Below are 72089 nucleotides of genomic sequence, written 5' to 3' on the forward strand. Positions count from 1 at the left end.
GAAGAAGTGATCTCCCTCAAGGAGGTCCTCGAAGCTTCGAAGATTCGTGCCGCTGCTGCCGAGCGCGAGGCCGGGAAGCAAAAGCAGCTGCCACGTTGTTTGGTGACAGGCTTGAATTCAAAAGTAGGGAGCTCGAAGAACATCCGGAGTTGGCGATCCCTAGCAAGCCCGAGCATATAAAGCCGAGCTTCGGAAGGAGTGTGTTCGGAAATACCCGAACAGCGTACCTTTCTCCGAGCTGCTAGGTATCTACAACATTCAAGCTTATCGCTTGGGGCAGAACGACGTTTGGGAGCAAATTCTCGCATCAATCCTTGCCTTCGATACTGCTCCTTTTCGTGAGGTGTGCCACAAAGAGGTCTTCAGGAAAGTTGGTATGGATCTCCCGACCGGGCTCAGGAAGAAGATGATCCTTTTCCATCTGACCCTCAATATGAGGCATACCTGGCTGACGAGCCGGCACTTCCAGAGGAGAAATCACAAGCCGAGTCTCAAGTTGCTGTTGTAGAGGACTCAGCCGATGCCATTCTTGAGGAAGGCTCTTCTCAAGATCCTGAGAAAAGTCCTCCCGACCAGGGTCCCTCGGGCAACAATGAAGAAAAGGCTTAGGGAGTTATCTTTTATTGTAAAGATTTACCCTCTATTTAATGAATAGACATTTCTGTTTCATGTTGGCCTTTATATTTCCCCATCTCCTGCCGAAATCTTGCCTTGAATATCAAAGTATAAATGATAAAACTTATCACTTAACTTTACATTCCCCGCCGAATAATAATCTTGTAGAAATATCATGAAGATGTGTTTCGGGAAGATGCATTAATCTTCCCCACCACTTCATTTATTGCAAAGTCCGCCCGTTTCCCTTCTGCGAAGTTCAAACGTTTTCCTGCTTTTGTATACCATTCACTATTTTCAATGAATCGGAAATACATCCATTATTTTAATGGCGGTGCGACGATTGGAGGTATCTCTACGTCAGGTGCTCGTTTCCACATGTTTCCATGTGGCATCCCTCCGACCGTTGATCTTGCTTTTCTGCAGGATTTCAAGCGTCATTTTGATCTAGGTCATCGGTTATCCTTAGCCTTCAACCGTCGTTTTAGTACCTGAGGCTATTTAAAGCCTTCGTGGGTACTCTCCATCTATCGTGTTATCTGCAAGTTAGATTTGCTAAAGTGCTAAAGCGACCTTTCGTCCTTTGGCCTGCTTCCGTATTCCTCGTACTCCAACAATAGCTCTATCAACTTCTGAACAAGTGAGTTTCTTATTACTCATCTCTTTCCCCACTCCCCCCCTGAGTAAACTGCATAGTAGTTATACTTGGGGTTTAGTTATTTGGTTTTGTCGGAAGTGATAAAAAACTAGGGTTTTCCCTCTTTTTGTCGTCGTTTGATTTCTGTACTGATACGGCTTGTTTGTTTGCATAGTGGCTCCCAAGATCAACCCGAACTTTATCAGAGCAAAATCTTGCAAGAAAATCGTTCCGCCGGTGGTGGTTGGGGCCAGTGAGGTGGTTTCAGCTAGTGAATCCTCCAAGCTTAAGGTGACTACTGCCGGTGAATCTTCAAGTCAGATTCCCACAGTTTCTATTGATGCCGTCCCTGCGCCTCTTTTGCCCGAAGTGATCGCTCGTCTTTCCCAAGAAGATCTTGATCACTCCGTTGCCGATGGTGCTGCCGACGCCCGCGCTGGTGAGATCGTTGGTGCACCCCCGAAGGAGACTCTTCGGGCATCTGAGGCAACTATGTTGGCGTCTGATGAAGGTGTGGTCCCAGCAGGTGCTGCTCCTATTTCCCATTCTAATGCTTGTTTGGCATCCTCCTCCTCTCCTTCCGAGTCGGAGGATTTTGCCACCAGGAAGCGCCGTCGGTTGACAAGTGATGCAGCTCATCATTCTCTTGGTGTAGCTCATCCTTCTCATCCTTCGCCTGAATTAGTGTCAAACGAGTTTGACAGAGCGTTGGAATGATGTACTGCTGCTCGAATGACTTCCGAGAGCGCAGCTCTTTCCAAACTTCCGATGAAGTCTTTACGAAGTCACCGGTGATGTAAGTCTTTCTTCATTATCTTCCGATTCTGAAAATTACTCTTCTGCTCCTTCTTAACTCGGAAGTTGTTTGCAGGAGTCTTGTTGGTAACTTCCACAACCAAGTGGAAGCAGTTTCTAGGCTCAGTAGGTTGAGCAATGAAGTTTCCAGGCTTCGGGAAATCTCTGAAGCTAAAGATGTTGAGATTGGTCGCCTTCGGAATCTAGCTTGGGAGGTGGCAGGAGAAAAAAATTCGATGATTGGTAGTCTTCAGTCGGACTTGGATGATGCCGGGGAGAAGATCCGGCGATCGGAGCGAACAGTTGGAAAGTCAGGAGCCAAAGGATCCGAAACGTTACCTCAAAGGCAAGCTGTCGTTCCTTTGCCCGAATCCCTTCCAACTGATGTTCGCAGAGCCTGCGTCTTCAAGTATTTACACAGTAAGCCCTTTGTTGATATGCTGAATGCTTATAACTTGCAGGCGTACCGGGATGGTGAGAACGAGTATGGGAATCAATATTAAGGAAGGATCCTCATTTTGATACGACTCCCTACAGTCTTGTTTGCCATCCCGAAGTATTTACCGACCGGGTATTCCTCCTCCCGACTGGACCAAGGATAAGATTGATCCTCCACCTTCCGATCCGGGATATTATGCATTATCCGGAAGATTCTCTTGTTTATTCTCCCCCCGGAAGAAGTCAACTATGACGAGCTTGTCCTGAATGCGAGTTTGGTCGAGGACCATACTTCTCCTGGACAAACTGGACAAAGAGTATGAAATTGCGGAGGATTTTATGCATACCGAAATATTTTTTGTAATCCTCATTTCTGCTCTTCTTTACCTTGAATCCACTCCAATGGTTGACTCATATGTTTGTTCTAGCAAAGTCGTGTCGATCTTGTATAACTTCTGACAGTCACTGGTGATGACTTTCTTTTTTGACCGAAGATTGTATCCAGCTCTTGTAATTGTTTTGATACTGGCCTCTTTCGATCTTTTGAAGAAATAATAACTTAACTTCATCTTGAACTTTGCTAGCCACTTGAATCGCTGTTGCATTAGGTCTTAGTTGTTTGAAACAATGCCTTTACTTAAAGATTTCCGGAGAAATACAATAAGTCTTGAAGGAACTCACTCGGGTTTTAAACCGATGCCTTTACTTAAGGATTTCCGGAGAAATACAATAAGTCTTGAAGGAACTCACTCGGGTTTTAAACCGATGCCTTAACTTAAGGATTTCCGGAGAAATACAATAAGTCTTGAAGGAACTCACTCGGGTTTTAAACCAATGCCTCGGGTTTTAAACCAATGCCTTTACTTAAGGATTTCCGGAGAAATACAATAAGTCTTGAAGGAACTCACTCGGGTTTTAAACCGATGCCTTTACTTAAGGATAATTCAAAAATTCAATAAGTCTTGAAGGAACTTACTCGGGTTTCAAACCGACGCCTTGCAAAAGGAACTCACTCAGATTTTCATCCGATGCCTCGACTTAAGAAAGTCCAAAAAAATTCCATAAGTGTTGAAGGACCCACACGAATTTTCATCCGATGCCTTATAGTCGGATCTTGTTCTTGAATGTAGTGTATGATCCCCCCCAATCAAAAGATAGTTTGTTGAAAACCAAAAATTGCATTGATTGAGTTGAAAATGATTACATCGCGAACAAAATTGAAATCATCATCAAGGATAAAACTTTTTGAGATGCCTGGCATTCCACGAACGATCCAACTCTTTCTGGGTGTTGATGTTCTTCAGCTTGTAAGCTCCTGAACCAACTGGTTTTACAACCATATAAGGTCCTTCCCAGGAAGGGTCCAATTTTCTTTGGTGACGCGGGTCGGAAGCTAGGGTGTTTCTCAACACCAAATCTCCGGCTAAGTACCGACGATTCTTCACTCGAGTATTATAATGAGACGCTATCCTTCTTTGTTAATGTTGAGTTCATGCTATTGCCTTTGCCCGAACTTCGTCCAACAGATCAAGACTATCAAGCAGTCCTTGTTCATTTGCTTTTTCCTCAAACTCACGATCTCGTAATGTCGCTGCCATTATCTCCACTGGTGCCAATGCTTCGGATCCATATGCCAACCTGAATGGAGTTTCTCCCGTGGGTGTTCAAACCGTAGTTCTATAAGCCCACAAGACATTATGAAGTTCTTCGACCCAAGAAGCTTTGTCAGCTTCGAGTCTTCTCTTTATTCCTTCCAAAGAGCGTTCGGTTAGTAACCTCTACTTGTCCATTGCTTTGGGGGTATGCCACCGAGGACATACGATGCTCGATCATATATGTTCCACAGAATTGCTCAAATTGTGGACAATCGAACCGAGTACCATGGTCAGTGATGTATAATCTTTGGAATCCCAAAGCGATATATGATTGATTCAAGCACGAATTTCTCCACTTTTTCTCAGTAATTGCCGCCAGTGCACTGGCTTCAACCCATTTTGTGAAGTAATCAATTGCTACTATCAGATATTCCCGTCCGCCTAGTGCCTTGGTGAATTTGCCGATGATATCAATTCCCCACATCGCAAAGGGAATGAGATTTAGAATTGAAGTCATAGTTTCCGCCGGGCGCTTGGATACTGTAGAATGAATTTGACAGCTTACCACATCGACGAACATATTCCATAGCAGCCTCTTGGACCTTAGGCCAATATAACCCAAGTCTCAGAGTTTTGTGAGCCAGGGCCCATCCACCCATGTGAGCTCCACAAATTCCTTCATGAACCTCAGCCAAAACTGATTTTGCTCCTTCGGGGCCTATACATCTCATAAGGGGTCCAAAATAAGATCTTTTGTATAGTCTCCCATTCCGAATGACAAATCTAGCTGATCGAATCTTGATCAACCTTGCTCTATTGGATCCTCGGTGAATTTGTCATCCCTTAGATACTCGATTATCGGATCCATCCAAAGAACGTTCGCTTCAATATAAGAAATTTCTTTCTCATGATAACTTGGAAAAGTTATCTCTTCAATATAGACCGAAGGGTCTAGATTCTTTTCTTTGGCATTGGCTAGTCGGGATAGCTCATCCGCCACCGAATTTTCATTCCTCGAAATCCGAGATATCTTCAAATTCCGAAATTGGTTTTGAAATGCCCGCACTATCTCTTGATATTTCTACAAGCGTGGTTCTTTAATACCATACTCCCCCCGGACTTGGTTGACTATAAGTTGAGAGTCACTATAAATAGTAACATCTGCAATAGATAATGCTTTTGACAACCGAAGTCCCGCTATCGAGCCTCATATTCTCGCTTCGTTATTACTTGCTTCAAATGCAAATCTCAAAGCATATCGAATAATAAATCCCGCTGGACTTTTTAATAGAATTCCAGCTCCCCGCTCCATCTTTATTACTCGAACCATCCACATATACCTCCCAAGTGGTTGGTATAATGGGATCCTCAATGGTGGGTTCCACCGGTGCAAGAGTTTCTACTACAAAGTCGGCTAATGCCCGAGCCTTGATTGCGCTTCCGGGCTTAAAGCTCACTTGGAACTCGCCGAGTTCAACCGACCAGACACCATCCTTCCGCACAAATCAGGTTTATTAAGAACTTTACTAAGAGGAAAAGTTGTAAATACCTCAATTGGATGAGCCCGAAAATATGGCCTTAGCTTCCCGGCGGCCATCATGAGAGCCGAGCCTCGCTTCTCAATCTGTGAATATCTTGTCTCCGCATCTAGCAACACGTGGCTTACATAGTAAATCGGCCACCGTTTTTTATCTTTTTCACGAACAAGTACCGCACCGACCGCTGAAAGGGACGTCGCTAGATATAGCTGTAATATTTCCCCTTTCTCTCGTCCGGACAGGATCGGTGGTTGTCCAAGTGCTTCTTTTAACTCCTCGAAAGCTTTCTCGGCACTCTTCACCCATTTTGCTTCCTTACCGCCCCTTCAGGTCTTTAAGTGCCTTAAAGAAAGGCAAACATTTTTCTCCGCACTTGGAGATGAATCGATTTAAAGCAAAGAACTCTCCCCGTTAAACACCGCACATCACGAACAGTTTTGGGAGCCTCCATATCAATCGAGCTTGTATTTTGGCAGGATTAGCCTCAATTCCCTCTCGTGATACCATGAAGCCCAAAAATTTGCCCGAGGAGACTCCAAAGGCACACTTTTCCGGGTTTAGCTTCATTTGATATTTCCGCAAAGATCGAGAATACCTCACCAAATCTGCAATATGATTTGCTTTTGTAAAGCTTTTCACTAGCATGTCGTCAACATAAGCTTCAACATTCTTTCCTATCAGCTCTTTGAAAATCTTGTTGACGGCCCTCTGATATGTTGCTCCTGCATTCTTCAAGCCAAAAGGCATGACCTTGTAATAATAGCTTTCACGATCAATCATGAAAGCCGTATACTTCTCATCCTCCTTATTCATAAGGATCCGATTATACCCCGAGTAGGCATCCATGAAACTTAAAGTTTCATATCCTCGCAATCGCATCTATCAAGAGGTCAATCCGAGGCAACGGATAGCAATCTTTTGGGCAAGCCTTGTTAAGATCTCAGGTAGTCCGTACACATCCTCCACTTCCCATTCGCCTTTTTTTACCATTACCACGTTGGCCAACCAAGTTGGGCATTCAATTGGTTCTATGAAACCAGAATTCTTGAGTTTTTCAACTTCGCTTCGAACGGCTTCATATTTTTCAATGGAGAAATTTCTTCTTTTTCGTATCACCGGTTTCGCCTTAGGATCTATCCAGTAGTTTGTGCTCCGCAATGGCCCGATCGATTCCCGGCATGTCCTCAGCAGACCATGCAAATACATCTTTATTCCGTTGAAGAAATAACTTCAACTCATCTTTAAATTCTTCCACATTGCTCGCACCCGATATAAGTAATCTTTTTCTCATCCTCGGTACACACCTGGATTTGTTCCAGCTTCTCCACCGGTTCGGGTCTTTGCATCTCTCGTCTCTTCCCGATCATCTCGAACTTCTATAGGTAGGGTAGTTACCTTCCTTGGGCCCTCCTTGTCTTTTAAATAGGCAACGTAACACCGCCGAGAGATCTTCCGGGTCGTAGGAGACTTGACCAATTCCCATATCAGTCGGGAATTTTATCTTCAGGTGCTTTGTCGAAACAATAGCACCTATCTTGGATAAAGATGGTCGCCCGAGGATCATATTATAAGTGGCAGCTCCCGAACCACCAAAAAATTGATTCGGACGGTTGTTTCCTTAGGAAAACTTCCAATAGATAAATCCAACTGGACCGATCCTTCCGCCACCGCAGATGACCCCCGCAAAACCATATAGATGTGTGGATGAAGGTTTCATCAAGTCCCGATCCACCTTCAATTTTTGATACACTTCGTAAGAAATTAGGTCACCGTGCAGACTCCGTATCAATCAAAACTCTATGCACTTCCCCGACGTGCAATCTCTACCTTGATGACTATAGCATCATCATGAGGTAAACAAACATCTCTTTCGTCCTCCTCGCTAAAGGTGATAGAATCTTCACCATTCAGCTTCTTCCGCTTCGCGTCTCTCCGGCTCCAACAAATTTGGATTTTGTTTTCAGACTCCGGAGTGATTCGGGCTCTGGTCCCCCCGAAGATGGTAAGGATTGGTGACCGAGTAGCTTCAATCACCTCCTTGCCCTTCTTAGACTTCGGGGCCTCCCCCTTGATCGTTCCGAACTAACCGAACGATCCCTTTTAGGAGCAGCCGCACGTGGCTCACGTGGCTCCTCCCTTCTTCTCGCTAACAAAATCGGACAAATGTCCCCGAGATATTAATCTCTCAATATCTGCTTTCAGATGACGACAATCATTAGTATAATGACCATAGTCCTTGTGGAATCGGCAATACTTTTCTCGATCCCGCTGCTCTCCGAGGTTTCAAAAGAATTTTAGGCGGCCACTTTAAAATATTTTTTCTTTTGAGGATATTTAAAATATCAGCCCGAGGAACATTCAATGGAGTGTACTCACTTTTACCGGGGGACCTTTGGCGCCAAGCCCGAGATTTTCCAACCCGATCACGAACATTTTTCTTTGGCTTCGCGCTTCTCGCTCAGAGGCCTTCTGCTCCTTATTGGAGACTTTATTATCTCCTTGGCGCGCATCTAGAATCTCCATGACTTCAGCCCGCTTCCGGCATCTCTCGTACCAACTCAAAGATAAGTCGCAGGCATATCCCGTAGTAATAACTCCAGGAGTTTCCGATTAGTGAGTCCCGTAAATAGAGCAGTTTTGGCTACTTGCTCATCCAAATTTTCTATCTCCATCGTCACTTTGTTGAATCTTTTCAGAAACTCTCTGATTGATTCGTTCTTTCCTTGTTTGACAGTAAACAAGGTTTCTTCCGTTTTCTTGACCTCGTATTCCACTCGGAATCGCCCTATGAATTGGCGCGCCAATTCGTCAAAGTTTACGATCCTTCCGTAGGGGAGGTTCGAAACCACTTTTGTGTCGCTCCAAAGTGAGAGATGAACCAAAACCCCGCATAAAATTTCATCGAATTACCCGAAACCGCCATGGTCTCGTTGGTAATAGCCGATGTGAGCTGTTGGATCTCCTGGAGCCATCGAATGTTGAAAAGGTAGGCAAACGGAAGTTATGGGGAAACCGATATCCCGCAATTGGCTCGGCAAAGGGAGTCTTCCGAATGACCGAGTAAATATCCTCGCTATTCTTCCCTTAGCCAACTCGCCCTAATTTCTCATTGATGTTGGCCAATTCCTCGACCAACTGGGTCGGGTGATCTTCAGCAATATGATCACGACCTCGATTAACACGATCATCCCGTGCTACTCGATCATCACGAACAGCCCGTCCTTCCCGAGCATTCCGCTCGTCGCGAACTGCTCGATCATCACGAACGGTTCTTCTGACAGTGGGTGAGTGAGTTCTTACCCCTGTATCCAACCTTGTATTTGAATCAGTTGTACTCTCTTGCGGTCTGTCGAACCGATCGTCTCGCCTAGGTTGATCATCAATCCTCCTAAGTCCTCGGTCTCCTTCACGAAAATTCCGACCGATATTCCGGTCTTTAGCCAATCTCCGGTCACGTGGCAATGCACGTCTCCCCGAATCGCGCCGATCGTGTTCTTGTGGTAAAACCACTTGTCTGGTGAGCATGCGGAGTGCTTGGCTCACCTCCAAGAGTTGAATCTTTACCTGATCCAATTGATCTTGGAGTGTATCAGGAGGAGGATTACGTCCTCCCTGGCCACCATCTACCTCGATAGGATTTTGGCTTTCCTGGGGAATATCTGGATTATTCGCTCTAGGGATCTGAACACCGGAATTGCGTTGTGTAGCGGCTGCTGATCTAGTCACCATGGCTTTTCAAGTTGTTTCCCACGACGGCGCGCCAATTGATGCGTCCAAAATCTGCTCAGCCCTTAGATTTCCTCGTGATGACCCGCAAAAACGAAAGCGTCGGATGTGGCCCGACCACTGGGGTCGGGAGTCCACCTCCGAAGGCTAAGTCAGTTGATGAACTTAATCACAAACGGCTTTGCTAGAAGCACAGAGCTAAGGAATGAAGAACTGGGAAAGGTGATCTAGATAGCAGATCGCTGATAGTTTAGGTCTATCAGCATGTATCCGAACCTCGAGTCTCGTATAGTATTCTTTTTCGATCCCCTCACCTTGTATGGTAGTGAGGTTTATATAGAGTGTACCTTCGAATCTCCTTCGTTGGATGCACTTGAGCCTTCTTCGGGTAGTCGTTGGATCTTAACAGTTAGATCCGTTGAGCAATAGACTTCTACTAGTTTGGACTAGTAGAGGACTCCTGAGATAACCTTTAGGTTATGTGATGATTATCCCTTCGATAATGATTATCCGCAGCCGTCAATTCGAGTCTGCCATCATTAGGGTGATTACCCTAATCCATAAGTAGGATTAGGGCACGCTTGCAGCCGAATAAGCTTTCTTCTTTAGCAAGCCATTTTCTGGATCCGGTTCGCTCGGGAGCGAGTCGGTTCTCTCCGTCTCGACCGGGGTCGAGGGTCGGACCAGGTATGAACCCGGTCTGATCATAATCTCTCACCCCCACCCACCCCGTAAGCATTATTTTTATTAATTTTTCACCAATATTTTTTTTTTTTTTTAAAAAAAAAAAAAGCAAAAAAAATGTTTTATTAAAAAAAAAGTTTTAAAAATTGGTCAAATTTTGGGTGTCGATGTTTCGTGAAACAACCGAAACCCTAAAATGTCGGCAAAATATCGTCAACATTTAAAAGGGTTAAAATCATGTGGGTCCCATCATGGAGCGGCTCACTAAGTGATTTGTATTTTTGCAAAAGCACGCATCGGTTCCAGTTGTTTTCTACTTTTCTCTCCAAGAGCAAAAGGCTGAGACATGTCAAAAGTTTTACATCTACTTGAATACCTTCTCTCTCTCTCTCTCTCTCTCTCTCTCTCTCTCTCTCTCTCTCTCTCCCTTATTTACTTTCCAACCTTTGCAATCGTCATGAATGAACAAAGATAAAGCTTAGCTACCATCGAAGAAGAGAGAGTCGTCTTTCAGGTAGAGACTTAAAAGTAGACTTGTAAACGGATCGGATCCGGCCCGGATACACCAGTATCCGAATCCGAATCCGAATTCGGTAGAGTTTTAGAGAAGGCATCCAAATTCGAATCCGAAACTCTATCGGATATCCAATAAACTATCCGATTATTAGCCTATATTTTTTTTTTAAATAAATGTTTAATACTTTATTTTAATAGGATAATTTCCGATTTTCGATTATCTGATTACCGATTACTGGTATCCGAATCCGATTATCATCCATTTTCAGATAAAAAAATGTTAATACTTTGTTCTATCCGAATATTATCCGATCCGATAAGCAATTATCCAAATCCAAATCTGGTTACTTAGCGGACGGATACGGATATTTTCCGGTAAGAAAAATTTCGGATCCAGATACCCTTAAACGAATACGAATTCGAGGCGGATTTCGGCTATCCCTTTACAGGTTTACTTAAAAGGGCTTTGTTCTTGTTGATCGTTGGAGATTTTTGCAGAGAGAGAGGGTTCATTCTTCGTTGTTTGGTGGAGATTTTTCGTTGTTTGGTGGAGATTTTTCGTTGTTTGGTGGAGATTTTGCAGAGAGAGAGAGAGAGAGAGAGAGAGAGAGAGAGAGAGAGAGAGAGAGAGAGAGAGAGAGAGAGAGAGAGAGAGAGAGAGAGAGAGAGAGAGAGAGAGAGAGAGAGAGAGAGAGAGAGGAAGGTAATTTAAAATTCAAACTAAAAAATATTTTTAATTTAGGGTAATTTAGGATTAAAAAAAAAGCATTTAACTAAAGTTAGAACTTAACAGAAAAAACTAAGAAAATGGAGATATTTGATAACTTTGCTAGGTAAGAGGGTAGCTAAATGATATTATCCAACTAAGAGGGGTTCAAATGTCATTTGATCAACTAAGTGGAGAGGTAAGTGATATTTAAGATCTTGATGGGCTAAGAGACGAAGACAAATAAAATATAGAGTGGTTTAGTAATTTCAAAAGTATAGAAAATAAAATATTAATTAAATGGGATAATTATTGTTGCCCCATTGTACTTTGATTTTATTACTACTTTACACCTTGTACTTTTTATAATTGCTAATCCAACCTTTAACTTTGTTTACAATTACTAATGCCCCTAACCGTTAAGTTCCATTAGTTTATTGATGATGTGGCATCTATATATATATATATATTTAAATCCCATAAATAATCATGCAATTATCTTTTTACTTATTTACTCTTTTGTCAAGTTATAATACTACCCTTAATTAACTATGGGAACATTTTAACTTTAAATTCACTTTTTTTTTTAAAAAGAAACTATTAAATAAAGGAATGATGTGATTTTTCTTCTCTAAAAAGAAATCACAAAATAAAAGAAAAATGTAATTAAATAAAACTTAAAATAGAAACTTAAAATATCAAGAAATATCAAATTTAATTCAAAGTTGGAAATTGAAAATCACCTAATATATGTTGACCATTATGCATGTTACCAAATTTCCTATCAATTAGTATCTTATATGCTAAATTGTTTGTAAAACTTCCATCATTGTGATTATGAAAAATTTAAGTAGAATGTGAGAGTTTCAACAACTATAAGTATATGGTCCCACCAAATCCAAATTAGTTTTAAAATATAAGATTTTAAGGATATAATTGACATTCAACATAGTTTCTATAAACGAGGGTAATGCCATATTTTTGACTTTCTAATTTTAATGAAGGGCAAAATAGACATTTCATATTTGATGTTAATAGTCACTTAAGACCGTTAGAAGTGAGGGGGTCAATAGTAATTTCATAAAGAAAGAGGTTTGATTAGTAATTAAATTATAGAATGATGAGAAATAGTCACAATCCATTTTTTTTTCTTTTCTTTTTGGATCACACTATTTTTCTATTGACAAATGATATTCAACGGGCTTATCAAAACATTGGTTTTGGTCAGCAAGTACGCTACAAATATATATAACAAAATTTTGGTTCTTATTTCCTTGAACACAGTTTGACTAACAGCCCTATAACCCTAACACTTTCCTTGTCCCACCTTTGGCATTGCAATCAACAGAGAAAATAACATACAGCAACCCTAAACCTTCTTCTTTCTTGAATGTATCATTCTATTTTCAACTTAGGCCACCTTAATATGTAGGAGTGCAAGTTTGGCTTTAATGGCCCAAATCCACCTTGGCCTTACATGAATTAGGGATGGGTAGGATTTGGTAATTTAATTAGGATTGGTTCGGTCAAACTAGGCCCAACCCAACTAGCTTGAAAGATATTTTTGATGTAAGAAAATAATATGAAACTAGCCATTGTTTAGGTTTGTGTCAGTGTAAGGTGTCTAATTTAGTCCGGCCCCAATTTTGACCCTATGACATGAGATTTAAACCCCAAACAAATTTTCAATTGGAATAGCTTACTCAGCTCACATGTGTTGGGTGTGAATACTTAACATAAAAAATCACCATTTATTTTGCATGATACATGGCTACAACAACTTATTTCAAGTATTCATCCACCATTCGTAGGTTCTTGTCCTATTTTTAGTTAGTAGTATTTTTAGGAATATGAGAAAGGAATTGTAATGAACAAAGTTCAGCAAGACTAAGTCATTGGAAGAAACCAAATTGTTAACATTCCTTACCTTTCTCTCTAAAACACCTCTATGATAAATTTTCTTGATTTCCTCTTTGGAAGGTGGTTATTCTAATACGAATTGAATAGATGTTGAGATCCCTTTAGGCATAAAAGAAGGAACAGAAGGAGCAATTTTAAATAGACAAAGGAACCATTACATTAGAGTTTATGTATAGTTCTAGAGAATCGTGGGGTTGGAACTAGCTACCTTGTAACAATGAAATCAATAGTGGGTGGAGATGCTTGTTCGTGAAAAGTAGAGAAGTAGATAACGTCAGCTCTTCTATCATGACGACACCTTTTTAATCCAATCTTGCTGTGCAAGACTACAGATTTACACTACAACAAAAAGGCATATAACCGCGGAATTTTCTGCAGTAAAATGTACCAAAATCCGTAGTAATAGCCTATAGCTACAGATTACATGCGGTTTATTATCTGTCGCTACGTGCTGTCTCGCAAACGCAGTAGCTACATATAAAATACTGTATGTACAAGGTTGGACATAGCTATGGTTTTTTAGTTACATTGATTTCTGTAGCTATATCTATAGCTACGGATTGTTAGTTACAGATGTTTCCACATCCAACTTCTAGCTATATATATTGAAATGACGGATATTTTCATGGTTATATATCATCTAGCTACAGAAAAAATAACTGCGGATGTTTCCGCGGCTACCCTATAGCTACAAAAAAAATAATTGTGGATGTTTCCGCATCTAACTTTTACCTACACATATTGTAACGACAGATAATTCTATGGTTATATATCCTCTAGCCGCGGAAAATATAACTACATATGTTACCGTGGCAACCTATAGCTACGAAAACCATAATTGTGGATATTCTAACTACACATATTGTAGCACCAGATGTTTCCGTGGCTATATATCTTTTAGCTGCGGATGTTTTTGCATCTCACTTCTTGGTATACATATTGTAGCAACTGACATTTTTGTGGTTAATCTATAGCTACGGTATATTAACTACAAATGTTTCTGCTACAATGCTTTAGGTGTGAAAATTTATTTGTAGGTATTTCATCCACAATGAAGATTTTGCTACAGATTTTATTCTACAAATGTATTCACAGGTCATCCATTGGTACCAATATTAGTGTGAATTGTTTTATAAATTTATAACTACAAGCTCTTTATAGATGCTATAACATATATAGACACGAATTAGTAGATATACATTTATTCACAACAAATATATAGAAACAAAATATATATTTACTGAATTCATTATCATCTGAAATCCATACACATCAATTAAAAATAAAAAGAAAATTACTTGTCATCCAATTGACTCAAATTAGAATAACTGCAAATTAAAACTTAATTTTAGATAAAGGGTCTGTGCTAAAGTTCCAAGTGTACTTAAAAAAAAAATAATACTAGAATCAACTAGTCGATCCAAGCCTCTGTGCTTAATGTTATGTGGAACTCTGTAGTGGTTGAATCAACTTCTTAATAAATTATCCTGTAATCCATATAAAAATAAATAACAATTAATAATATTGTAACAAAAATTCATAAGAAGCCTATAGCTTAGAGTATCACATTACCTTCATGAGAACAAGATGCATCATTGCTCCTAGAAGAGTGATTTCCTTCATGACTATTAAATTGATTAAGCCTTTATCACAGGGATACAATATTTGCAAAATTAATAACAACAAGAATCATAAAATTTTAGGAATAAAATAAGCTTTAGAGATTGATAAAATTTTAGTAACATTACCTGTTCCTCAGTTGAAAAATCTTCCATCTGACAATCTGGATTTGATTACTTAACAATCTTGAAAATCTTGGTGACTTGAGCTTCTAACATATTAACTTTACTTTTCAAGAAAGCAACTTGTTCAGGATCATCTTCTCTTTTGTTTTCCTTAGAAGCAAGCTTAGCTCCCAATCGTAGCCCTTGAATGCGTCTACATTTATCTTTCTTTAACACCTGAGAAAAGATGTCGGTGTCCCAATGATTACTCTCGCCATTACCTTGAGATGCATCAATTTCTGCTTTCTTTTCCTTAATTTTTTCCTTGCAATTAACATATAAAATATACATATCATACATATTTATTATGCTTAATTTTATTTGAAAAAAAAATTAGCTAACTGGTATTTTGATTAAAAAATAAATAAAAAATGAAGGCAAACATACAATTGTTTTTTGTGCAATTTCATCAATTGGATGTCCATCTGCATGTTCATGAGTGATTATGTACAAACCAGCACGGTTTAGTTGTAGTCCAGTTTCTTTCAGTTGTTTTAACATTATAAATATCACAGTTAAATATTTGATACTATAACATTTATAAATATATAAAATGTAAGAGTTCTATAGTTAGCGTTTTCAAATATTACCATTTCATGGTGAATTCGTGCAAAACTCTTTTGACCTGCAGTATGCGGTGGACCTTGATTTTTGCGATTATTCTTGTTTCTTGTACTACGACTCTACAAGCAAAAATAATAAATAAGTAATCAATTATTATAAAAGAATCTTGAAACCTAATAAGCACCATTCCTATAGCACACTCCACACTTACTGCCTTGTTGTCCATTGCAATTATCTAATTAAGATTTAATGATTTGAAAGATAAAATTCATAAATATATTAAGGGCATTTTACATAAGTCCCCTTCCCTTAGGAAACAGGGCAAACCTCTTCCAAGAACATCTTCATTTATATAAGTTCATAACTTGAAAAACACAACCAAGAAAGCACAACAACATGGCATTTAGAAGAAGAGGTAATGTTTAAAGACGATTGGGACTAAACAACTACAACAATAATGATGTAGACCTTCAAAAATACATATTAAGATGATAAAATACAATAAATAATACCTTCCCTTCTTCTGAATACCAAAATTGAACTAGACTAGTCCATTGATCAGCATTCACAGCCTTTGGAACATTCCTCAAAATTTATTCTTGAGGCTTGTCATCATCAAAATAGCACGCCTTCAAGTCACTTTTCCAATTTCTCCATTTTGTATTGATGGAGTCCAAAATCCATCCTGAGTGATCTTCTTTTTCCAAATAAAACCAGTTTCTTTTACATTTTGTATTAATTTTGCTCGCAAAATTAATAAAACCAGGTTTCTTTTACATTTAATTAAAAAGTAAAAATTTCATTTACTTATAAAGATTTATTGTTTTATTACCTTCACAGACTCCAACATGTATTCTCTATATATTTTAGGCATTTTCCTCCAATCATTGAAATTTAGAGGGCACAAGGATCCCTTCCTAGCTACAGTGCCCAAGAATTGCTCTAGCAAATCTCCCTCAACATCAGTAGGTTGTCCTTTATCATTCCACTCTATCATAATTTTCTCGCCATCCAAGTTCCATACACTTGTTAACACTGTCTGTCCTCGATGATTATCCGTCTTAGATTGATCTAGTCAACACATGAATTAAAAGAGAAAAAAAAATAAAAATAAAAACACAAATATATCAAAAGATGTAATGTAACTCATTGTGTTATGAAATATATTAAAATGTTTCTTGATAAAGTATTATGAGACGTACCAATAGTATCAGCTTTGTGTTCATTTGTTGGAGAACCAGTTTGTGAGCCATCTGAACGTCGTTTTCTCAAACGTGAAAGATTAACCATCATTTATATACTATATGGAAAGACATGAACATCCATTTAATTACTCGTACAATAATTCATTAATATAAAAATTCAATATCTACAAAAAAACAAATAAAAACGATTGTACGATACCCCTATGAATAAAAAGTTCAAATAAGGAAGAACAAACTTAACCAAATGTTCTTCAAAAGGAATGGTGGTTTTTTATTGCAGCAACAAATCTCTTCAGAAAATGCTACTGTTGACAAAACAAGAATTTTCAGTGAAGAAGAATTACAAAAGGCTACTGATAACTATAATGAGAATCGAATTCTTGATCGTGGAGGAAAGGGTACTGTCTATAAAGGTATGTTATCAGATGGAAAAATTGTTGCAGTCAAGAAATCTGAAGGGGTTCAAGAAGGTGTGGTTTCTGAGTTCATTAATGAGCTCGTCCTTCATACACAAATTAACCACAGAAATGTGGTGAAATTATTTGGGTGTTGTTTGGAAACAGAAGTTCTTCTACTGGTTTATGACTTCATACCCAATGGAACTCTTTCTACTCTAATTCATGATAACAATGGTGAGTTCCCCTTTACATGGAATAGTCGCCTGAAAATTGCTACAGAAATTGCAGAAGCTCTAGCTTACTTGCACTCAGCAGCTTTTATACACATCTATCATAGAGACATCAAATCTACCAATATACTCTTGGATGATAGATTCAGAGCCAAAGTGTCAGATTATAGGATTTCAAGGTCCAACCCTAATGAAAATACTCACTTAACTACTTTAGTTCAGGGGACATTTGGATACCTAGATCCATAGTACTTCCGTTCAAGTCAATTCACAGATAAGAGTGATGTTTATGGCTTTGGAGTGATTCTTGCAGAGCTGTTAACAAGTAGACAGCCTATTTCTTCTACCAAGTCAGAAGAGGAGAAAAGCTTGGTTTATCATTTTATTTGTTCAATGGAGGAGAACAGGTTGTTTGAGATCCTTGATGCTCAGGTTGTAAAGGAAGGTATAAAAGAAGACCTTGAGGAAGTTGCTGTACTTGCATATAGATGCCTAAACATGAACTTCCGGGAAAGACCCACAATGAAAGAAGTTGCATCTAAGCTTGAAAGATTGAGAAATTCTCAATCAATAGATTTATTATTTGTCCATGAAGAACAAAAACAAGAACCAACTGAACAACGGCCAGACATCTTATGAGACAAAAAAATAATTGCTACTCAATAATCAGACAAAAAAATAATTTCATGGATATTCATATGTTTGATTGGTTCCATCCAAATGCTCTGAGCAGGGAACCCTGTTAATTTGTTTATTGGGCGACTTGAGAAAGAGTTCTCATTTCATCTTTTGAGTGTTGTACGTAGCATGTTAATGGTCAAATTTAAGATGGAAGAAGGAATTATAACTTACCTGGTTCCAATGACAATATAATGAACCACTAGCACTCCAAGAATAGATTGAGAACAGTCTTCAAGCCAGATATTGAGTTTTTCCAAAACAGCAAAGGATGAGCCAGATGTTGAGTTTTTCCTAATCAGCAAAGGACGATTTAGAGTTGGATTATGGTTTTCAGAAGGTTTGACATAAAATTTTCACACAAAGAAATGAAGAGAAGAGTGTGCGCGGGAATTGTGAAGAGAAGAGTGTGGGCGGGAATATTAGGAGGGAATGGGGACTTTCTGTTTCTAGGTGGGAAACGTGGGCTTCTTTTGTTTTTTTCTTGTTTTTTTAACAAGAAAAGCAGGCTGTTGCATTTTGATGTAATTGGTTTTTTGTATTCCAGGGGCTTTTCTTTAAATAAATTTAATTTCTTCACCAAAAAAAAAAAACAAGAAACGCGGGAAAAATAGCTGAGACACTAATCCAAATATAACTTCTTCTTCTTTTTTTCGGTAGAAGAATCCAATTATACTACTTTGTTAAAACCGTTCATAGATTACCTAAATCTCCCAAAAATTAAAGATTACATAAAATCCAAATTTATCTTCTTTCCTTAATGAGATTATTATACCTCTTTCATCCATTTTTTTTTTTTTTGGGTATTGGTGCTTTTTTAATACTAGAAATGTATTGTGGTTTCCTTCCCCGTATGCTAGAGGGAGGTGGACCCCCCTTGGGACCAATTTTTTAATTCAAAAGAAGGGTCTCTGGGGTACTATCGTATCTATCTTAAGAAGGACAAGTACATTACATATTCAAACTAAACGGGGGGCAACCCAAGCAGGGGGGGGTTTTTGGGGGGGTTTTTTGGAAAAAAAGGGGGGTTCCTTGATTCTTTCTTCCAATTTTGCGATAACTTAATAGTTATTTAATAATTGGGTTCTTTTTTTTACCCCAAATCCTCGTTACCCTTTTTCGGTGAATTTTCAAATCAACATTTTTATATATCGTTTTTGTCTACAAAACTTTTTATTTATCGTTTATTCTTCTTCTCTAAGTACCAAAAAAATAACATTTTACATAAATAAAATTCGTCAAGGTGGATTTCGTTGGTCAAATTAAGTAAAACTTCACCCCTAATTGTAGTGTTAAATAATTATGTATGTGAGCGTAACTAGACCTGTAAATGGAACGTATTCGGATTCAGATACTAGTCCGCAGGATAAACCAATATCTGAATCTGAATATGACTAGCAAAACCGTTACTCGAATCTGATGAAATTTAGAAAAGACATTTGAATTCGAATCTAGAACTTTATCTAATATTCGAAATAATCCAATCTGATAAACTATTTGATTATTGATTGGGCGATTGCCATTTTTTAAATTTTTTATGTCCAATTTTCGATTTTGATTATCCGGTTACCGATTACCGATTTTTGAATCTGATTATCATCCATTTTCAGAGAAAAAATGTATACTTTACTCTATCCAAGTATTATCCAATCCGATAAGCAATTATCCGAATCCGAATCCGGTTGCTTAGTAGACAAATACAGACCCTTAAACGAATACGAAAGCGAATTCGGAGGTAGATTTTGGTTATCCATTTACAGGTCTAAGTGTAACAAGGTCGTTTATGATTCAAATAGAAATAAGAAGGAGAAATTTCTATATCTTGATCCCATGGGTGAAGCTACATTGGGGCAAGGGGACCATTCCCCCCTCCCCCGCTTCCAAAAAAAAATTGAATATTCCCTCGTTCCCTTCTAAAATTAAAATCTTTTTCCCCCTTTGACCCTCTTTCCATGTATGAAATGTAGGGGTGTCAATAAAGCCTGCTTGACCCTGGCCCGACCCTAACCCCCGAGCCCTAGCAGATTCGACTCAAAGGGCAGGTTAGAGGTTACAAAATAGACCTGTAAATGGATCAGATTCGACTCAGATACACCAGTATCCAAATCCGAATCTGATTAGCAAAACCGCTATCCAAATTCGAATTTGGCATAAATTTAGAGAAGGCATTCGAATTCGGATCCGGAAATGTATCGGATATTCAATAATAATCCAATCCGATAAACTATCCGATTATTGATTGGTGATTGTCATTTTTTATTTACAATTTACAATTTTCCATTACGGATGACCAAGTTTTGAATCCGATTATCAACCCTTTTTTAAAGAAAAGTGTTTGTTACTTTACTCTAACCGGATAATTTTCGATTTCCGATTATCCGGATATTATCCAATCCGATAATCAATTATCCAAATCTGAATCCGGTTGCTTAGTGAACAGATATAGATATTTTTCGGTAAGAAAAATTCCTGATACGGACAACCTTAAACGAATATGAAAGCGAATTCAGAGGTGGATTTCGGCTATCCATTTATAGGTCTATACAAAATACTTGACAGGGTCAAGATCAGGCTTGGGTTCCCCCTCGAGCCTGCTGTTTTATTCTAGTCGTTAAAAAACTCGATGTCGCTACACTGTTAATTACCACAATAATAAGTTTCTCATATTACTACAATTCCTAAGTTTAGTGTTGTTTTTGTAGTTATAGCGTTTTTCTATTGTTGTGGTTTAAATAATATAATCTAATTACTACAACACATAACTGTAATTATATTTCTACAGTTAGAGGAAATATATTTATTACGATTTTTAACCGCAGTTCTATTTCCGCAGCTAAAAAGAAATTGTTACTACAATTTTAAATACTGCAACTATTATATAAACTATATTACTACAATTCCAAAATGTAGTTCTATTTTAGTAGCTAAAAAAGTTGATATTGTTACACTTTTAATTCCATAGTAATAAGTTCTATATATTACTACACTTTTTAGTTATAGTTTTTTTTGTAGTTACAATGTTTTATTTTTATTTTTTATTACTATGGTTTTTGAATACCGTAATTAAAAATATTTTAAATTACTAAAATACATAACTCAGTTTATATTTTAGCAACTAAAAAAGTTGATATTATTGCACTTTTAATTCCATAGTAATAAGTTTCATATATTACTACATTTTTTAGTTGTAGTTTTGTTTCCGTAGTTGCATTGTATTTTTATTACTATGATTTTGAATATCGTAGTTAAAAATATTTTAAATTACTACAATATATAACTGAGTTATATTTTAGTAGCTAAAAAAGTTGATATTGTTACACTTTTAATTCCATAGTGATAAGTTCCATATATTACTACAATTTTTTGTTGTAGTTTTGTTTCCGTAGTTACAATGTTTTTTTATTACTATGGTTTTTAATATCATAGTTAGAAATATTTTAAATTACTACTACATAACTGTATTTATATTTTTGAAATTAGAGGTAATAGATTAATGTGGTTTTGGATACTGTAGTAAAATATTACTACAATTTTTAGTTACACTTTTACAAGCATATTTATAAATATATTTGTTATTGCAAGTGCTACATGTTGCAGCAATAACTATTTTATATTACTACACATATAAAAACTATAGTTAGAAGAGACTAGTAGCTTCGGTTAAAAAAACTGTACCTAATTATTTGTAACTATAAGGGGTTTTTGTTGTAGTGTTAAGGTTTAACCTTTTGATTACTTGAATTGAATGCAATGAAGTGGCAACAAGCGATCATGATTGGGTGAAAGAACATCAAGCTATTGAAAACCCTTCCAAATAACACTAATAATGAACAAAAATGGAGTTAAAAACAATTTAATCTTGTAGAGAAGTTTGAAATCTCGATCTAAAGATCAGTCAGTAGCTATGAGACTTATGCACTAACCGTGCCAAACACTAACATAAGTTATCTTGGTAACTATTTTTAATAAACCATATTCTTAATCATGAATATCCCTTTGGTTATCTTCATTATGCTTTAGCAAAAAATTTCTTTTCCACTTTTTCTGGTAAATTTGATAAAAGATTTCGTAGTATATGACAATGCAGTGAAAATACTTAAACCTTTGGATGAGAACACAACTCTTTTTGAAATACCAAAATTACCCTTCCCCAAATAATTGATGGATGGGCAGCCCTATTGCAAAGATCGCAATGCCTCGCAAATGGGAATTCACGTATTACTTTCTAATGGGAGGGTTAGGATGGTCATTTTACGAATGAGAGACTATGGCCTATGGGGTACAACGATACACATGGTTCATAAGTATCTAAGGGGAGGGGCAGGATGGTCATTTTCTATCAATGTCAGAGTTTTCGTGCCACTACATTTTATAGACATATTGATGAGAACCTTAGCTTTAATTTATCATGTCCTTTGGAAAATGACCTCCTCACAGCTGAATTCATATTCCTAGACAGTTGTAATGCAGAATCATGTCACCCTTTTAAGACAGATTTTTTTTCTCCTTTTTTTCTTTGGTGGAGGACAGATTTTTTTTTTTTTTCAAGTTAAAAAAAAACTGAAAAACTTGATTAGATAAAACCAGGGTTCGAAAAACCGGTCAAATTTTGGGTGTTCGTGGCCGTCGAAACCACCGAAACCCTGAAATGTCGGCCGATATTTCCCCAACATTTAGAAGGGTTAAAATCATGTGGGTCGCATCATGGAACGATGCTCACTATGTGATGTGTATTTTTACAAAAGCACGCATCGGTTGCAGTTGTTTTTTACTTTCCTCTCCAATAGTAAAAGGCTGAGACATGTTAGAAGTTTTACATCTACTTTAATACTCTCTCTCTCTTTCGCTTTGTTCTTGTTGATCGCTGGAGATTTTTGCAGAGAGAGGGGGTTAGTTTTTTGCAGAGAGAGGTTGTGTTTGCAAAATAAAAATAACCACAAGCGCACGATATCGTGTAGCTAATGGGTCGATCTTAAGGAGATATGCCACTTTAGAATTTAACCTCTTAATAGTAACGTGAGAGTGAAATGGTTCAAAATTTTAACTAATCAATTAAACTAAATGAACGGTCCTAACACATACATCTAATGTGATCGAATTGAAATTATAAATAACACAAACATAACTTAACCATTCGTCATCTAATAAATAAATAAATAAAAATGTATAAAGTAAATAACAAAGCAATAAAATAAAAGGGAAACCTTAATAAAAAGAGGGGCACGACTGTAGGCAATTTTGTTAAGGACCCAAGGGGAAAAGAGAACAATAATGGATATTAAAGAGAAAAAAATTCAGAAAGTAAATAACAAAACAATAAAAGGGAAATAGAAGTCTTAACCAAAGAGAGGTATGACTGTAGGCATCTTTGATCAAGGACCCAGGGGATAATTACTATTGCCCCCCTGTACTTTGATTTTATTACTAATGTATTCCCTGTATTTTGAAAAATTACTAATCCAACCTTTAACTTTGTCTATAATTACTAATGCCCCCCTCATGGTACGTTCGTTAGTTTCTATGATGATGTGGCATCTCCATATTTTTTGAAAATCCCAAAATACCCTTTTACTTATCTCTTTACTTATTTGCCCTTTTGTCAAGTTACAGTAATACCCTTAATTAATTGTAGAGAAAAAAATTATCATAATCTGTTTTACTCTAAAAAAAATCACCAAAATAAAGAAATAATAATTGAATAAAATTAAAATAGAAACCAAAGAGGAGGGAAGATAGAATTCAACTCAAATTTGGAAGCGGAATATCACCTACTTCGTTAATTCCTTCTCCCGGCAAGATTTTGTGGTTTCGTCAATGGTGGGTTAGTAAATCGGGTAAAAGTCTAAACTCCCATGGGGAGGTGTTACGTTTCGTTTCCAATATTAAAAAAGCACCAGTCCCCAAAAAAAAAAAAAATTGTGGTTTCCTTCCCTACGTATGCTAGAGGAGAAGGTGGGAAACCAAATCGAATTTGAATTTTGTCAATTTCTTTAATTCAAAATAAATAAGTTTAGTGAAGGTGGAAAGCCAATATTTTTTTAATTCAAAATAAATGAAGTTAGGGTAAAATTGACATTTAATCTGGTTTTTATAAATGGGGTAGTATCGTCTTTTGATTTCTTAATTTTAATGAAGGACAAAGTGGACATTATATATTCAAACTTAACGGCTACATCGTAATAAGGAAGGGGGCAAGATAAATTTGTAAAGAACAGGGTTTTATTAGTAATAAAATCAAAGTATAGGGGGGCAATAGTAATTATCCCAATAAAAATGTATAAAGTAAATAACAAAGCAATAAAATAAAAGGGAAACCTTAATCAAAAAGAGGTACGACTGTAGGCAATTTTGTTAAGGACCCAAGGGAAAAAGAGAACAATAATGGATATTAAAGAGAAAAAAATTCAGAAAGTAAATAACAAAACAATAAAAGGGAAATAGAAGTCTTAACCAAAGAGAGGTATGACTGTAGGCATCTTTGATCAAGGACCCAGGGGAAAAGAAAACAATAAATAAATGTTGAAAAATAAATCTTAAGTTAAGACTATGGAAGGGTAGATAAAAGTGGGAATGGATCGAGGGGGAGAGAAGATTATTGGTGAATGTTACTTACTTGCATCTTTGAATCTCGAATAATAAAAAAAACTTGAACGAACGATTCGAATCTCAACCGACCCTAACAACCATATCTAAAATGATCTAGATTTGCAATTGCTAAACCAGAGAAAACAGATCCTCAAACTTGAAACTTGAACTTGAACTTGAAATTGAAATTGAACTTGCATTACATAGAAAAATTAAATCTAAACATTCAATCTAGAAACTAGAATTCCATAAAGTAATCAAAGAAAATTAGAGAAAACCTAAATAAAATAAAAAGAAAGAAAAAGTGTAGACGACCTAAATAAACTATGGATGATGACTAATATATACAACTTCACATTATGGAATCTCAAAAGGCTTATGGGGAACCTTATCCAATGTCAAGTCATATAATTACCGAAGAACTTGTTTTCTTTTAAATCTTTGTAGGTAGATCATGGGATAACACTTCACACAAAGAGGTAGATGTTGCATAATGTGGGATTATAATGGCATTTTTGTGGCGACTTAAAGAAAATGTGGACATGGTTCTTCGACAACCATAGTTGAACTTGAAACCATTAGAGATGACATTCTTCTTGGCTCTTCTTTAGGAACTGTTAATTTGTAGATCCATTAGGATTACTTACATGTCATTTTTGCTCTCCAATGTCTTCTATCTTCTTTAGATTGGATGAGTTTCAGTTTAGTTTTGGATATTTTGAAACTTTGTTGTTTAGTAGCGTTTTGCTTAGTTATATTCTTAGGGTTGGCAATGGTTTTTTAAATTTTCTTGCAAGGGATGCTTGTAGATTCTCCTTAAGAAAAACTTGGTGGAGGGATACCATATTTGTTTATTATGGATTCTTCTCATTTATATAGGTCTTTTGACCTAAATCTTTTATTTAATTTATTTATGCTTTTCTATTTTGGCAAAAAAAAAAAAAAAAAAAAAAAAAAGGGGGGAAAAAGTGAACCATAGCAAGGTTGATCGATTGGTAGGTAATGACCAACATCCCTTAGTAAAAAGTAAAGAGGTCATAAGTTCAACTTTTGCTCATGGTATATGTAATATCTCCTCCTGTCATATTTATCATATTATCTCTTTTTTCTTTTTCACTTATCATATTATCTTTTTTTTTTCTTTTTTTGGGACAACCAACTATCATATCATACTATATTACTATTGTAAAAGCATGAACTCAAGAGATATGATTACATTTTTACATTTTATCACACTTATTATTATTACTAATGCTATTGTTATTATATAAAAATACATACTTTAATTTATGGCAAATATTTCATTAGACAAAAATATTCTAATTCTTCAACTAAAAGACTTGCAAAATAGTTATTTAGAGTTACATATTCTAATTGTTCGATATTTGTTTCTTAAGTCTGTATTATCCTATCTCCCACTTACAAAGACTTCTCATATTACTATTATGCAGTAGGTAATTTAATTTTTCCAAAGGGCACGTATGTCAATCAAATTGCCGATAATCAAAATCTCTCCTTTCTTTAATGACTCATCTATTCTCAGCTCAACAATCTTCTTTTTTTTTTGGTTGCCAACCCTGGTTTATAAACTGGCTGTGGTGGGTGAGTCTCCGAGCGGGAATTTTTTGCATTTACAAGGATTCGATACCGGAACCTTGCTTAAGTGGACCAAGCTGCTTACCAATTGAACCAATCCCCATTGGTTCAACAATCTTCCCTTTACTCCTCCAACTTCCACGATCTTGAGCAAATTCATTGATCCGGCATTGTTTTTGGTTTTGCTTACTTTGAAGTACTGATGTTGTAGTTTTTGTGAATGTAATATTTGGGCTTATACTTGTGTCCTGAACGAAAGTCAAACTCTGAAATTCTTCTAAGTTAATAATATCAAGCTTTTCGAGTTTGGGATTTACGAAAGAAGACCCTTAGCCATGAACCTCATTTCCTTTGGATTTTAGATTAACTAAACTCTTTCATTTTCGATCCAACTGTTTATACAATCTTTTGAATCCCAATACACAATTAAATATCTTGCTTGTATAATTTAGTTTTGTTCTTCCTGACCTAAGTTATAAGGGGGGGTTTTTTTTTTTGGGGGGGTACAGGGATTCAAGGGGCGCTGCTCTATTTTTGTGTTGATAGATGGGCGTTAGGGGGGTGCTCGTGCGGCCCGCGTATGTTCAGATCATCCTTCCTTGCAGCTGAGATTCCACTCCATGGATTTTAGGGCTTCCGATCTCCTCTTCTAGCCCTCTCCATGGATTTTAAAAAGTCCTTGAGAAACTCAAGACTTCCAAAAGTTCAAGATTAGCAGTGTTGGTTTATATGAAGTTGAAGCAATTTGAGAAAAGACCTTAAGCATATTCGGGATTGTACTCAGTTTTATTATTTCTCCCAACTATATACATAAAAATAATAAATGTTGAACATCGACAGCATTAAGTAACTTTTGGTAAATTTACCTTTATTTCTTGTTTTTGCATTGATTGTAAATTACTTTAAATATATATATTTTTTTATCATAGGTTATAAATTCAATTTATTAGTGATGGTTTTGTTACAAAAAGAAACAGTTTTTTTTATATAAGTGTACTATTTCTTCTATAGGTTAATGGTTTAAGAATTTTATAATATTGTAGTAATAGTCATTAATTATTGTATAATAGAAAGGAAATATCAAAGAACTTCTTGAAACGGAGGAAAATACCTGGAATTTATATGGGAGTATTGTTAATCTCAACACATAATTAGCTCCCCAAATACTAGATTTTTATTCACGGCAGAGCGGTTATCTATCCCATAGTCATTAGAATGTGACACATGTCTTTATATAACTAAATGGCTGAAATTTATTTGATTTCACTTTTGTAAGTATTGTACGTGTGTATGGGTATTTCGATATAAGTACCTACATAAGCCATTCTTCAGAGATGGACTTTTCAAGTGGAAATAGCATAGACTTGGGTTTATTGACATTTTTGTGTGCAACATCTTTTGGGAGTGAAGTTGCTTGCTAGGATTTCTTTTTCTGAACCAAGTTGTTCATAGCAGTAGCTATGGACAAGTTTAGTTTTGTTCAGTTGACTTAGCTTTTGTTTTTTTTTTTTGGTAGGAACTTAGCTTTTGTTAAGGGTAGATGAGCTTAAGAATATTGTAAGCTTGCCTTTTTTGGCCTTACTATTTTTCATATTTGATCATAGTATGAAAAAGCAACTTCTTATCACATATTTTGATTTTGGATGTTTTACATATTCTCATGTATTTCTGGGTTTATTTTACCCCTAATTAACCTAATTTTTCCTTACAAAGGAATAGGTTACATCTTCAACCATTCAATTCTCAACGCACAGGATTGGCCTCTTCGAGCTAGGGCTAAAGAAATGAGTCAACCAATTTTTCATGTCCTTGCAGTTTACCAGCAACATGAATTCACTTCATATGTTACTATTCGATCCAGTAATCGCTACTGTTGTGTGTTCCGATCCTTCCAGTGAGAGCTTTGTGACCATCGCAGTGACCGCAGCGCAAACAAATATAAACTTTTCTTTCACTTTAGTAATCGTATAGATTTCAAAATTTCTCATTCATGCATTGTCTATGTAGGATTCTTTTTAGAGCTCGACTTTAGTGCTGCACAATTAATAAGTAGTACGAACGGTCGAGATCTAAACTATCTGTTTTTCAAAAGTGTGAAAACAGACTTTTTGAAAATGGACTTAATTAAGCCTATTTAGTGGCGGTAAATGAAAAACCACCACTAATTATACTGTTTTTAGTGGCGGTATGCCCAAGAACAGCCACTAAATGTCTATATTTAGTGATGGTCACACCAAAATAACCACCATTTAAGACATTTTTAGTGACAACAAGCTATGGAACCACCACAAATTATGTCCTATTTAACAGCCACTAATTGTGTTCAAATTCAATATTATATTGTTGTAAACCCCCTTGTAATTTCCTTCCCATTAGTGGCGGTTTTTTGTTTACCGCCACCAATTACGTTAAATTTTTCCCCCCATATTTGCTATTATTACATTTATTCTTGAAAGACAATACAAATACATGAATACAAAGAAAATTCAAGAAAGCTAACAGTATTCAAAGAACACAATTTAAGAAAAATAAATACAATAAATATTAATCAAGTCAACTTGTATACAAAACAAAAGCTATGTAGTACTTTTCTTGATGTTACATTGTTAATATATCTAAACACCAATAAGAGAAGAAGAAGAAAAACGACACAAATTGGCACTTGGGTGATCTAAAATGTTGCATTCCTTTCTTTCTAACTTGCAAATAAGAACACACGTTATATATATGTAGAGATGATTTTTAAATAAAAAGAAGAAAATCATATTGTGAATAAATATTTGAGCCCCTTGGAAAGAGATGACCATTGGTTCTAAAAGGCACTCACAGATGTCTAATTTCTTTTAACTTTGAGAATGATTTAGGTATTGATTCTGATAATTGGTTCTCATCTACCTGGAGCCTATTTAATTGACAAAGAAATCCAATCTCAGCTGGTAAGGCATTTGAGATCATCAAGACATTCCAGTATATGGTCCAGTCTCATCTCACCCTCCCAAGTAAGTTACATATAATCCCCACCCCTCCTATCGTGTCTGTAGCCTTCCCATTCCCTCCCACTTCAGCCATAGCATTCCCCAACCCTTTCCTTCTTACCTAAATCAACCCCAACCTAGTCGCAATTCACACCTTCCCTTCCTGATTCTGCAACTCCAGCCCTTCTCCCTCATCAATCATAGGTCATCCCCTTCCTCCTCTGTTTCTACAATTCATCACTTCAGTCTAGTCCCATGCAATTTCTTGCTGGTCCCAATTTTCCGCATCTTTTCTCCCACTGACATAATAACTCAAATGGAAACCAAACCAACATGTTCAAGCTTGGTATTTCATACTCATCAAAAGGTGTCAATAAAATTAGATTTTTTTTTAAACGTAAAGTACACGAGGAATTGAATCCGGATATCTTAAAGTTAGTTCATTGTTAACTAAATATTGTTCGGAACTAACCATCAACCTGAGAATATAATGCAATAGATTTCAATGATATAAAATATTGTTATTCCCAAATTGACATTGAGAGGGGGGGGGGGGTGGAATCAATGTCTTCAAAAATTCACTTCAATGTGAAGTTTCTTTAATCTCGAAACAAGATTAATTAGAACATTCTCGTAACTATCAACTGCACAAGGACACGTCCACCACATACCACTATGTGGCTGAGTCTACCAGACAATGTACCACCACTCTGCAATCAAGGCACTCCAATATGTGCAACAAAGAAAAATAAACAAAAAAACGCAATGCACCAGAGTTTACGTGGTTCAGCCAAATTGCCTACATCCACGGAGTAATACCCTACCTAGGGTTTTGTATATTACTCAATACACTCCTAGATATTTTGACTGCTACAACAGTCCAGGAACACCAATCCCTACTATAGTCTAAAATGCAATTCAGACAAGGACACCAACCCCAACCCCCTAGACAAGCTCCAACTTGCTAGGTCACAATGTAAACCAATAATTCAAGTTCCCCAAATTACATTCATGATCTAGGTTCTTCATCATTAAACATAACCTAGAAAATAATAGACAATAACTTGTGAATACGGGTTACCTCAACTTGTGTAAGATGCATGGTAACAATACTTGTTTATCTTTTTCTCCAACTCTTTTTTTCTCTTTTCTATCTTTTTCAGTTTTCTCTCTTTAAAAAAACCATACAACCATGTTCCCTTCTTTTCTTCTGCTGCTTCTTCTTCCTTCTCTTTCACTTTCTTTCATGTTCAGCAAAACAAAAGATTATTCCCAAGCTTTAGATCTCCAAAGCCAACCAACGTCTTCTGGTTCGACCTCCACGCTCTTCCCAAGCTCCTCAAAACGTCCTTCTTCTTCTGCTGGAATTTGTTCTCCTTCTATAGATTAATTAAACTCATAGTTTGAATCAAACTCAGAGTTCCTATCTGACTTAAACAAGGAGTGTTTTGACATACAAATCGGACTAACTTAGAGATCTCCAATGAACAATCCCACCGTTGGATTTGAAGATCAAGAAGTCTTGAAGCTCTCTTCCAAAAATCGGCTCAATCGGACACTGGATGACCATCCGATGAAGAGGTTGATCAAAACTGGACAGAGACCCTCAAAAACGGGATTCTTGAGTTTTCTTTATTTGAATTGGATTCTTTCTCTCGGAACCTTTTTGTGTGTTGCTGTACCATATAAAAGCCCACTTAAGTTGCCAACAATGACAACACCTTCATTATAGGCCAATGGAACAACAATCTCCCCCTTTGGGATTGTTGGCAACTCAACCTCCTTTTCTCTTTTCTCTCTCCCTTTGACAACAAGTACAAAGGGTGCTTTGTGCTCCCCCTACCATAGAGCTCCCCCTACATAGACTCTTCCATAGGAGTGCCCACCACACCTTCCTATCCTATGGAGAGATGATGTTCTATGTATTTTCTCACTTACTCCCCCTTGGAGCCATAACCCCAAGCTTTACTCTTAATCTCTCAAAACTATGTTTGGACAGTGGTTTTGTGAAGATATCAGCCACTTGATTTTCTGTGAGAACAAACTCCAAGCTCACTTCACCTTTTATCACTTTTTCTTTCAAAAAGTGATATCTTATATCAATATGCTTGGTCCTAGAATGTTGCATTGGATTCTTGGAGATATTGATAGCACTCATGTTATCACACTTGATAGCTATAGCTTTATCACATTTGATGCCAAAATCAGAAATTTGTCTCTTCATCCAAATCACTTGAGTACAGCTGGTTGCAGCTGCTATATATTCAGCTTCTGTTGTAGACAAAGATATAGAATCTTGCTTCTTACTATGCCAAGCAACCAAACTTCTCCCCATGTAGAATGCACCTCCACTAGTGCTCTTTCTGTCATCAATGCTTCCGGCCCAATCTGCATCTGAGAAGGCTGCAAGTGTGAAGTCTTTAGACTTAGGATACCATAACCCATATTCCATAGACCCTTTTAAGTACCTGAAAATCCTTTTCACTGCTTGTTGATGAGTCTCCTTTGGGTTTGCTTGAAACCTTGACACAAGACACACTGCTTGTAAAATGCCTGGTCTTGATGCTGTTAGATATAAGAGACTCCCAATCATAGATCTATAGTGAGTTTGATCAACTGAGGGGGACTCATCACTTGAGCTCAACTTGCATCCAACCACCATAGGAGTTCCCACTGGTTTGCAATCTTCCATCATGAATTTCTTTAACATTTCCTTAACATACTTTATTTGAGATATGAATATGCCACTTGCCATTTGATTTACTTGTAAACCCAAGAAGTAGGATAACTCTCCAAGCATGGACATTTCAAATTTTGTACTCATCTTCCTTGCAAAACCTTGACAGACTTCATCACAATGACCTCCAAAGATGATGTCATCCACATACACAACAACTACCAATTTACTATAATCTTTAGCCATGACATAGAGGTTGCTATCCACGGTTCCTTTCCTTAAACCTAATTGTAGCAAGTAAGTGTCAAGTCGTGAATACCAAGCTCTTGGAGCTTGTTTCAAGCCATATAATGCTTTCTTGTTTGTATCGCTTCATCTAATGTGCCAATGATTTGATCAAGAGGATGCACTTTGTTCCATTTGTTATCCTTGGGTCTTCCATCTCTTTCTGGTTCAACATCAGACTCATGTTCATCGGACTCTACTCCATGTGGAGTCTCATTTTCAAACTCTTCATTATCTTCAACATTGTCCAAGGTTGAGTCCTCAGTTGCAACAAATTTGGGCTGAGGTAGATTTTCATCTATCTTCACATCTGAGCTTTCTACAACTTTTCGAAGTCTTTTGTTGAAGCACCTGTATGCCTTGCTCTTAGAAGAATACCCCAAAAAGATACCTTCATCAGCCCTGTCATCAAACTTTCCCAAATTCTCTTCCTTTCTCTTGATGAAACATTTGGACCCAAAAACTCTAAAATGCTTCACAGTTGGCTTCCTGCTGTACCACATTTCATATGGAGTTTTTGATTTATTTGGTCCCACCATGCATCTGTTTAAGATGTAGACTGAACTGTAGACTCCTCTCCAAAACATTTTTGATATATTACTTTCAGAGAGAATTGTTCTTGCCATCTCTTGAACAGTTCGATTCTTTCTTTCCACTACTCCATTTTGTTGTGGAGTCCTAGCAGCTGAATGTTGGATTTTTATAACATGCTCACTACAAAATTTTGAAAATTTTCTCCATGTATATTCCTTACCTTGATCTGATCTTAGGCATTTTATAGTCTTCCCTGTTTCATTTTCAACTAGCTTCTTGAAAGCTATAAAGCTGTCCAATGCCTGTGTCTTCTCTTTTAGAAAGGATACCCAAGTCATTCTTGTGCATTCATCAATGAAAATCATGAAGTACCTTTCTCCTCCAAAAGCTTCTGTTCTCATAGGACCACATAAGTCAGTGTGAATTAAATCAAGGGAGCTGCATATGTGATATTCCTTGGGCTTGTAAGTGGCTTTAGTTTGCTTCCCTTTTTGACATGGACCACATACATGATTTGAAGGCCTTTTAATCTTTGGAAGATCTCTCACAACTTCCCTTTTAATGAGCTTGGCAAGATTCTTGAAATTTATATGCCCCAATCTCCTATGCCATAACAAGCTTTCATCCTCTTGACTCACCATGCACCTGTTTGATAAGACATATAAGTTTCCGGTTGTTCTGGTTCCTAAAGCCAATGCTTTGCCATTTTTCGGCTTTTTGATTTCACAACTTTCTTTAGTGAAAAGAATTTCATATCCACCATCACAGATTTGGCTCACACTAAGAAGATTGTGTTTGAGCCCACTCACATATAGAACATTATTTGATTTTAACTTTCCTTCATCCAGCTTAACTGAGCCTCTACCTTCAATCTTGGCCCCATCATTGTTGCCAAATCTCACTGAACCACATTTCACTACATCAAGGCTTGAGAACCTATTCTTGTCACTTGTCATATGTGTGGAACACCCACTATCAAGAATCCAAGGTGCCTTACTACTATGAGCCTTGAAAGCTGTTTGAACTACCAAGGAATTTATCATTTTTCCTTTTTGTCCTTTCTCAACCCAAACTGCTTTATCTGATACATCAATAGGTTCCCTCGGTTTTCTTTGAATTGTTTGTGCATGTCTTTGAGCTAGCTTTTTGGGGAAGGTTTATCTCCTTCTGTGAAGGAAGAGCAGTCCAACAATACCTTGCAATATGTCCCAACTTGAAACACATGAAGCATTCTATTTTAACCTTATCCAATGGAGCAAATCTGTTTATGTTGTTGAATGCCACAACCTTGTTTTGTCTTCTACAGTTTGCCACTTTATGTCCAAAGTTGTTGCATCCATAACAATACCCATTAAAGCCTTGACCATTAAATGTTTTATGATAAGCTCCAGTATAGCCTTCTTTACTCATCTTTGGCTTGGTCTTCCCAATATATGGATTCTTTTGGTGCTCCTCATCAAGACTCATTGGATTTGTTGTATTTCTATTTCCATTGGTCTTATTTACATTTGAACATTCCCCCTTTGAGTATCCAAGACTAGTTTTAATATGAGGTGACCTCTGAACACTCAAGATCTCATCTAGTACCTTATCTCTTCCCCAAGTAGAAGTAAAATGAGTAGTCCCTGTCACTTGATTTACAACTGTCTTGTCCTTAAAGTTCAATGTAATTGGAGTGGATGATGTGATAGCTTCTAAATAACTCCTCTTTTGTTCTCCTTCAAGTTCTGATTTTAACCTTCCAACTTCTTTCTCAAGTTCTTCACACTCTTTACACTTGAGAGAGAGGCAAGATGATGAGTCATTTATAACATGCTCCAATTCACTAATTGTGACAGTCAACTCCTTGATTGTTATCTCAGAATTTTCAAGTTGATTATTCATTTCTCTATTTTTCTTCATTTTCTTTTTGAGATCAAGCAAGGCAGAGTACAACTCACCAACATAATCAATTTCACCTTCAGTGTCTTCCTTATCATCAGACTTTTCTTTAGTTTGAGGTGATTCATCATCTTCAATAGCCATAAATAAAACCTCATCAGTTGAGTCATTGTCTTCATCTGATTCCTCTTCAGAGGAGTAGCATTCATTCTTAGTCAAAAGACTTCTCCTTTTGAAATGGCTTTTCTTTTTCTTTGGTAAGAATTTTTTCTTTCCCTTCCTATCATTTCTCTCTTCCTCTTCATCTTCCTCTTCATCTATGTTTCCTCTCTTAGGACATTTAGAGGCAAAGTGTCCTATTCCACCACAACTGAAGCACTTAAAATGTGCTTTTCCCTTGTGTTTACCTGTTCCTTTCTTAAACTTTCTAGCTAAGTAAGCTATAAGTTCATCATCGTAGTCTTGATTCTTTTTCTTCTTTGACCCTTAGCTTCTTCATTGCTTTGAATGCTGCTTCCTTCTCTGTGAACTTGCCCTTTTCAGTTCTCATCTCATAGGTTTTAAGTGTTCCATGTACTTCATCAAGAGTGATTGTATCCAAGTCTTGGCTTCTTCAATGGCTGAGACTTTGGAGTCATATTTGGGAAGCACAGATCGGAGAATCTTCTAACATATCACATAATTTTCAATTTTTTCTCCAACTCCTCTGATGGAGTTTACAACCTCATTTACTTTGACCATGTAGCTGTCTATGTCTTCTTCTTCAGTCATCTTAAGACTTTCAAATTGTGCTCTGAAGATTTGCAATTTGGCTTTCTTAACTTTGATGTCCCCTTCATAGATGCTTATCAACCTGTCCCAGACTTCTTTAGCTGTATCACAGTCCATTACTTTAGCCATGACTTCTTCATTCAGCCAATGCATGATAGCATTTAAAGCCCTGAGATTGTGTGCATAAGCCCTTTTTGCCTCATTGTCTATAAGCGGAGCTACTGGTTCCTCATAGCCATTAATCATAGACTGCCATACATTATACCCTAGAGATCCAATGTATATCTGCACTATTCTTTTCCAAAAAACATATCCTGTACCATCAAAAATAGGAACTTTCCCAAAGTCTTTGGAGCTGCCTTCACTTGTGGCCATTCTTACAAACTCTCTGATCAAATCCCGAAGTGATTACACTTCTCTTCACGGGAACCTGGCACTGATACCAATTATTATTCCCAGATTGACACTGAGAGGGGGGGGGGTGAATCAGTGTCTTCAAAAATTCACTTCAATGTGAAGTTTCTTTAATCTCAAAACAAAATTAATTAGAACATTCTCGTAGCTATCAACTGCACAAGGACACGTCCACCACACACCACTATGTGGCTGGGTCTACCAGACAATGTACCACCACTCTGCAATCAAGGCACTCCAATATGTGCAACAAAGAAAAATAAACAAAAAAACGCAATGCACCAGAGTTTACGTGGTTCGGCCAAATTGCCTACATCCACGGAGTAATACCCTACCTAGGGTTTCGTATATTACTCAATACAATCCTAGATATTTTGACTGCTACAACAGTCTAGGAACACCAATCCCTGCTATAGTCTAAAATGCAATTCAGACAAGGACACCAACCCCCTAGACAAGCTCCAACTTGCTAGGTCACAATGTAAACCAATAATTCAAGTTCCCCAAATTACATTCATGATCTAGGTTCTTCATCATTAAACATAACCTAGAAAATAATAGACAATAACTTGTGAATACGGGTTACCTCAACTTGTGTAAGATGCATGGTAACAATACTTGTTTATCTTTTTCTCCAACTCTTTTTTTCTCTTTTCAATCTTTTTCAGTTTTCTCTCTTTAAAAAAACCATACAACCATGTTCCCTTCTTTTCTTCTGCTGCTTCTTCTTCCTTCTCTTTCACTTTCTTTCTTGTTCAGAAAACAAAAGATTATTCCCAAGCTTCAGATCTCCAAAGCCAACCAACGTCTTCTGGTTCAACCTCCACGCTCTTCCCAAGCTCCTCAAAACGTCCTTCTTCTTCTGCTGGAATTTGTTCTCCTTTTATAGATTAATTAAACTCAGAGTTTGAATCAAACTCAGAGTTCCTATCTGACTTAAACAAGGAGTGTTTTGACATACAAATCGGACTAACTTAGAGATCTCCAATGAACAATCCCACCGTTGGATTTGAAGATCAAGAAGTCTTGAAGCTCTCCTCCAAAAATCGGCTCAATCAGACACTGGATGACCATCCGATGAAGAGGTTGATCAAAACTGGACAGAGACCCTCAAAAACGGGATTCTTGAGTTTTCTTTATTTGAATTGGATTCTTTCTCTCGGAACCTTTTTGTGACAACACCTTCATTATAGGCCAATGGAACAACAAATATTAATTCATAATTTCCTAAGAAGTGAGCACCAATATAGGGCTTAAATATAAAGAGAAGAAAATGGAAAGGAGAAGAACCATTCTTCAGCTTCTTTCCATCTCTTGTGCAGTATGCTACTTGGCATCAAAAAGTCTTTTATCTCAATTAGCCACACACCATGACTGCTCCTTGCTAGTTGTGAAGGACAAGGATGCTGCTGTGGTGCTTTCTGTAGATTTGTTGTTAGGGCTGTAAGGAGCCACGCTCAGAATCCTGCATTGAATGGACAAGAAAGGGTTTATTTGATGGAACTTCAAAATAATACCACCACCCAGCTTAGAAATACATAAAACAAGTTTTCTCAGGAAGTTCCATTTGGCGCCAAAAAAGAATCGAATGCATCAACAACCGTGTATATATACAAGGTCAAACTGGAAGCTTAAGCAACCCACAACCAGAGTATAGATTTATATAATATAACATATAAAAAATTACCTGTTGGCATGAGAGTTGTTGAAGCAGATGACACTAGAGTACCCATAATAGGAGCCTCAGATTGGCTGCTGCTAGGAGTTATCAAAGTACCTATTGATTTTGCGGCCATCCCTTCATCACTGTTGCTGGACCCGCTACCAGATTGAGCACGAGATTGTGATGTAACAGAGGGAGGTCTTGGAAGGGACTGGTTCTCATGCGCAGCTTCTATCCCAGCTGGTTTTACGGTTGGTGTTGGCACTTGAGGTCTTTGGTTTGTTATAGAAGTTCCGTTTCCAGCAAAAAACATAATCGATTGAGCTTATATACAGAGTACGATGTTTTTTTAGCAAATTGACCAACAAACGGCCCGCCTATCTCTACATGGTTCTATGTTGTTGGGTTTTTTTTTTTTTTTGGGGGGGGGGGGGGGGGAGTAGTCTTCCCGGGGATGGGGATAGTAGGAGAGCAAAATACCTTCTCAGGAGAGACATCATCATAAACTAATACAGAACCACCATAAAAGATCTTTCATTTGAGCCCCTGTGGGCTTTGAGATGTTCCTGGAAAAGAAAAAAAAAAAAAAAAAAAAACTCAATTCAGCATGCAAGGAGAATGAAAACCTGCCATACCAATTCCTCAGATAAGAAATGATATATTACCTTGGATCAATGGACCCATTAGCAGGGAAAATTGCATGTGTTGTGGTAACCGGAATTCCTCCAAATGGTTGTTGATTCAGAGCAGTAGCAGGCAAGCTTTGGCCTGTAGTTGCTACTTGTGTCTTGAAGAAAGGGTTGCATATAGAAACCGAGATGCTGTGGTTAGGTGCACGGGAATCAATATGTTGCATTGGATAAGTGGTCACTGTGTTATGATTACCCAATTGCCTATCAAGATTGAAGTTTTTCTGGAGCATACATGGTTATGAAGATCAGATCTGCTATAAAGCTAACAAAATTACCAAAATTTCAACAAACTATCCTGCTAACTCGAAAGGGTTTGGGTTCAGATCGAACCTGGAGTATGCTTGCAGTGGGCTTGTGATTAGCATCGAACGCATCTGCTATTGGTACATCCATTATTCAACTAATCCACCTGACAACAGGTTAATGTACAATGACCCCTGTTGAATAGTTAAAATCAGCAAATGCTACATAAATAATTTAGAAATTTAGGAACACAGAGATTTGTGATAGAAAATTAACCTTTAATAATTAAATTTGTTTCTTTCATTTTCATCTTGAAAAGATAAAGTATGTCAAGACTGAACAATTGTTCCTAAGAACAGTTGCATGACTGGTGACCAGGCTATTTACTTGTAGATTAAAGCTCCGGCACAATTTTACGAAGCCCTAGTATGCATGATTCCAGCAAGAAATTTGCATTTTGGATGCTGTTGTGAATAAAATACCCCAACCTCGGTTCATGGTGGTTCACTCTGGTCTAAATCTAAGATGATTGGTTTAAGACGATTCAATAAAGCAGTCTCTGGGTTCGCCCAAGAGCTAAGAAGAAGGCCTAATCATGGCCATCCAATTCTATATTATGATCCGACGGTCACAGTTAAAAGCAGATTAGGTGGGAAATCTATATATAAAGGAACAATGAGTTCGCCAAAGGTAGGTCTCTCGGATCAACCTAAACACAGATATTTTCTGGTTTTTCACCATTAGAACACCTCAAAAGCTCTTGCGAGCTCCGAAGCACTGTCCTCATTATTCTAACTAGACCATCGGAGACGTGACGCCGATCAAGACGATCGGCTCCGTTTCTCACTGGTGTTCTATTTTTCAGGAACGAGAGATTAGTTGATGATTAAGCAAGCCAGATCGATTCAGATCTGAGTTGGTTTGGTGCTAAGATCGCGTTTCAAGATCCATGACAAATTCTGCACCAACATTTGGCACTGTCTGTGGGAATCAACTTTAATAAATTCAGAACAGAGGTCATGGCTCAATTGCCTAAGCGAGAGGAGACATTACTGGTTGAAATGGAAGAGGCTAGTCAGAGGGAGCCAAGGAGGATCAATCTGAAGAGAAAGACGAGAGAAATAGTTTCAGCACTGCAAATTCCAACGATGCAGACTCGACAGAAATAGAGAGTGACGGAGGATCGTTCACCTCGTCTTGCTGAAATCTTTGAAAGACAGGAGAAACAACTTGCAGATACGCTTGTTGCTTCTCAATCGAGGCTGGATCCAAATCAAATCACTGCTCGATTTGAAAGTATGCAACATCAGATCCTCAAAACACAAAATTTGATGAGATCGTTCATCAAACAAGTTGGAGTTCAACTAGAAGGGAGAGTTTTGATCTCGTCTGCTGTAAGATCTCGCACTCTTTCCCGAGTTGAGGCGGTTTCTACACCAAATCATTGGATGTAAGGGTCAAGAGTAAACTAGAGGAGATCAATTCTCAGAGAAGGATCGGAGAGAGCATAGATCCAAATGATATTCCTTTGGAGTCGGAAGATCAAGGATCATCTCAGAATGATCATTTAAGCCAAAGTTAGAGTAGGAACAGTAAAACTCTCGGGAATTGGAGAGATAAAAAAGAAAGAGGGAAATCGGAAGACAGTAGATCTGAAGTTCATGGATTTGAAATCAGTCAAAGGTTTCGTATCCTGAACGATCAAATTCAACGACTGACGAACAAGGATAGTGGAGAAAAGGTGGAAGAGGCAATGAATTAATTAATATCCATTTTCCAAAGACATTATGTCAGCACCATTGCCGCATAACTTCAAACTTCCGGTGTTTACATTGTATGAGGGAAGCTCAGATCCGTTGGAACACCTGGCTCAGTTCAACTCTGTTATGATGTTGGCAGGCAACTCTAATGTTTTGAAGTGCCGATCCTTTCCATCGTCATTGAAAGGTCCGGCAATGACCCTGCTTTTTAGTTTGCTACCAAATTCAATTGGAAGTTTTAGAGACCTGACAAAGATTTTTCTATCAAGATTCCAGAGCAACATGAAAAGTAGCAAAACAGTGGATAACTTGGCTACAATTCTTCAGAAGTCAGGGGAATCACTTTGAAGTTATATGAAGAGATTCAATCAAGAATTAATTCAGATAAAAGACTTAAATGAAGCGGTGGCTTATGATGCTATGTTTAGAGGTTTGGCAGGTGATCATTTACTGGAATTTTTGATTATGAACAAGCCGGCAAACATTGCAAAATTGACAACACGATGTAATCAGTATGCTAACATGAAAGATATCCTACAAGCCAGGAAGGAGACTAATGGTGATGGGAGTAGAAAGAAGGAAGATGGAGCTATGCGATCTGATCAGAGAGATCGAAGAAATAGCAGAAATTACCCGAGGAATGGTCCTGATCGTCAAATTAGAAGGGATGTTCCAAGACCATTCCCAAAGAATTATACTCCTCTTAATATCAGAAGATCATAAATTCTTATGCGAATCCAACATCAGGGATTTTTGAAATGGCCAGCACTGATGATAGCAAAAGCAGAAGAGTGAAATCCAAACAGATACTGCAGATCTCAAAGAGATCATGGTCATGATACTGATGATTGCAGGATTCTGAAGAATGAGATTGAGCGGTTGATCAATCAGGGGTGGTTAGATCGATATGTCAAACGGAGAAATGGAGGACAACAAAGAGATGTTGCTGATCAACCAAGAAGGTGGAATAACCGAGGACCAGCAAAGGGGACCAGGCGAAAAGAGATTTTCGGCCTAATTCTCCAAATGAAAAGGCCAAAGATCAGGAAAATCGAAGGGTTCAACAGAAACAATCTCCTGTCATGATCATTTTGGGGAGTTTGGATTTAAACTCAATTTCAAAGTCTAAGGCTCAAGCCAGGTATGTCAATTCTGTTGAATCTCATGTTATTCCCAAAAGAATTAAGAAGATGAAAGAAATAGTCTTCGCGGAGGAGGAGATGGATGGAATTCAAGAGCCACATGATGATGCCATCGTTGTTGCCATTGAGGTGGCAAATAGAGACATTCACAAGGTTTTAATTGATACAATGTCTTCTGTAGACATTATGTCTTACGAAGCCTTTCAACGGTTGAAAATGGATGTTGTGAAGATAAAACCTTGTGGAACAAGGTTATTTGGGTTTTCTGGAGAGTACTTTTGTGGAAGGAACTGTGGAGTTGACAATAACGTTGGGAACACATCCACAAGCAGTAACTACAGTTACTAAATTTTTGTTGATAAAGAATTTATTGGCGTACAATATAATTCTGGGAAGGCCAACTTTAAATTCTATTGGAGCTGTGGTTTCGACAAGGCATTTGAAAATGAAATTTCCAACTGAAGGAGGCATTGGAGAATGCAGATTTGATCAGAAAACTTCATGGCAGAGCTATGCAACTTTCTTGAAAGATTCCAAGTCACAAGGTAAGGCTCTTGCCCCATACTATCAAAATTATGGATAATAGGGATGAGGAGAAAATTCAGAGAGGAGAACCAGTGGAGAAATTAGAAAAATTCTCTTTTGATCTCGAAAATCCAAAAAAGGGGACCATGATTGGGGCTGATCAGACTAATCAGGATAAAGTCTTGTTGAAAGAATTTCTTCATATGAACGCGGATGTCTTTGCTTGGTCAGCACAAGACATGCCAGGGTTGAGCAGGGAGATTGCGGAGCACTGTCTCTGGATAGACAGTATTGTTAAACTTGTAAAGCAGAGAAGGAGAAAATTTTCATTAGAAAAGCATGATGCAATCAAGGTTGAAGTGGAAAAGCTCAAGAAATCAAAATTTATTGAGCAGATTGAGTGTCCCAAGTGATTGGCAAATGTTGTAATGGTGAAAAAGCATAATGGAAAATGGAGAATGTGTGTGGATTATACTAATTTGAACAAAGCTTGTCCCAAGGATTGTTATCCTTTGCCGCAGATTGATCAGTTGATTGACGCCACATCAGGTCAGCAAATGTTAAGTTTTATGGATGCCTATTATGGCTATAATTAGATCCTTATGAAGAAGGAGGACAAACCTCACATGGCATTTATGACAAATCGTGAAAGCTACTGTTACAAGGTTATGCCTTTTGGATTGAAGAATGCTGGGGCAACATATCAAAGAGCAATGAATAAGTTGTTTGCTGATCAGATTGGGAGGAATATGGAAGTTTATGTTGATGATCTTCTAGTAAAGAGTCAATTCAAATTTGATCATCTCACTGATCTGAAGGAATGCTTTGACGTACTCAGAAGGAATGGAATGAGACTTAACCCTGAGAAGTGAGCATTTGGAGTTTCATCTGGGAAATTCTTGGATTATATGGTCACACAGAGGGGTATTGAGGCAAATTCAGAAAAAATTAAGGCCATTCTGGATATGTCACCACCCAGCAATATGAAGGAGATTCAAAGTTTGACAGGAAAAGTTGCGGCATTGAGTAGATTTATATCCAGATCTGGAGATAAGTGTGCACCTTTTTTCAAGGCGTTGAAGAACCTGAATGCACTCAATGAATTCAGATGGTTAGAGGACTGTCAAAATTCATTTGAAGAATTAAAAAGAAGGTTGACTAGTCACCAGTCTTATCTCGGCCAATATCGGGAGAAGCCTTGCAAATATACCTATCCTCTTCGAAGGCAGCAATGAGTGCTGTATTAATTCGGGAAGAAGGTACGATTCAAAATCCTATCTACTTTGTAAGTCATACATTGTTAGATGCGGAATCTAGATACCCAGAATTTGAGAAACAAGCTTTGGCTTTGATAATAGCGGCCAGAAAGCTCAGGCCCTATTTTTAGGCTCATCCAATTATTGTTCTTACTAACTAGTCTTTAAAGAAAATATTGCATAAACCTGACCTTGCCGGGAGAATGGTGTCTTAGGCAGTAGAATTAACAGAACATGATATAGACTATAAACCCAGAATTGTGATAAAGGCACAAGTCCTGGCGGATTTTGTTGCTTAAAGTGTTTCACTACCGAAAGATCAGGGAGACTTTAGTGAGGTATCTGCTGGGTGGATTCTTCATGTGGACGGATCAAGTCATTCTCAGGGATAAGGAGCAGCTATGATTTTACAAAGTCCAGCTGGATTTGTAATTCAGAGGTCCATGAAGGGATCTGTGGGAGTCATCTTGGTGGAAGAGCCTTAGCCTATAAAATCTTGAGACAAGGATTCTATTGGCCACGGATGTAATCTGACGCAATTGAATATGTAAGAAAATGCCATCAGTGCCAAATTCATGCTCCAATTCAGAAGCAACCTGCAGAACAGCTGACTACAATTCTAAATCCCATTCCATTTGCAATGTGGGGGATGGATTTACTTGGTCCATTTCCTATTGCATCTGGAGGAAGAAAATTTGTGGTAGCTGCAATTGATTACTTTACAAAATGGTTGGAGGCAGAAGCTTTGGCCGCAACAACGATGAATCAAATGGAGAAGTTTTTTCAGAAATAAGATCATTTTTAGATATGGTTTGCCTAAGGTCTTGTTGACAGACCATGGCACTTAGTTTGATAATGAAATGTTCAAGGAATTTTGCACAGACTACCACATTGAGTGTAAAAATTCTTCTGTGGCTTATCCTTAATGCAATGGGCAGATTGAGATAACTAACAGAACTCTCTTGAAAGGAATCAAAAGAAGATTGGATGAAGCAAGTAGTCTATGGGTAGATGAACTACCTCATGTGTTATGGGCATATAGAACTACAGTCAGAACACCAATAGGGGAGACACCTTTTAGGTTGGCTTACGGGTCAGAGGCCTTGGCTCCAGTAGAGGTGAAGGTTGGGTCAGAAAGATCAGAAAAGTGTGATTCAGCAACCAATGAAGAAGGACTGAGAGTGAATCTAGAGTTTTTGGAAGAGGTTAGAGAAAAAGCTCTGTATCAAAATATAGAGTACCAGAGGAGGACATCAGCATACTATAATGCTCGTGTCAAGCCTAAATCTTTTAAGGTTGGAGACTTGGTTTTGAGAAAAAAATTAGCATCAGACCCAAGAAATTGTGGAAAGCTTTCCGCAAACTGGGAGGGACCATATGTGGTAACAAAGGCTGTAAACAAAAACACATATTGGCTCAAAGATCTGCATGGAAGCTGTTTAAGGTGAACGTGGAACGTAATTCACCTAAAAAAGTATTATCAATAGAAAGGGAGCAGAGTTTCCTGATGTTTTTGAAGGCTTATCTCTGTCAACTATTATCACTTATAGATTCTTCTTCAATTGTGCAAAAGAGCCGGATCACAGATCATTCCTTCCGAGGGTGGTCCCGACTTTCCGTAAGTCAGGCTCAAGTAGCTAGCCTTCCGAGGCTTGGTCATGCTTTCCGAAGCTGATCAGGGATCATTCCTTTTGAGGGTGGTCCCGACTTTCCGTAAGTTAGGCTCAAGTAGCCAGCCTTCCGAGACCTGGTCATGCTTTCCGAAGCGATCACGGATCATTCCTTCTGAGGGTGGTCCCGACTTTTTGTAAGTCAGGCTCAAGTAGCCAGCCTTCCGAGGCCTGGTCATGCTTTCCGAAGCTGATCACGGATCATTCCTTCCGAGGGTGGTCCCGACTTTCTATAAGTCAGGCTCAAGTAGCCAGCCTTCCGAGGCTTGGTCATGCTTTCCGAAGCTGATCATGGATCATTCCTTCCGAGGGTGGTCTCGACTTTCTGTAAGTCAGGCTCAAGTAGCCAGCCTTCCGAGGCCTGATCATGCTTTCCAAAGATGATCATGGATCATTCCTTCCGAGGGTGATCCCGACTTTCCGTAAATTAGGCTCCTTTGCAGCCAACCTTCCGAGGCCTTATTTCATGAAGATCGAATATTCTAAATTCTAGTCAAAAATGGATGAGAACTTTATGTTTCACAAAGCAAATTAACAGTCAAAAGGGATTATCTTATAAAGGAGCGAAAAGGAAAGAAAAGGAAACTCTATTGATCAAAGAAAAAGAAGATCAGAAAGATCAACAGAGCCAGTACATCAAAAGGTTTGCTAAAAAAAAAAGAAGGTATGTCAAGAATAAAGGAAAACATTTTTCTCTAAGTATCTGGGTCAACAGGAGGGTTGTTGTCAGCAGCAGGATTTTTGTCATCTTCTGGGGAAGGCTCCTCATCATCATCACCAAAGCTTGCAGTTTATTCTTCCTCAGAATTTACATTTTCGTTCTCATCCTCAGCATCTTCTGAAGAACTCTCAGAGTCGGGATATTTTAAATTCCTGAGGTCAAAATATTTTCTGGAAGGTAGAGAAACTCAGGAGGGAGCAACTTGAAGTCAACACCAGGACAAATTTTAAGAATTTCAGAGAAGATTTGATCAGAACAAACCTTCACCATATTTTTGCAGAATCCAAGAAAAGCTGGATTATCTCCTGCCTCTTCAATTACAGAGGTAACTGTACTCAGAATAACTTGATGTTCATCTTGAATTCTTTTCTTTTCTAATTCAAAATTTTTCCTCTCTGACTGAATATCTTCAAACATAAATTTCTGGTCCTTGAGAGTCTCATCCAAAATAATATTCAAATTTTCCTTCTTTTTAGAAACCAAATCTAAAGAGACTCTGAGATTATCCTTCTCCAAAGAAGTCTCACACAGGGTCAATCCCAAATTGTTTTTCTGACACTCTAAATCAGATTTTTCCTTTGAAACTGAATCAAAGGCTTTCTGAAGACATTTATGTTCTTGCTCCAAATCTGACTTTAACTTATCAATCTTCTGAAATTTTTCCAGAAGCTCATCTCTTTCTTTCTCAAAACCTTCAAACAAAGGCCTTTGCTAATTTATCTCTAAGTTCATCCCTCTCATACATTGCAAGTCTGGCCTTTCCGGAGCATCATTCTTCAACATTTCAATCTGTAGAAGTTCATCTTTATGATTTAAACGGAAGCCCTTAAAAGTGACATTTCTTCCTGCAAATCAGTGCATAGATCAGAACAGATTTGAAAATCACTCTATAAATTATCTATCTCAGAACATAGTTCCATTTCTTTGAACTGTGCAGCCTCTAATTTTCTTTCTGAGGATTTCAAGCTTTTTCTGAGTTCTTGTACCTCATCAATCAATTCAAAATTTCTCTTGATCAGACTGTCATTTTCCAAAGAAAGAACTTTTTCTCTTTCCAAAACTTCAGAAAAGGCATTGAAGGCAACACCAAAACATCTGTAGGCAAAGTGATGAAGACTTAACAAAATAAATAAATAAAAAATCAATCGATCAATCTCAATAAGAGAAAGGAAATTCATTCCTTACCCCCAAGCATGCGAGTCAAGATCAGGATCAGTCATACTAGCTGTCTCTCTTTTATCACGAGGAATTATGCCTTTCGTTCCCCATTCACGTGTAACTTCCCAATTCCAGCTAGCCGTATGGTTCTCCTTCAAATTCCAAACAGGGTTAAAGTGATCCCTTGAATCAGCAACACTTTGGGCATCATCTAACTGCCTAGGACCAATCGGATGAGGATTGGTGGCTTCAATTACTTCATGGGGGTTAACATCAACAATGACATCATTAGAAGCAACTTGTATGTCAACAACTTCAGCCGCAAAATTTACTTGGTCCTTAGGACCATTGGGAGGATCAACTGGCATAACTAAAACAGGGGGAGCAGCATTTAAAGCATCATTCTAAGGGACATTTGGGACATTCTCTTCAACAACGTCGGGCACTACATTGATATCTGGAATAACATTTTTAAAAACAGGGAAAGGAAAAATAAAATTTGGAACAGGTGGATGATCAACAAGTACTGTATCATTGCCAGGAACATCCATGGGGATATTCTCTTCAAATTCATCTTCATGAGGGGGAACTGAACTATTCTCATCAAACAATTGATCAGCTATTTGATCAATGATATTACCTGCAGCATGTGTAACAATTTCTTCAGCTATTTTCCTCAGCTGATCAAGAAAGTAACTAGAAAATTCCTCACCTTGATTTGCGGCTTCAACTGTTCTTTGTGAGGGGGCAGCAGTAATATCATGGGGAAGATGAGGTGATATAGGGGCAGTAAAAGCCTCATTCCTAGCAGAATTTTTAGGATCAATGGTTTCTTCAGTAACTTTTTCAACAGAACTTTCTTTCTCAATGGGTATTTTCTCAGGGGATACTTCAACAGGGGGAGAAATAGAGGATCTTTTTCTCTTGCCTTTTTTGGCAGTAGGTAACTCTTGACCAGAAGAAGAATCGATGGAGCGAAGTCTACTTCTCAAGGTCCTTGTTCTTTGAATCGGAGTTTCACTAGGAACAACTTTGACAAACTGAATATCAGAATTATCAGCATCTTCATTTCTTTCTATCTGATCCGCCTCTTGCTAATTAGATGGAATTTTCTCCTCAGCAATATATTTTTTTTGGAGCTTTTGGTTTTCTTCTTGGAAGATTTCTTAACATCCTGGTCATTAGAAGGACGAGGGATGGAATGCTTTCTTTTCTTCCCTGGCTTCCTTGGCTTGGATTCAGGTTTCTTTTCAGATTTCTTTTTCTTCTGAAACAGCCTTTCAGAGTTCAGAAATATTGGGAACTTGGTAGACATCAGTTCCTATGGAAAAAAAAAGGTCAAAGTGCCAAAAAAAAAAAAAAATCATTGTATACCTAGAAAAAGATCATGGCTGGCAAGACCTGCATCAGTTTTTAGATCGGCCACATCGATTGGTTTTCTAGTGGGAATTAAATCCCAAGTCTCTTTGTCATACTCATTAAGTTCAGGACACTTATTCAAGGGAAGAAGGGAACTCGAGAGTGCCAGACACCATCGAGAACGATAGTTTGGACTGGGAATGGCACAGAAAAAATACTTTTCTCGCCATTGTTTGTTGTCATGAGGGATGGAGGAATTAGTAAAAATTCGGGTTTCTTTACCCAACTCATTCGCAATACATGTTTTTCTGGCAAAGTGGATGTAACTACGGTCATGGGAAACTTTCAGAGTATGATAATTTCTGAAGAGTTCTATAGAAGGAAGACGCCCCATTCTACGAATCAAAGCAAAAAAGCAGTAAACCAATCTCCATCTGTTTGAAGTAAGTTGACAGGGACAGATATGGTAGTAGTCAAGCAGGGACTAAACTATGGGAACCAAAGGAACTCTAAACCCATACTCAAGATGGTCAAGGTAAACAGCAATAACTACAGGTTCTGCATCATATGGACGTTCAAAAGATTCAGGAACCCATACCTTAGCATCAGAGGGAAAGTGATAATCTTCCAAGTAAGAAGACAAATGAGAATTTTTTCATCTTAGTTGGATACCACTTCGGACCAGCACATCTTGGATCTTTCTTCTCTTTAGACATATTTACAGGTGTGTAAGGAACGATAACTTCATCATGGGCATAAGGAGCGGGTTTCCAGTCTAAGGGGATATGATCAGAGGAGAAAATACTTAGGGTTTTCTCTGTTTGATCAGCATTTGAAGGAATATCAGGTCACTCGGAAGTACTGGGGGCTGAAGGATTAATTGAAGAATCCATGGCAAAAAAGAAAAGATAAGAGTAAAGATCGAAGAATGTAAGTAAGAGCAGGAAGAGCAATGGAAATGGTGGATGAATATATTTTGTTTTCAAAGGACACAAGCGGATTATTAGCGAGAACAAATAACAGTGGATGAATAAATACAAGGACGAAGTAAGGCGAAAGAGGTATCTTGAAAAATTGGAGGAAAATATATGAGATTTCAGATCAATGGCTATAACTATTCGTAATTGACGCGTGGAGTCAATCGGTGGATTTAGAAGCATTGTAGCTGGACACGTGGATGATATAAAAGGAGTTGGGAGAGATATGATAACCGTACGTTGGGAAAAAGTAAAATTTATGATCAAACGGCGCAAACGAGGATAACGTCAAAAGAAGACAAAAAGTTACATTTAAGAGAGAACAAAAAGGTGTGACAGATAAAGATTTTGGCTGATCTTCAAGATGATTTGGGGGCTGAGCACAGTAATCTTATGATTACGAAGGATGGTTTGACTTCCGAGAAAATTACAGTTTTATCTTCTTAAATAAGGGACGGATCACGGATCAACGTTCGAGTTAATGGTAACTTGGAAGTCTGAGGTTGCAGTTTTGAAAATCGTAATTTTTTGGGAAAGTTACAGGGCGTTGATCAAGTAAAGTTCTGCCACATGGAGGAAAGATTAAAAAGTCTAACATGGGATACCAAGAGTCGACATTTTAAGAGAAGGATGTAGAGACATTTTTTTTTATTTTCTCCAGTTTGATCAAATTGAACGATTCTGATGAAATCTACAAGATCATGACATGCACAATATTTTGTAATTACTTGAAAGAAAGATTCAAACCTTCTGACCAGAGTCTCATATAAGTTCAACCTGATCAACAGGCTTGGGGGCTCGTGTTGTGAATAAAATACCCCAACCTCGGTTCATGGTGGTTCACTCTGGTCTAAATATAAGATGATTGGTTTAAGATGATTCAATAAAGCAGTCTCTAGGTTTGCCCAAGAGCTAAGAAGAAGGCGTAATCATGGCCATCCAATTCTATATTATGATCCGACGGTCACAATTAAAAGCAGATCAGGCGGGAAATCTATATATAAAGGAACGATGAGTTCGCCGAAGGTAGGTCTCTCAGATCAACCTAAACACAGATATGTTCCTATTTTTCACCATTAGAACACCTCAGAAGCTCTTGCGAGCTCTAAAGCACTGTCTTCATTATTCTGACTAGATTGTCGGAGACGCGACGCCGATCAAGACGATCGGCTCTGTTCCTCACTGGTGTTCTATTTTTAGGAACGAGAGATGAGTTGATGATTAAGCAAGCCAGATTGATCCATATCTGAGTTGGTTTGGTGCTAAGATCGTGGTTCAAGATCCCCGGCAAATTCTGCACCAACAGATGCATATACATTCAACCAAAGCAGAAGAGTCTATGAAAGGTACCACTAGAACTTCTAAGAATTCAGTATTGATGCATCTAACATCAAACTTCATCAAAAGATTCTTTTATCCTTGTTCTGATTTAAGAACAAATCAAAATTACTGGTTTCATCAGTTCTTGCTTCTTCCATTTGATTTGAGTAGGGTAATTGTCAATAAAGAAAGAAATGAGGAAATGAGCCTTTGGTTAAGAAGATAGAGAAAGTACATACACATTTACAGAGATCTGTAAAGAAAAAAGTACATGAAAAAGGTTTGTCATCCACAAATATCTGTTTCGTCAGATGGTTTATTACCAATAGGAACAGAAGGAAGCTCCAAAATATATCCAGTAATTGTTGGCCAGAAAATGTAGAGACCTCAAGGATTTGTCTTCCGAGCCTACCACAGTGACCCATGAAGTGAATAACTAAAAGAGTATATCCGAGAGGAAAGTTAAACAAGAATGAAGTAGAACGAAAATAGGGAATAACTCTGAAATAGACTACAGTACTCATTCTTCACATTCTTAATTACTTGGAATCCAGATCTTGAGATATTGATGTTACAAGTGGTGAAAGCGATTCCAACTTACCTGAAGCTTCATTCGTCTCAAAAGTTCGAGCATTTGAGGATTTTGACTCTAGAAAAATCCGCCAAAACTTTCAGAATCCTTGAAAGGTTCAAATTCAACCATAGCTCCATTCTCTTCCGCAACTTTGGGGTTTCCATCTCTTCCTTCAAAACCTCATTCATCCTCTCTAAAATTCTTCCAAAATCCTTAGGATTGAGAGAGAGTGAGCTCGAGAATGAGGTTATCAACTCTTCGTCTTCCGAAAATCGAAAGTGAAAAATAGGTGCGGCCACGCGGGGTTGGGCGGGAGGAGTTTGGGAAAAGCCGGCGGTATATTTTTCGGGATACATCGTTGGTTTCATAAAACCGCCACAGGTTAGGGATATTCGCAGCGGTTTTGCGAAAACCGCTACGAATGTTTAAATATTCAGTGGCGTTAATACACAAAACGCCACTAATATACTTATAAATGCCGACGATTTTCAAAAAGCGCCACTAAATGCGTGTTACTATCACATTCTTCCATTGGCATCGGGGTGGGGTTCGTGGGTTTTTAATAATTAGTGGCGGTTTGTTATAAACCGCGACAATAATTATATATTATTAGTGGCGGTTATCATAAACTGCCACTAAATATATATTATTAGTGGCGGTTATCATAAACTGCCACTAAATATATATTATTAGTAGCGGTTAACCACCACTAATTAAGCGTCACCAATTCCCTTTTTTCTTGTAGTGGCGACTCGCCAAATTCACGAAACTTCTCGCATGGGTGATTCTCTTTGTACTTTTTAATTGAACTTCTTTCTATGATGGATTTATCGAATAGAGGAGTTGCTTTTTTTCCTTCTCTTACTATGCTAGCTATGTCAATATATTTTGTCTCTTGTTGTGATGATTCAGATAAGAGCTAGATTTCAAAATCAGAACGCAGTGTTATAAGGGGATTCCTGCTGCATGGATTCAGCGGAACAAAATGGTTCGAATGACTTAGGGGTTGTATAGCAATTATTCTAGCACACTAATTCTGTGTCATTTGCCCAGTTTGGCATAGAAGTCACCGAATAATGTACCGAATAATGTATGATAAACCGGTCTAAAAATAGTGTATTGGTTGCTAGTTCAGCAAAAGTGTGTTGAACCGAGTGTTTGGACGCAATTTCTGTACCAACAAGAAGCTCCAAATTGGAGCTGGAAGCACTTCTGGTAGAAAACAGGGGCACAAGAGGGAAGCTGACGGTGCATCGGGGTATCGATGTCATTTGTTCGTCTATTTTCAAAAGCCCTAAAACAACACATGTGTTTCTCTCGACTCTCTCTCGTTTCTCTCAAGCCCTAAGCAAATGAAGAATCGCCTCTCTATACTCTGCGGGCTTCACTCTCACCGTCTTTCTGCAACTGAAGGCAAAGCCCTCTCTCTGCAACTAATCGCTCTACAACCGAAGCTGTCCACAATAGATCTATCTGCATTCGAAGCCAAAGCCCTCTCTATGCAAGTGAAACCCTCTCTCTACAATCGAAGCCCATTTTGTACCCTGATTTTGTACATATCGTACAAGATTTTTTGCCCATTTTGCTAAAGAAACATGCCCATTTGTGCCCAACCATACAAGATTTCAGTACCGATTATGTGCCTAATTTGCCCAATTCAGCACAAAAGTACAAAAAGTTCATTCAATGCCAAATTGGGAAAATGGCACAGAATCATTGCCATACAACCTTTATATTCCTCTCTCCTTTTGTCTTTTGGTAATATTACCGGATCTATTTCTTCCTTCTATCTATGTGTCCATCTGTCTTTCTTGTTTGTTGATTTCTTCAACTCTCTCTTCAACCAATGAATATCAAAATGCATTGGCCATTTTATAATTGATAAGAAGTAATTTGATTGCAAAATTTTTGGTTGTGTTTATTTTCTGAGATTTCAATGTAATAAATACAAAAAAGTCAGAGAATATACAAGGAAATAGAGAAAGAAAATATATAGGGAATATAAAGTGAATATACAACATATATAGGGCATTATATCTTGCCAAATAGGTTTCCAATCAAGAATGATTGTTTTCTATAATTGGAAATCAAAGATGTAGTTGAAATCTACATGGTGAGATTAATTGATTCTTGTAATAATAATCCAAAGATATGATTGAAATGCATATGGTAATGAGTATCCCTAAGTGTCTAAAACAAGCAGATCTTAGCAAGCAACGAGTTGGGATCATTTATCTCGACGGGTTGGGAATTATGCTCCTTTCCCATTTCTTCACCATTTATTTAAGAAGGGTCGATCTTTAAACATGATAAAATAGATCTTGCTTAAACATATGATAGAAAAGCTGTGAAATGAGCAAAATCCACTACCCAACAAGTAGAGGATCCAGGCTCTCTGAAGCAAAGACATCTAACCTCCTACCTCCTGCATGCATGAATTTATTGTTTCATTCAATGGACAACAACTAGAGAAAATATTTAAAAAATCCGAAATTTTCTTTTCAAGTCTTATGTGAATTTCTTACCAAAAAAAGAAAAGTAAGATGTGATTTGATTTGATTTATTAACAAATTCCACCATATAGTTTGCAGTTCCCAATTTTGTTCCGCAAGTCCTTTCCAATTTCAAAGTAATATGTGACTCTCTTACTAAAATAAAAATATGTGATTTGATGAATAAATTTTACTTTTTTTTTTGAATAGACGATTTTTTATATAATGGTTCATCAAGGTAAGAATCGAATTCTTGACCTCTTTACTAAGAGGTGTTGGTCTTACCAACTGAACTGTCCTTCCTAATTTCTGCTCAGGGGTGCCAATAGAACCTTTCTTGACTCGAAACAGCTCAAATCCACCCTGAGCCCTTGCCCTAATCCCAACCCTATTTTTTCAATCAGAAGGGCAGGTTTGGGTTATGAATAATAAAATCCTGACAGGGTCAACTCAGCTCTAGGTTTAGCCCTCAAGCCAACCTAGCTCAGCCCAATCCAGCTCTAAGTTAATTTTATTTAATCAAAGTTACATTTAAAATTTAAAATATTTTCATAAATCTCAATTTTCATATCTAAATACACTTGTTCTTTTTACCCAAAAAATATATACTTTTTCTCATTATCATTATCTTTTTGCATAAATCTCCTTTTTTTTTTCTTTCTTTTTTTATACAATAACAGGTCAGTGACTCAAAAAACACTGCAAAGGAACTAGCTCAAAGAGCCCACAAGACCTGCCTTTAGGATCTCCTCCAAATCTAGAGGACAATCCTAAAAGAACTTTCACGATGATGATAGATCCAGCACCACTCTAGTCATCCAATCGGCAAAAAGGTTAGCAGCACGTCTGACTTGACAAAAACTAAAATGACTCCCTTCCACAAAAACCTTATTTATCTCCTCCACATATCTTCCCATCTACCCCAGCTGCTCCAAACAACCACTATCCAGAAGTCCCATAGCCCTCCTAGAGTCCGGTTCATAAGCCTCATATTTCAATATCAAAATTATATCTTTTACCAATTAATAACTTTCTTTTTTCGTAATGGATAATTTTATATATTGGGGATAGGGGTATTATGTAGTAGGTAAGGCTATGTCCCTCGAGAAGATTCAAACTCTAATCTTCTACTTGGAGTTGCTGGTATTTTACCAAATGAGTTGGCCCCTTGTGTAACAACTCCTGTAATTCTAACTGGAATCGGTATTGTTAGGTCTGATAACCCGAAGATCAAGCCGGAATAAGTTGTGGAGTATCCAGATTGAAGTCCATGATCCATATCCTGAGTCCATGGATCTAGATTCCCTTAATGAAGAAATTGCCCTTCTGGGAAAGTGGATTTCTAGTTAGAGTCAAGAGGTATTTGAAGATGTCCAGATTGAAGATAAGACCTCCCCCACATGTTGTTTAGGATTAGGTTTGAGTTGGGAATCAACCCCTTGAGCAAAGCACCCAAGTACTTAAAAGTATTAGGGAGCAGTTGTTTAAGGTGGTTGATTGGTGTGGTTTTGCCCTAATTTGCCCCATGTTCCCTATATATAGCAAATCCCAACTTTTTTACTCATTATTTTACTCGGGATTGCTGCTGTAAATTGTTAGGAGGCAGAGAACACGTGCTGAAAGGTGAGAGAAGCATGGATTGTGAAGTAGAGTTAATCCTCCGTCTGTTTTGCGAATCTTGAAGAGGTAACTGATCTTCACTCACTCCATTTTCTTCCCTCATTTTTTGGCATGGTTTAGATTTATGCCCTTTTTGTTGGTAATAACTAAATTGTATTGGTTCTATTCTCTACCAATGATTTTGAGAAGATCTTGTTTGAAAGCATATCCTTGCATTTGAATAAAGGATGGATCTAATCAAAGGAGATGAATTGAATTATGAATCTTTAGAATTTTAGGTTTTTGTTTTGCACCTTTGTAATAGACTTCTTAAGAATAAAATTCGGACTAAAATCATCCCCAAATTGGATTAAAATTGGATGATTAAAAGTCAGAATTTCGGACTTGTAGACGAGCTGGGTCACAGTAGCTTTGTGAAGTTTGTCTTTGCTTTGATTTGACTCATGTCTTCTATATATTCTTGCAACCTTATGTTTAGGTGTTCTTTGAGTTTGCTAAAAGTGTCGTGGTCGAAGTTTAATTGCATTCTAGTAAGCTTTTACATATTTACAGGTAAGGACACTTTCTTATTTATATGTAATGACATGCTAAATGATAAATGATATATTTCTTACACTCTCCATTGTTCATGTAACTTGCTGTAGTTGTAAGAGTCATTGAATTAATGTTGAATGTATGTTGTATGTGACGTTTTGATTACAATGTGATATAGACTGAATGATTATGATTTAATGATGGATGATGTGATGTAGTTGTGATGGAAGGGTATCCATTGCTTGGGATATCAGAGGGTTGTGGTATGGGACACATGCTCACTGATGCCTCCAGCACTTTCATGACTATTGGATGACATACCTAGGGAGTCTAGATTGCATGGCTAGGTACCCTTACATGCTACTACCCTTTTGGTAGGGGAATTGAAGCTGAATGACCTGTGATAATAGTGATGTGACTCTGCTTCATCCTACAACGGTAACCAGTCCGTGCGAAGACTCACTAGTCCACTGTTGATCATACAATGGTAGGGTTGCATATGTTAGGGTTTGGGCTATTGGACATCTAAGGAGAGGCAGGGAGTTGTGAGGGGTCATGAGAGCATCTGCCCCAACAATATGTGGATGACCATAGGGTTAGGGAATAGAGTCCAACAATGGTAGTCAGTCCGTGAGGGTTCTTATTCCTAGGTAGAGAAGGTTACGGAACCAAGTTGGTTGGTGCCATAGGGGAAGTATTTGGATTTCATGTAGTATGTTACTGTATGACCTTGCATTGGATTATAAACCCCGACATGCGCTAGTACTCATGCCAATGGTCGTGGTAAGAGAGTGTTGACTTAAACCCAGCTGTAACAACCCCCATAGTTCAAACCCGAAATCCGTATTGCAGGTCCGATAACCTGAAGGACTAGTCGGGTTAAGTTGTGGAGTGTCCGGATAGAAGTCCATGATCCATATCCATAACCCATGGATCTGGATTCTCTTGATGAAGAACCTGCCTTACTAGGCAGTTGGATCTCTGGTAGAAGGCAAGTGGTGTTTGGAGATGTCCGGAATGAAGGTAAGACCTCCCCCCATGTGTTGATTAGGGTTAGGTTGAGTTTGGGTATCAACCCCTTGAGCAAAGCACCCAAGTACAGCAATGTACTAGGGGGCGGTTGCTTAAGGCGGTTGATTGAACCAATCGACCGTCCAAAGCAACCACTAGGTCCTGTTGCGGGAATTTGCCTTAATTTTGTCCATGTTCTCTATAAATAGCAACCCTCGCCCGATTAACGTATTATTATATTCGGGATTGCTATTTTGGACGGTTAGGTGACAGTGGAGATGTGCTGGAAGGTGAGCGAAGTGCTAGTTGTGATCTGGAACCTTTTTCTCTTAGTTCTTGCTGTTCTGGTTGAGGTAAGTGAATCCCCATTCACCCATTCTCTTTCTTCAGCTATTGAATAGTGTAGATCTATCCCCATGTTGTTGGTGGTTACCCATCTTGTTAGTGGTATTCCCTTCTCAATGTTCTTGAAAGGATCCTGTCCGAAAACGAATCCCTGCATTCGAATAAATGATGGATCCAATCAAGGGGGAAGATTTCGGTGATTGATATGTGTGAATTTTAGGGTTCTGTATTACTCCTTGATTATAGACTTGTTAGGTTCGAAATTCAGATTGAGATCATCCCAAAACTAGATTGAAATTGGATGATCAAAAGCATGAGTTTTGGATTTGAAACTGTCTGTTTTTTGGGGCGGTTGCTCAAGGCGGTCCCTTGAGCCAAGCAACCGGCTGGGTCACAATAGCTATGTGACTTTTGGCTTTTACTCAATTTGACTCATGTATCTTATATGATCTTGTAAATCTATGTTTAGGTGTTCTATGACTTTATTGAAGGTCTACTAATTTTGATTGGATTTCATTCTATTTGAGTTTTTACTTAATTACAAGTAAGGATACACTATCTTGTTTATATGCAATGACTTGTATATGATGAATCAGTTGTTCTCTATATTATTCATTAATCATGTACATTGTTGTAGTTGTTTAATTCACTTTCACACTGTTATATACTTGTTGTTTGTGTTATATTTATATACTTTGTTACTTCATGATATGGAATGAATGGTTATGATATGGCCTTGATTGATGTAGTGTAGTTGTGATGGAAAGGGTATCCAATTGGGTATCTTTGCTTGAGATATTAGAGGGTTGTGGTATGGGACACATGCTCACTGATGCCTCTAGTAGTATCATGACTACTGGATTGACATACCTAGGGAGTCTAGAATTGCATGGCTAGGTACCCCATATACTATACTACCCTTTCAGTAGGGGAATTGAAGCTAGATGACCCATGATGATGGTGACGTGACTTTATTTCATCCTACAACCGTAACCAGTCCGTGCGGAGATTCAGTGGTCCACTGTTATTCATGCAATGGTAGGGTTGAGAATTGTGAGGAGTCATGAGAGCATTCTGCCCCAACAATATGTGGATGACCATAGGGTTAGGGAGTGGAGTCCAATAGCGGTAGCCAGTCCGTGAGGGTTCTCATTCTTAAGTTGTGAAGGATACAGAACTGAGTTGGTTGGTGCCATAGGGGAAGTATCTGGACTTCATGTAATGTGTTACCAGTATGACTTGCATTGGATTAGAAACCCCGACATGCGCCAATACTCATTGCCAATGGTCATGGTAAGAGAATGTTGACTTAATCCCCAGCCATGGATGCTTGATGAGGACTTTACCCTTTTACTCAGGATCCCAACAGAGGTAACCAATTCGTGAGGGATCAGAGTGACTAGACCTACCCAGAGGAGGGCTGGTGTTATATCTTAAAGCATGTCAGCTAGCTAGAGACTTGCATAGTTAGATCTTAGTAGCATTCATACCATTGCATATCATTTATGCATTACTAATTGTGTTAACATATGGACAAGAATTGTGTTATCCTTACTGAGTTTGTCAGAACTCATTCATTTCCTTGTATGTATTATATAAACTGTACAGATGGTTGCACGTTGACAGAAGTTGGAGTGGATTCCTATGAAAGAACCCTCTCGTATGAAGAGGATGTGGCACCGACAATGGGAGATGGAATTGAAGTGCATGAAATATCCTGCAGATGCTTGGAGTGCGCTTATAGCACCCATTGATGGACAGAAGAGACAGATTTCCAGACTTTTTGCCGATCATCTGGAGAAGAATTGGAGGACCCCCTTTCTTGTTATTCATGAGAACCATTTCTTAGCTTTAGAAAAAGAAACTGGAAAGAAGATAATTTAGTTTATTGTGATTGCTTCCGATGAACTCGTTATTCTTTTTGAACATTGATTCTTTCCTTCATCATTTTATTGGATTACTTGGACTTCTATAATCTTTTATTAATTATTGAACTTGCTCGTGCTCTTGAATTATCTATACTTGCATTTATTATTTTTGATGGGTAAGACCGTGGATCCTGTGACGGTTCGCACCCACGGGTTGTCGGGCGGGTAACCGAGACCGGCGGGTGGGGTGTGACACCAGCCGTAGTTGATTGATGAGGACAAAACCCCTTTACTCGGGATCCCAACGGAGGTAACCACTCTGTGAAGGATCATAATGATTAGACCTACCCAGAGGAGGGTTGGTGTTATATCTTAAAGCATGTCAACTTTCTAGAGACTTGCATATTTAGATCTTAGTAGCATTCATATTCTTGCATATCATTCATTTTCATATATGCTTATCTGGATATGTTGTTATATGTATGAAAAATGTGTTATCCTTATTGAGTTCATCACAACTCATTCCTTTCTTTGTATGTTATAATATATTATACAGATGGTAGTGCGACAGAATCAAGAGAAGTTCGTGTGAGTGCAACATCATCTATGAAGAAGATGTCGTACCATCAATGGAGATGGGGATGTATTCCATGAAGCCTCCTGTGGATACTTGGAGTGCCCTTACAACACCAATTAATGGTCGAAGAAGGCAGATTGCCAGACATTTTGAGAAGTCTTTGGAGAAGAACTGGAGAACCCCCTTTCTTACTGTTTTAGAAGAGAAGACTTTAGCTTTAGAGATAGCTATTGAAAAGAAACTGATTTAGTTATTTATTTTGCTTCCGCTAAACTCGATAACTTTTGAAACTTGATTTTCTTTGATTTGATTCTTTTCTTGATTCATTCTTGGAGTATTGGGACTTGTGTAATCCTTTTGATTAATTATTTGAACTTGCTCTTGTGCTCTTGACTATCTATTTCTTGCATTTATTATTATTGATGGTAAGACCATGGATCCTGTGATGGATCGCACCCACGGGTTGTTGGGCATAACCGAGACCGATAGGTGGGGTGTGACCGTGTGACACCTTGGGATTCAATTAGTAACTTTTTCATAGGAACAATTAATGGTAGATACTAAAACAATTAGATCTGTAGCAATCAAAGGTCCTAATTTATTAAATTAACCCTTGAAAAATAAAAATTACTATTGGGTTAAATCAAGCTACTTGACCCTACCCGACCTTATAAAAGGTTAGTTAGGGCAGGGCAAGTTGGGTGGTGCCCTATTGGGGTTGGCATAGGTTGGGGATTTTTAAACCCTAATAAGGTTGAGTATGGCCTGGGTTTCAATTTTAGTCTCAGGTTAGAGTTACAATTCAAAGCACGTACAACCCAACCCAGCTTGGTGACACCCCTAGTTCTACTAATCCACCCTTTCTAGTGGTTCTTTTGTCTTTTGTTTCTAGACATGGTGCATAAACTCTTAGCTCACTATGCCATCTAACATTTTATTACATGGACAAGCTTTTTTATTGGCTGGTTCAGCCCACTAATAGAATTTTTTTTAATCAAAGGTAAATCTGCATTAGCTCTCTAGAAAAACCCTGCTAGAGGCACAAAAACTTGTATTTACAATGAAAGGAAGTCATACTGCCACCAAACACGATATAAGTTAAAAGTCTAGCACCCTTTGCTAAGAAATCTGCAAAAAAAATTTGGACCTATAGATATAACAAATTTATGAATCTGTTGAGTTAAGCTATTGCTTGTCCAATCAAGTGATTGAACCTGACCATTAAGAAGAAGAAGTAGCAAAACATAATGAATCATTGATTCCTTCCAACTCTAAAATAGTAGTGTCAAATCCCTATTCCAATGGCTGATTTGGCACCAACAAAGACTCCTCCAGGGTCCCAAACAAGATAATCACGCCCACTCTATACGCGTCTGCCTCCCAAGATGCATCCACAAAACCTAAAATACCTTCCATATGAAGTTGATGTCATTCTTGCTCCTATTGCCATCTTCCATTTGAAGGAAAATTTCATCCTGTGGTGAAGACTTGATCTTACCTAGTGAATTTGAAAACAAATTAAGGGAATGATGCATGTAACTTAACCTCTCAGCAGACACTCCCCCCTGGGGCGGGCCTGTGGCCCCTCATCACTATGGTGGTGGGATCATCTCCACTGCAATAGGATTTGGTGTTTGTAGGGAGAGTGCTCATTGCAAAGCATGTCAATACTATTACCGTGGCAAAATCTTTAGCCACTGCTTGGAGCCTGGGTATGAAACAGAAATCCAATAGATTAAATACCTTTAATTCTGATCCAACTCAGCAAGGAGACGATGGTTCACATCACTTGTCCAGAGGGTCATGGCTCATCAGAAATGCGTTGCTCACCCTCAAGAAATGGTTTGCTGATATTATGCCCTCTCAAATGCAATTCTCTATATGGATATCCAGGTTGATATAAAAAATCATCCCCTTAACTACTATAATCAAGAGGCTGCATCACAACAATTGAGCATGATCGAAACCTTCAGAAATGCTAGACTACAAAACAAGTTGCGAGAATTTCAACCATTTCTCCCTGTTCGAGTCACGCTCAACCTGGCCAAACCCGTGAAGATCGGCATCAAAATAAACAAAGATGATTATCTTGTGGGTAGAACTGGAATACGTTAAGTTTTCAGCCTTTTTTTACTGGTGCGGCATCGTTGGGTATGAGGCATGCACATGCTCCACTTTGTCGGCTGATTATCGTAGGAACTCCTCAATATAGGGTTTCCTGGAAGATCTTATTCAACAATGCCTGAAAACTGATTTTGGTGATTGGATTCGATTCAGGAGTAGTGTCAAAAGACCAAAGGTGAAAGACCAAATGAGTTGAGTTGCTAGTAAACACTATCCTAATCGGACATAAGGTTTTCCCTCAGCATGACAACAGTAATTACTGTGAAATCCCCCGGATTTCTATCCCTTTAACCCATGGTTTTAAGTCCGAGAATCTGGGCCTTGATTCGGCGATAATCGTGGACCATTCAAATCAAGCCCGAAGGATTGGAAATTGAACCAATGTTGGTAGATGACCCGTATAATGACTTAAAAACTCTCCTAGAGTTTAAGTGAAGAGAGAAGATTAGTCTCGATAGTGTAAAAAGGGTAATTTTGGAATATCTTTAGATTAGTGATGGAGAATCCGATTGACGCATAATATATAAAATTGAAGATTGTCGAAAGACCTTTCCAACGAGCCAAAATCATCAAAATTGGAGTTTGTTTAGGGGTCCAACCATGGACCAAAAGTTTGATCCGTTTGGGTGAACCAACCCCCACCCTATTTTCTATTTAGGGGCAAAAATTTAGGATTTTTAAACCCTATTTTATGTTTTAACTCATCCGTAGCCGCATTTTATTTTACAAGAATAACTTTGAGGCTGCGGGAAGAGGAGAAACGAAAGAGGGGGCAATTTCCATTCTCCCGGAGGCATTCTGTGATTCAAATCTTCACGAAAACTTCAAGAAAGGTTAGTTTTCTTTAATCCTTCTCTTATTCACAATTTTGTGAGTATTTTCTCTCCTTTCCTTTTGGGGAATCTTGAAAGGGAAGCACGTTAGGTTGATTGCTTACTTCTCAATCTTTATTTTAATGTCCCTTCCTAGTTTGTGGGAGTAATTTCTTTTATCTTCTTTTGAGGGATCTATGAAAGGGAATAATGATAGGTATCATACAAGCTTATATTTTCTTATATTAATGTTTCCCTTGAGTATGGGAGTAATGGTAAGATCCCATGCTAAGGTTTACGCATTTTGACTTTCTAGGTCACTCACGGGTGATTTATGAGAGCCAAATTTGGGGCTTTTTGAGATGGGTCAAATTTAATAAAATTGAAGGTACCCGCAGGATCCTTTTGTTTCCAATTAGACTTTCCCAAAGTTTTGCTTCATTATAAACTTCGAATTGGTAACGAATTAAAGATCATAATGCACTAGTGAGGTTGAGAACTACCCTTTTTAACCTAGTTTTTCAGAATTGGGTTTTCGTGGGAAGATTTTAGGATATCCTTTGAAACCCAAATGAACTCTAATTTGTGATAATTATTTCTTTTGCATAAATAGGTTAATATATCTTTAATCACTAATTGTGGGAGTGGATTCTTGGATTTGGAGGAAGAACAAAGTAAAAGGTGAGGAATATACTTAACTTTATATTACATGTGTAATGATGTTAATTACTTTTCATTATTGATATATTGTATTGCTTTAGTATTATCTTGTAGTTATTTTATGTCTTTTGTTAAATATGAATTGCTATAATTTATGTTTATTATTACTTCTGATGTTGCTCCTTGCTTTGAAATCTATTATTGTTGTTATGAAATGGAATGTGATTGTATGAGAGGAGAAATATTATTATTTCTTTTACCTTGTAATTTCTGTGGGTTCACCCATTGCCTTAGTGATATTATATGATTGCTTATATTGTGGTTGGGAATGGGGAATGCCCTTTTGGCATTTCTGCCATAGGATACCAGAGGAGGCGGTATGGGACGCATTCTTATGGTGCCCTTGGCTCTTTCCCGATTACTAATTTACATATTTAGGGCATGTCTAGAAGTGTTTGGTTAAGTGACCTCATGAGTACTACTACCCTTTCGGCAGGGGAATTGAAGCCAGTTAACCCGTGATGTTAGTGGTTGGGTCTTGTGTGTCAAGCAGGCCCACTGTCATCATGAGATGGTAGGGTTGCATATAATAGACAAGGGCTCATGGGCGATCAAGACCGGTGAAATGATACGTGAGAGGACATGGAGAGCATCCTGTCCATTATATGTGGATGCCCATAGGGTTAGGGGTCAACGTAGTCTGAGTTGGTTGGTGCCATAGGATACATTGACTCTAGGTGGGAAAGTATCGAACCAACAGGGCACTAGGCATGAGGGGAGATATTGGATACTGAATCGAGTTGGTTGGTGCCATAGGAGAAGTATCTATACCACATGTAGTACGAGACCGTATGACTTTGCATTGGCCTAGGATTATCCTTGACACGCGCTAGATCTTATACCAATGGTGATGTGAGAGAGTGGTGACCCAATCCCCAACCATGGCTTGACAGGACTTTACACAACAACCGCGGAGAACCCAACAGACGTACATCAGAGCCGTGAGGGAAGAGTGATGACATTGCCCAAAGAAGACTGGTGTGTGACTTAATGCGTGTCTACCTAGAGACCTCATGATAGAGTTAGGAGCATAATCATTCATATATCATATCATTGTCATTAATTACATTATCGATATTCATGTTGTATGGGTGGTGTAGAATCTTGTGAATGAATGCATGATATGATGTTGAGTTGACCTCACTGAGTTCTGTTGAACTCATTCCTTTTATATGTCTTTTTCTATTAGATTATACTGTAGGTTATGAGAACTTTTTCCAAATGGAGGATTCGTTGGTAGTATATCTTCTTGAAGGAGTGACCAAAGAACAAGTGGATGCACATGGAGTTTCATGCAAGTTTTAAGACTATTCTTTTGGGTGGGATTCCATTTAGAGAACTAGTTTAATTTATTTTTTCCGCTGCGAATAAAACTACTCTATTTTCTTTTCAAAACTCTGATGTTATACATTTTATTTTGAAGTAATGGATGATTGTAACCATTATTTCAATTTTGATAATTTATTACTTGAACTTGATTTATTCTTGTCAGTTTAATTATACTATATCATATTTTATATGGATTTGTCACTGAACCTAGATCTTGCGATGTATCACCTTCACGGGTATTCGGGTATGACTGGATCCAGCTGGGTGGAGTGTGACAATTACCATATGGAAAATCATATCAAATGATGAGTCCTTGATCTTTTTGGATCCAACTCCTGCTGGTGAACCCTATCGTCACCAATTTGAACTAGTGAAGCGGAGGTGCAAGTATGTTATGGTCTCATGGGGGTCTAGATCCTCTCCTATGATGAGAAGCACTCTGTGCTCCCCTGATGGCTGTCGACCACAAATGACAAGGGCCCCACAGGTATTGGTGATGTGAACCACTTTTTTTGATACAAATTTATTTTACCTTTGGGCCCCATATACTTCTGGTTATGAAGTTGTTGGGGGAGCACAGAGTGCTCTTCGTCAAGGGAGATGATCCACACTCGTCTTGTGGAGAGTTCCTTTTCTCAGAAAATTTCAAATATGGAATTGGGCCCACGTACCGTAGCAGCACATCATGGAGGGGACTCTATACAAGTAGTTGAGCCCTCTATTTAGACCCTTAAAAGATTCGACAGCAACCAAGGACAGAAGGTGATGGTTAATACTTCGATTCCCAGGAACACTGTCCAACAGGGTAAGGACAAGAATATGGTGATTCTTAACGTGCATAATTAGGTGCTCAATGATTCAGAGCCCAAAACACACAAAGCGCTTGCCAATAGAAAGCTCATTATCATTCTTACCCGCAACTTAGTTTTGGATCACCTTCTAAATGGAATTCTGTCACCAACGAGGAAATTACCTCTCCAAGAGAGGTTCAGCCAAGTCAATTTAGTGGATTGAAATTTCTTGCAGACATCCCAAATAAGCTTGTGCAAAGTTTCAAAAAACTCAGAATCTCCGCTGTCTCATTGGAAGCACCTCAAATGCTGCCTTCTCTGGATTGACATAAACCAAAGTCTAAGATCAAGGATTAAGCTAGTACTCACGAGAAAAGATTTAAAGGGCTAAAGCATGGAAATAAAGACGTTCAGGCTCAAGATGGAACGTAACTTCTTCTTTAATAAATAGGGATAGGGAGGCTTCCCTTTCAAGGCCTCAACAGGGGCTGTGAGTCTACAATGGTGGAACTGTTCGGGCAGTAGTCGCCCCTTAACAATTAATATCTGAAAAAACTAGTAAGGAAAGAGTGACCAAATCATATCCTTTTATCTCTAATTGAAAATAATCAAGGTATATGGAATCTGTTGTTCCATTGGCCTAAAATGAAGGTGTTGTCATTGTTGGCAACTTAAGTGGGCTTTGATATGGTACAGCAACACACAAAAAGGTTCCGAGAGAAAGAATCCAATTCAAATAAAGAAAACTCAAGAATCCCGTTTTAGAGGGTCTCTGTCCAGTTTTGATCCGAGAGAAAGAATCAAATTCAAATAAAGAAAACTCAAGAATCCCGTTTTAGAGGGTCTCTGTCCAGTTTTGATCAACCTCTTCATCGGATAGTCATCCAGTGTCCGATTGAGCCGATTTTTGGAGGAAAGCTTCACGACTTCTTGATCTTCAAATCCAACGGTGGGATTGTTCATTGGAGATCTCTAAGTTAGTCCGATTTGTACGTCAAAACACTCCTTGTTTAAGTCAGATAGGAACTTTGAGTTTGATTCAAACTCTGAGTTAAATTAATCTATAAAAGGAGAGCAAACTCCAGCTGGAGAGGAAGGACGTTTTGAGGAGCTTGGGAAGAGCATGGAGGTCGAACCAGAAGACGTTAGTTGGCTTTGGAGATCTGAAGCTTGGAAATAAATTTTTCTTCATCTTCTTGAACTCCTCTCGTACACTTGCGTTGTACTTTTTCATAACACTGCGTTTTTGAACAATAAGAAGTTGCTGTTGAAGGAAGTCTTTTGTTTTGTTGAACAAGAAAGAAAGTGAAAGAGAAGGAAGAAGAAGTAGCAGAAGAAAAGAAGGGAACATGGTTGTATGGTTTTTTTAAAGAGAGAAAACTGAAAAAGATTGAAAAGAGAAAAAAAAAGAGTTGGAGAAAAAGAGAAACAAGTACTGTTACCATGCATCTTACACAAGTTGAGGTAACCCGTATTCACAAGTTATTGTCTATTATTTTCTAGGTTATGTTTAGTGATGAAAAACCTAGATCATGAATGTAATTTGGGGAACTTGAATTATTGGTTTACATTGTGACCTAGCAAGTTGGAGCTTGTCTAGGGGGTTGGGGTTGGTGCCCTTGTCTGAATTGCATTTTAGACTATAGCAGGGATTGGTGTTCCTGGACTGTTGTAGAAGTCAAAATATCTAGGAGTGTATTGAGTAATATACGAAACCCTAGGTAGGGTATTACTCCGTAGATGTAGGCAATTTGGCCGAACCACGTAAACTCTGGTGCATTGCGTTTTTGGTTTATTTTTCTTTGTTGCACATATTGGAGTGCCTTGATTGCAGAGTGGTGGTACACTGTCTGGTAGACCCAGCCACATAGTGATGTGTGGTGGACATGTCCTTGTGCAGTTGATAGCTACGAGAATGTTCTAATTAATTTTGTTTCGAGATTAAAGAAGCTTCACATTGAAGTGAATTTTTGAAGACACTGATTCACCCCCCCTCTCAGTGTCAATCTGGGAATAACAATTTGTATCAGAGCCAGGTTCCCGTGAAGAGAAGTGTAACCACTTCGGGATTTGATCAGAGAGTTTGTAAGAATGGCCACAATTGAAGGCAGCTCCGAAGACTTTGGGAAAGTTCCTAATTTTGATGGTACATGATATGTTTTTTGGAAAAGAAGAATGCAGATATACATTGGATCTCTAGGGTATGATGTATGGCAGTCTGTGATTAATGGCTATGAGGAACCAGTAGCTCAACTTATAGACAATGAGGCAAAAAGAGCTTATGCACACAATCTCAGGGCGTTAAATGCTATCATGTCTGGGCTGAATGAAGAAGTCATGGCTAAAGTAATGGCCTGTGATACAGCTAAAAGAAGTCCTGGGACAAAGTTGATAAGCATCTATGAAGGGGACATCAAAGTTAAGAAAGCCAAACTGCAAATCTTCAGAGCACAATTTGAAAGTCTTAAGATGATTGAAGAAGAAGACATAGACAGCTACATGGTCAAAGTAAATGAGGTTGTAAACTCCATCAGAGGAGTTGGAGAAAAAATTGAAAATTCTGTGATATGTCAAAAGATTCTCCGATTTGTGCTTCCCAAATATGACTCCAAAGTCTGGGCCATTGAAGAAGCCAAAGATTTGGATACAATCACTCTTGATGAAGTACATGGAACACTTAAAACCTATGAGATGAGAACTGAAAAGGGCAAGTTCACAGAGAAGGAAGCAACATTCAAAGCAATGAAGAAGCTAAGGGTCAAAGAAGAAAAAGAATCTGAAGACTCTGATGATGAATTTATAGCTTACTTAGCTAGAAAGTTTAAGAAAGGAACAGGTAAACACAAGGGAAAAGCACCTTTTGAGTGCTTCAGTTGTGGTGGAATAGGACACTTTGCCTCTAAATGTCCTAAGAGAGGAAACATAGATGAAGAGGAAGATGAAGAGGAAGAGAGAAATGATAGGAAGGGAAAGAAAAAATTCTTACCAAAGAAAAAGAAAAGCCATTTCCAAAGGAGAAGTCTTTTGACTAAGAATGAATGCTACTCCTCTGAAGAAGAATCAGATGAAGACAATGACTCAACTGATGAGGTTTTATTTATGGCTATTGAAGATGATGAATCACCTCAAACTAAAGAAAAGTTTGATGATAATGAAGACACTAAAGGTGAAATTGATTATGTTGGTGAGTTGTACTCTGCGTTGCTTGATCTCAAAAAGGAAAGGAAGAAAAATAGAGAAATGAAGAATCAACTTGAAAATTCTGAGATAACAATCAAGAAGTTGACTGTCACAATTAGTGAATTGGAGCATGTTATAAATGACTCATCATCTTGCCTCTCTCTCAAGTGTAAAGAGTGTGAAGAACTTGAGAAAGAAGTTGGAAGGTTAAGATCAGAACTTGAAGGAGAACAAAATATGAGTTATTTAGAAGCTACCACATCATCCACTCCAGTTACATTGAACTTTAAGGACAAGACAGTTGAAAATCAAGTGACAGGGACTACTCATTTTACTTCTACTTGGGGAAGAGATAAGGTACTAGATGAGATCTTGAGTGTTCAAAGGTCACCTCATATTAAAACTGGTCTTGGATACTCAAAGGGGGAATGTTCAAATGTAAATAAGACCAATGGAAATAGAAATACAACAAATCCAATGAGTCTTGATGAGGAGCACCAAAAGAATCCATATATTGGGAAGACCAAGCCAAAGATGAGTAAAGAAGGCTATACTGGAGCTTATCATAAAACATTTAATGGCTAAGGCTTTAATGGGTATTGTTATGGATGCAACAACTTTGGACATAAAGTGGCAAACTGTAGAAGACAAAACAAGGTTGTGGCATTCAACAATATAAACAGATTTGCTCCATTGAATAAGGTTAAAATAGAATGCTTCAAGTGTTTCAAGTTGGGACATATTGCAAGGTATTGTTGGACTACTCTTCCTTCACAGAAAGAGATAAACCTTCCCAAAAAGCTAGCTCAAAGACATGCACAAACAATTCAAAGAAAATCGAGGGAACCTATTGATGTATCAGATAAAGCAGTTTGGGTTGAGAAAGGACAAAAAGGAAAAATGATAAATTCCTTGGTAGTTCAAACAGCTTTCAAGGCTCATAGTAGTGAGGCACCTTGGATTCTTGATAGTGGGTGTTCCACACATATGACAGGTGACAAGAATAGGTTCTCAAGCCTTGATGTAGTGAAAGGTGGTTCAGTGAGATTTGGCAACAATGATGGGGCCAAGATTGAAGGTAGAGGCTCAGTTAAGCTGGATGAAGGAAAGTTAAAATCCAATAATGTTCTATATGTGAGTGGGCTCAAACACAATCTTCTTAGTATGAGCCAAATCTGTGATGGTGGATATGAAGTTCTTTTCACTAAAGAAGGTTGTGAAATCAAGAAGCCAAAAAAAAAAAAAAAGGGGGGGAGCAAAGGGGCTTTAGGAACCAGAACAACCGGAAACTTATATGTCTTATCAAACAGGTGCATGGTGAGTCAAGAGGATGAAAGCTTGTTATGGCATAGGAGATTGGGGCATATAAATTTCAAGAATCTTGCCAAGCTCAGTAAAAGGGAAGTTGTGAGAGATCTTCCAAAGGTTAAAAGGCCTTCAAATCATGTATGTGGTCCATGTCAAAAAGGGAAGCAAACTAGAGCCACTTACAAGCCCAAGGAGTATCACATATGCAGCTCCCTTGATTTAATTCACACTGACTTATGTGGTCCTATGAGAACAGAAGCTTTTGGAGGAGAAAGGTACTTCATGCTTTTCATTGATGAATGCACAAAAATAACTTGGGTATCCTTTCTAAAAGAGAAGACACAGGCATTGGACAGCTTTATAGCTTTCAAGAAGCTAGTTGAAAATGAAACAGGGAAGACTATAAAATGCCTAAGATCAGATCAAGGTAAGGAATATACATGGAGAAAATTTTCAGAATTTTGTAGTGAGCATGGCATAAAAATCCAACATTTAGCTGCTAGGACTCCACAACAAAATGGAGTAGTGGAAAGAAAGAATCGAACTGTTCAAGAGATGGCAAGAACAATTTTCTCTGACAGTAATATATCAAAAATGTTTTGGAGAGAAGGAGTCTACAGTTCAGTCTACATCTTAAATAGGTGCATGGTGGGACCAAATAAATCAAAAACTCCATATGAAATGCGGTACAGCAGAAAGCCAACTGTGAAGCATTTTAGAGTTTTTGGGTCCAAATGTTTCATCAAGAGAAAGGAAGAAAATTTGGGAAAGTTTGATGATAGGGCTGATGAAGGTATCTTTTTGGGGTATTCTTCTAAGAGCAAGGCATACAAGTGCTTCAACAAAAGACTTCGAAAAGTTGTAGAAAGCTCAGATGTGAAGATAAATGAAAATCTACCTCAGCCCAAATTTGTTGCAACTGAGGACTCGACCTTGGACAATGTTGAAGATAATGAAGAGTTTGAAAATGAGACTCCACATGGAGTAGAGTCCGATGAACATGAGTCTAATGTTGAACCAGAAAGAGATGGAAGACCCAAGGATAACAAATGGAACAAAGTGCATCCTCCTGATCAAATCATTGGCACATTAGATGAAGGGATACAAACAAGAAAGCTAAAGAAAAAGAAGACTACTTTCTCACTGATATCTCAAGAAGAGCCCAAGTCAGTCCATGAAGCTTGTAAAGATGAAAATTGGGTGAAAGCAATGAATGAAGAGCTCGACCAAATTGAAAAGAACAACACTTGGGAACTAGTTCCTAGACCAACTGATAAGAATGTTATTGGCACCAAGTGGGTATTTAGAAATAAAATGTTAAAGAAATTAATGATGGAAGATTGCAAACCAGTGGGAACTCCTATGGTGGTTGGATGCAAGTTGAGCTCAAGTGATGAGTCCCCCTCAGTTGATCAAACTCACTATAGATCTATGATTGGGAGTCTCTTATATCTAACAGCATCAAGACTAGACATTTTACAAGCAGTGTGTCTTGTGTTAAGGTTTCAAGCAAACCCAAAGGAGACTCATCAACAAGTAGTGAAAAGGATTTTCAGGTACTTAAAAGGGTCTATGGATTATGGGTTAGGGTATCCTAAGTCTAAGGACTTCACACTTGCAGCCTTCTCAGATGCAGATTGGGCCGGAAGCATTGATGACAGAAAGAGCACTAGTGGAGGTGCATTCTACTTGGAGAGAAGTTTGGTTGCTTGGCATAGTAAGAAGCAAGATTCTATATTTTTGTCTACAGCAGAAGTTGAATATATAGCAGCTGAAACCAGCTGTACTCAAGTGATTTGGATGAAGAGACAAATTTCTGATTTTGGCATCAAATGTGATAAAGCTATAGCTATCAAGTGTGATAACATGAGTGCTATCAATATCTCCAAGATCCAGTGCAACATTCTAGGACCAAGCATATTGATATAAGATATCACTTTTTGAAAGAAAAAGTGATAAAAGGTGAACTGAGCTTGGAGTTTATTCCCACAGAAAATCAAGTGGCTGATATCTTCACAAAACCACTGTCCAAACATAGTTTTGAGAGATTAAGAGTAAAACTTGGGGTTGTGGCTCCAAGGGGGAGTAAGTGAGAAAATACATAGAACATCATCTCTCCATAGGATAGGAAGATGCGGTGGGCACTCCTATGGAAGAGTCTATGAAGGGGGAGCACAAAGCACCCTTTGTACTTGTTGTCAAAGGGGGAGAGAGAAGATAAAAGGAGGTTGAGTTGCCAACAATCCCAAAGGGGGAGATTGTTGTTCCATTGGCCTAAAATGAAGGTGTTGTCATTGTTGGCAACTTAAGTGGGCTTTGATATGGTATAGCAACACACAAAAAGGTTCCGAGAGAAAGAATCCAATTCAAATAAAGAAAACTCAAGAATCCTGTTTTAGAGGGTCTTTGTCCAGTTTTGATCCGAAAGAAAGAATCAAATTCAAATAAAGAAAACTCAAGAATCCCGTTTTAGAGGGTCTCTGTCCAGTTTTGATCAACCTCTTCATCGGATGGTCATCCAGTGTTCGATTAAGCCGATTTTTGGAGGAGAGCTTCACGACTTCTTGATCT

The 72089-nt window shown here is 38.0% G+C and overlaps 2 pseudogenes; one reads left to right on the plus strand and one right to left on the minus strand.

Annotated features, from left to right (window-relative positions):
• Positions 1–16967: 16967 nt before the first annotated feature.
• Positions 16968–17990, plus strand: LOC149011008 (wall-associated receptor kinase-like 1 pseudogene; annotated as a pseudogene).
• A 14210-nt stretch (positions 17991–32200) lies between these two features.
• On the minus strand, positions 32201–38506 carry LOC149011009 (uncharacterized; annotated as a pseudogene).
• Positions 38507–72089: the final 33583 nt, after the last annotated feature.

This window comes from Hakea prostrata, chromosome 7 (assembly GCF_041222555.1).
Source record: "Hakea prostrata isolate BN-2017 chromosome 7, UWA_Hpros_2, whole genome shotgun sequence".
NCBI classification, from domain to species: domain Eukaryota; kingdom Viridiplantae; phylum Streptophyta; class Magnoliopsida; order Proteales; family Proteaceae; genus Hakea; species Hakea prostrata.